The 65629-nt window shown below is 38.9% G+C and overlaps 2 protein-coding genes and 1 non-coding gene across 3 annotated transcripts; all 3 read right to left on the bottom strand.

The window, feature by feature from the left end:
• Window positions 1-33326: 33326 nt before the first annotated feature.
• On the bottom strand, window positions 33327-35460 carry LOC148548720 (uncharacterized). The gene is made up of 3 exons (XM_088495652.1): window positions 34487-35460; window positions 34076-34367; window positions 33327-33884 (listed from the first exon to the last, which is right to left on the bottom strand). The coding sequence occupies exons 1-3, from the start codon at window positions 35458-35460 to the stop codon at window positions 33327-33329; spliced, it is 1824 nt and encodes a 607-aa protein (XP_088351778.1).
• Window positions 35461-42090: 6630 nt separating this feature from the next.
• On the bottom strand, window positions 42091-42198 carry LOC148548719 (small nucleolar RNA R71). Its single transcript, XR_015897828.1, has one exon. It is a non-coding gene; the product is annotated as a small nucleolar RNA R71 (small nucleolar RNA).
• A 17155-nt stretch (window positions 42199-59353) lies between these two features.
• On the bottom strand, window positions 59354-60287 carry LOC107611856 (auxin-responsive protein SAUR71). Its single transcript, XM_016313744.3, has one exon. It carries the CDS (start codon window positions 60039-60041, stop codon window positions 59640-59642), a length of 402 nt encoding a protein of 133 aa, XP_016169230.1. The 5' UTR covers window positions 60042-60287; the 3' UTR covers window positions 59354-59639.
• Window positions 60288-65629: the final 5342 nt, after the last annotated feature.

Here is a 65629-nt window from a genome sequence, read left to right as displayed (position 1 = left end):
CCAGGGCTTTCCAGAAATATATAATAGTCCATACTTTGTTTCGGAAATGAAGGCCCAGAACTGGCATTCAACGCTAGTCACCAGCCCCAGTCTTGGCGTCCAGCGCCCAGAAGGGAGCAACTGGAGTTCAACGCCAAAAAGAGGGTCCCTAGCCAGCGTTCAATGCCCCTAAGGGACATTAGCACGTGGGTAACACTTAAGCTTAGCCTAAACACACACCAAGTGGGCCCCAAAAATGGATTTTCGCACTATAAACTTAGTTTATGTTATTTCTATAATTCTTAGTCATTAGATTAGTATATATAGGAGAAGATCACCCATGTTTAGGATCTTCTTCCTCCCCCATTCGAATGCTTTACTACTTTTGTACAGTATGAGTCACTAACCTCCTAGGTTAAGGTTAGGAGCTCTGCTAAGTTTTATGGATTAATAAAAGTATTACTGTTCTATTTCGATTCGTGTTTGATTCTCTCCTAAGATGTATCTTTGTTCTTCAACCTTATGAATGAGTTGAACCGTCACAAGTTATCTCTATTCTAAATGGGTTCAGTGAGCGTCTTTCATCGGATATTACTGAACCACTAGCTTGAGGATACGTCTCTTAGACGGCTAATCCACGACTTCGTTGGGGACTTCTCGAGACATCAGTTCAGCCGAGGTGTGGGGAGATTAGGGTATTTGTGGTAAAGGCTAGAACCAAGGCGCAACATTCTGTGATCCGGAAGATTCGACCTTGTTTATGGCGTTTTGAGTAGGATCACCAAGGGAATGAACTGCAGGAGCTTCACCCTCATTTAGATTGGATGCGCACTAAACCTGGTGTTCAGCCTAGAGGAAGATTGGTGGCCTCTCAACCGACGTTGATCACATACAGCCTGCTATAGAAGAAATCATTCACAGTTGGAGTACACAGTAAGAAAGAATTGATCCAGAAGAATAAAGCATCTCCGTGGCCTTAACCATCTTCTTATCATTAAATTCACAACCACTGAGTAACGTTATCTTTATTTTACTTTTATGCGCTTAAACAACTAAACAACTTTTCTATCCGCCTAACTAAGATTTACAAGATAACCAATGTTTGATCCAAGCCGACAATCCTCGTGGGATCGACCCTGATTCACCTCAGATATTACTTGGATGACCCAGTACACTTGTTAGTTTAGTTGTGCGAAGTTAAATTCCGTGCACCACCTGACCTCCTCGTGTGACATAATTTTTATTGTTATGTAAGCAATGGATTAGAGTAGTGGGCAGAAAAGAGCTGATTGAGCGAAGGAAAAAGGAAAAAAAGAGAAAGAGAAAAGAAAAAATAATTAAACCACACTAATCACTCAATGAGGCTAAGAATGAAACAAAGTTTCACCATTAGAATTTACAAGAAACTCTGGAAGAGTACAAAATTGTTGTATTATCACTTGGTTATTTAATAAAAAGAAAATATAAGAATTTAATTAGTTAACATAGTCAAATTTAAAGTTTAAAATTTAGAATTAAAAATTTATGATTTAAAATATAAAATTTAAAATAAATAAAATAATTTTTAAAAAATTAGTTGATATTGACAAAAAAAATTTGACTCCCCTAATATTATTCTTAATATAGTTCAAATATCACCTTAAGTATGTAAATAGTTGGCTTTAAGTGAATAATTTGCAGGGACGGAATTAATTAGTTACTTTATTCCACAGGATTTTTGATAAACCAAAAAAGTGTATATAATAAGAGGACATTTATGGTTTAAATATAAAAAATAATTTTTCTTTTTATACGTTAATGATATTAGATTTAGATTTATTACTTTGAGCATACTATACCACAAAGTAGTGGTTTAAAAGCAAATTCTTTTGATATCCTTGCTTTTTCCAATAAAATTTTAGTAAATAATATGTACTGTGTAATAAATTAATACCAAAATATATAGGTAAAATGTATATTGGAATTTGCTTATTATTATTGAAATAGTGATATCTGTTTTAGTCATTTTTAATTTGATAATATTAATTAAATATCAATACAAATATAACAGACAAACAATATATAAAAATATTAAATAATAATAGCATTTTTATTTTTATTTCTACTAGTAGTGAAAATGGCCCGGACCAAGTGGAATTTTATTTTTGATGAGTTTGGCCTATATTATAAATAGATGGTCCAAAATTAGACTTATTATCTTTTATAAGCTTTTTTAAGTTCAAGCCCAGTTTGTTTAAAGCTCAACAAGCCTACGAGCCTATTTGAAAAACCTATTTCGTGAATTATAACTCAAAACAATAAACTTAAAAAAATTTAAATTAATATTAAATACATTATAAAATTTATAATAAATAATTTATAAAGCATAATTCATTTATATATCAATCGTTAGTCACATATCATAACCATACTTACAATTCATAAACTTTTTCTTTAAACAAAAAAGTTATAATCTTAATTAATCTTGGCTATTGATTCTTTTTAAGTTTGTTTTGCGTTTAATATAAATGAATAATTAAAAGTCTAAACTAAAAATAATTTATTTTAACAAAAAAATATTTTGATAAGCAACCCAATGAGTTTTGTAGGCTTTTTTTAAAGCTTATGGTCTAACCTTTTTAACTAATAAGCTTTACAAACAATCCAAACTTTACTTATTTAATAAAATGAACCGAACTGAGTCAAAGCTAAAACGAACCATGCCACAAACTCCGTCGATAGCCCGACCTACTTTCACCCACCATATCTTCCAATCCATCAAATTAAAAATTAATTTGCGACTCTAGCGTTTGACCAAACAATACCATAGTTAGTCATTTAACTAAGATAAGTTAAAAGTTAGATTGTCATGCAATAACAAAGATAAATTATATTGTAATTGTTTCGAAGGTTACCTGAAACGGTAATTTAGGCCAGAACATGAGGCTCGGACTCCTATTGGGACAGCTTCTGACTTGTATTGGTGCCGAGGTGCCGACGTCCAAATTTCTCGTGAGGAAGTGGGGGTGGTACCTGTAAGAGACTTCGATACTTAAGTTAGCAAGGGCTTTAAGCAGATTTTTTAGTAGATTGGGACTTAAATATACCTGAGGAATGTCAATGTATTTATAGTAGAAAGATAACCACCTTTTCTTAGTAGTTCCACTTTTATTGGTAGATAGCCATTCCTTTTATCTTGGGAGTTTGTTGAGGTCTATCTTTTACGAGAGATAGAGATAGCAGGAGAGATTTGGGGAGGCAGTTACTTATTTAGATAAGTAGAACTGAACCTCCTTGTCACGTCCGACCTCTTAGGAGGTCAGGTGAGTGGAAGAGGCCACCTTTGAGGGGCCTTTATCCTTAATGGTCTGGGTTGCATTTGGAACAAGGTATGAACAATGGCCTACTTGAGTCTGAGCTTTCAGGAGGTCAGACCCAAGCATTTATAGCTCTAGTCTCCATTGTTGGGTATGCCACCTTCAAGAGGTCGGAGACTCGATACGTTTAAAAATTTTGAAACTTTGCCACTTTAATGACATGACAAACGTTATGCGGCAATTTTCTGGGGATCTGCGCGTGCCGTAGGGATGTCAATGGGGCGGGCGGGGGCGGAGGATGCCTCCCTGCTCCCCGTCCTCACCCCCAGAATTAATCCCCATTCCCGCCCCGATCCCCGTCATGGGGAGATAATTGTCCCCATCCCCGTTCTCCGCATTTTCCGTATTCTCCACGGGACCCCATTCCCCATCTTCTTATGTTTAACATTCATATGAAATTATAGTAAAAAATATCAAAAAAATAAAAAAATAAACTACAAAATACTATTACAAACACACAAACATATCTTATCCAGGATTATAAGTCTAGAAATACAACATAGCAAATTATAGTCCATAAAATAAAATCTTAAAATACAACTTCTATTCTAAAAAAAAACAAGAAATAAAATAAAGTCTTTAACATCAAATATTCTTTCATGGTTAGCATACAACTTCCAACAAACATCTCCATGTTCTCTGTTAAAATAACACAAACATAAATATGTTAACATACATCATAAACAAGAATTTTACACATTAAATAAAAATTTGACATAGTAAAAAATAATTACCTAAATTCCTAAATCCCCCATATCCATCAGATAGTCCCAAGGAATTGGAATTTTCGACCTTGATTTACCTATATTATATCAATCAACAAATTACGAGACTTAAATTTAACATGAGATTGAACTTTAATACCAGATAAAAATTTGAGTTATTAGTACTTTTACCTGAAGAGTGTATCCAATGCTGAGTGCAAATTAATGCCTCAACAAAGTAATGTAAATATAATAAACAATCATGACATTATTAATTCAAATATATAATAGATACTAAAAGCACAAATGAATTAGAATAATACCTCACAAGCCGACATTGCAAGTTCCAATCATCATCAATAAAGTGAGCTGTAATCGCCATATAGCCTTTGTTTTGACAATCAGCACTCCACATCTCAGTAGTTATGGCAATGCGGCTTGAATTTTTTCCCAACAATTTTAGAAGGTTTGCCTTTTCAGCTTCATACATCTTCTCAACATCACTTCTCAGTGTATTTCTTGTATAAAGTTTGAACAAAGGTTGAGTCTCAGCCATAAACTCATGAAAACCCTCTTGCTCAACAAATGACATAGGGTGTTCGTCCCTAATAACCCATTTTGTAAGTGCTTGTCGTGCTGCCTCTTGACTAAATGTGAAGTTTCCAACCAAAAGTGAATTCATTGGCCTTTCCGTTACTATCAAACCTGATGATTGCTGCACTATTTTTAATATTGATTGCTTTGGTCCCCTAACAGTGCGAATCGGGCAAATTCTAATGTGATCATGCAAGTGCTTTGTTCCTTGCTTCGTGTCACCTCCAATCATTCTTTCGCAATATTTACATATTTCCTTTCACTTTCCATCTATTTGCTCCCTCCTAAAATATTTCCAAGCCTAATAGTTAATCCTTTTTTGTTAGGACTGTTTTGCATGCTTTGGCTAACTTCTTATCCTCCCTCTTGTGTTTCTTCTTGTCCTTCCTCTTGTGTTCCTTGAACATGTGCTTCAATTACTTGACCCTCATCATCTTGAGTTGGTTCTGTCTCATTATTATTTTTAATGGGAGTCGAGCTAAAACTATCCATCCTATACAGTAAGATTTAATACAAAAACACTAAATTAAAATTCAATATATAAACAATAAATCAGAGAATCAACTCTGAACAAGCAAATTGAACCCAACAACTCAGAATCATAGAATCAGAGTTATTAACAAATTGAATCACAAAATCAACTCAAAACAAGCCAAAATAAATTAAATCCAGCAGCTCAGAATCAACTCAAAATTATTAATAAATTAAATTACAAAATCAACTCAAAACAAGCAAAAATAAATTAACAAAATCAATACATGCAGAAATAAATTAACAAAATCAGTACAAGCAAAAATAAATTAACAAAATCAGTACAAGAAGAAATAAATTAACAAAATCAGTACAAGAAAAAATAAATTAACAAAATCAGTACAAGCAAACTCAAATTAACAAGATCAGAAAACAAACCTAGAAATCAGTATTATTAACAAAATTTTAAACCAAGCAAAATAAGTACAGAAAACCAGCTATCGACTCAGAATCACAGAGAATCATAGAATCAGAGAATTTGAACAAAGCAAAACAAGCAAATTTGAACCCAACAACTCAGAACCACATAATCAGAGTTTTCAACTCAATTTGAATCACAGAATCAACTCAAAACAAGCAAAATAAGTACATGCAAAAAACCAAAAATTAACAAAACTCTAAACAAATCCAGCAACTCAGAATCACAAAATTATAATTGACGAAATCAAACTATAACTATTTCATAATTATAAACCCTATATGTCTAATTGCTTCAGATACATAAAAGGAGAGAAAGTCAAGTTGATGGGAAGGAGGAAGAGGACTAGAAGAGGGGCAAGCGGTGGCTTTTGCAGCGTCAGCAGCGACGCTCTCCAGTAGACGACGAGCAACGACGATTTGGTGGAGCAGTGGGATACGACGTGGCGAGCAGCAAAGAGATGGAAGCAAACACACAAACGCAGGAGTGGAGAGGGGAAGGACGCTGTGCCTTAAGAGAGAGAACGACGCAGTGAACAAAGTGGAGACTGGAGAGAGTTGGGGATGTGGGAGAGAACGGTGTATGGTAGTGTGGAAGTTTTGCAGTTTGAACAAAGTGGAGACAGGAGAGAGTTGGGGATGGGAATAGAGAGTAGACAGCACAGCAAGCAACAAAGTGAGAAGGGAAGACACTGAATAATAGGGTTAGGATTTTTAATGGGTGAAATTACTAAAAAACCCTCTATGTTAGAAATAAAGTAAGGGTATTTAAGTAAGTTAAAAACTTTGGGAAATTATCGGGGATGGGGCAGAGATCCCCGTTTGGGTCCCCGCCTTGTCTCGGGGGAATTTTGCTCCCCATCCTCATCCCCACAGGAAAAATTCCTCATCATCGGGGCCCCATTCGAGGCGGTCCTTGCAGGGATCCCCGCCTCCTGGGGATTTTTGACATCACTAGTGCATGGCTTTAAAGAGCGGTGCAAAATATCTTTTTTGCCCTTTGTTTCTTATAAAAGCTTCATCCCTTCCCTTTTTTTTTCTTTTTTGTTTTTGAAAATGCTCAGTTTGCTCCGTTTCCTTCATAAAAAACCCTTTTACTTTTCTTCTTTTGTTCTTGTTTTATACTATGTAATAGGTCAAGATTTCTTCATCTTGGACCTTTTAAAAGATCTTGTTTTGCTTTTTTGAAGAGGAACATTTGTGTTTCTTGCTGTTTAACATGCCCCTTTTATTTCGGTATTTCATCAAGGTTGGTGCGTTTGCCCATTTTCTTTCTGTTTCAATTGCTCTGGGTACTTGATGAGAGGACATGAGTTACTCAGATATGGTGTACTGCTATGGTTTAGAAGAGATTAACTTGATGAGAGGACATGAGTTAGTCACTTACGGCTTCCAATGAATGAATCATTCATTATTGAAGTGGACAGTAAGAAAAGTTAATCCGGAAAGAGATAGCATCTCTGAAGCCTTACCTGAATCCTTATCACTATTTTCACATCAATCTGGTATTTCGTTTCTTTTACTATTTCGTTTATGCTTTCAAACAAATAACCATCTTTTCTAATCGCCTGACTAAGATTTACAAGATAGCCATTGCTTGCTCAATCCGACAATCTCCGTGGGATTCGACCCTCACTCACCGAGGTATTACTTGGACGACCCGGTGAACTTGCCGGTTCAGTTGTGCGGAGTTCAATTTCGCGCACCAATCATTTGAAATGTTGTTGGTGACGGGATTTTGCACTTCATTTAGTATTGTCGCTTCTTGTTTGTTCTTGAAAACTTGTTAAAAATTGTTTGCTATTTGGGATTTGTTGCTTATGAACTTTGATATGGTTGTATTTTTCTCAAATGGTGTCGCTTTTGATTGGTCAGAAGCGACGCTTTTCTGTGTTCGGAATTTAATAATGATTTGCTGTGTTTATGAGATTTTATGAGAATTGTAGTTAATTATTAGTGTCTTTAACGACGACCCGACTTCTTGTGATTATTGTCCGACTTTTCGACTTGTTGTGATGATTTTTCTTTGTGTGTTGCGTTTGTAGGTATCACTTTTATGTCTCGCTCTGTAGTTCACAACATGTCGACCAAAGTTCCCTCTCAGTTAACCTCGGTAGATATTTCTGTTCTTACTCATGTCCCTATTCTTGATAGAGAGTATGCCAAAACCTTCCGTAGGCACCGTAGGTTGTGTGAAAACTGGAAAGATGAGTGGAACTATGAGATAGTGGTAACTGATCATGAGGAGAGAGTATGTTTTCCCCTATTGGATAGATCGAAACGCCCTTTCTTTTACGCCTAAGATTGCTTTTTCACTAAGATAGACATTAGGCTTACTTTTTCTGACTTTGAAATTAATGTCCTCTGGACTTGCAACGTTGCTCCTACCCAACTACACCCTAACTCATGGAATTTTTTGAAAATATACTAGCTCTTTTGTTGGGAACTGGATGTCCGACCTTCCCTGAAAGTGTTCTTCTATCACTTTGTGCTGACCAAACCTTTTAGTTCTTCTAAAAAATTAGCTTGGGTTTCTTTTCGAGCTTTCCAGGGGAGGAAAGTTTCTCTATTTTTGACGAGTCCTTTCATGATTTTAAAAATTATTGCTATTGAGGATGCCCGACCTTTCTTCCTTGACGAGAACATGAACCCTGTTTTCTTCTCTTATCTCCGTTCCTTTTCTTCTCTTTTCTTTTCTTCTCTCCTTTTTCTCCTTCAACCACCATCCACCATCATCTCCTTTAATTATCTAGCCAGTTAGTTAATTAGTTTAATTTTCTATTTTCATGGATTAGGTTGTTAGTATAGGTTAGATTAGGTGAAGAGTGTTGGATTATTAATCTGATTAGCTATTTTTTGCTGCTGAATTATTCATTGTTCGATTGTGATTGCGGTTATAATTTGTTGCTTGGTATTGAATTCTTCATGCTTAATTTTGTGCATACCAAGTACTTATGACATTGCCTTCAAGAATATTTTTGGATTTCTAAATTGCATGTTGTAGCTAGCCACCACGTAATTTGAATTCATTATCTATTATATGGCAATTGTGTATAATCGATGCATTTTTTGTAAGGTGATGCTTGTTTATGATTTATTTTTATTTACGTCACCTAGTTTATGCATTGAGATTGTGAAATTGTGAAATTAAATCGTAAGCTAACCTAGTGACATCTTTTTGAGCTTTTTAAACTTTGTGGACCATGCTTGCTATGTGATTGATCTCAACTTATATCTCTCTTTTACTAAGTTGCACAGCACCCATGTTCTCTCACTTTATATCAATCAGGTGATGAAACAAACTTCAAGGTGTGTCATTGATTGATGTGCAAGTTCTATTTTTTATTTGGTTCATTGAATTCTCTTGCACATCAACTAATGTCCATTCATTATCCATTTTATAATTGCTTGATTATTGCTTGAATGCTTTTATGCTTCTTTATTACTTGTTTGTTTATCTTAACCTGCAGGTTTCCTTTAAAGTATCTCAAGCACACTAGAATGAGGGAAGTGCATACTTCTTTTGTGTAATTGTGACATAACATTCAATGTTAGTGTGTGTATTCTAAACCGCACGCGAACATAGAATTCACACACTTTTTTTTATCCATGTCACACACTTATTAACTCACTTCATTTTAGTGATTCTTACCTCATTCCAACAATATATGCTTCCTTGCTTTTGCATTTACTCGTCTTACTGTCCTGTTTTCTATCTTTCAGGATGATCTACCATAAGCAGAAAGGAAAGCAGAAAAAGGAAAATGCAGCAGCCAGTTGATCCACCAGCTGAAGGTGGCAAACTTTTAAGTGTGGGGAGGTCATCTGACCGATCAGCCAATCATAGGTAAAAAAATGTTCAAATCCTAAATACTTTCACATTTCATTTTTTTTCTGTTATTACTATGTCTTTTAGAATTCTTAGTTGCATATTTCTTAGTTTATTGCATTTTCTTTCATATATACATATATATAATAAGCTTACTTGAAATAATGAAATTTTCCAAGAATATTCTTAATAGGGCATTGACCTTCCAATTGATTTAATGTAAAATATTTTTCATTGAAACATGCTTGAATTATATATTGTGGAACATAGTTTTTGAGCTGAGAACACACAACTTTATGAGTTTTGAGCCTAAATGTATGGTTACCTCATATAACCTCTATTTTCTTTCTCGTATGTTATTCTCTCTCTATGATTGCAATCTTTGATTTGTTTGATTCTTTATGTCGATTATTTGATGTATATATGCATTTATATGATTGAGACCTTCATTTCAATTAGCTTGCATACCCAAATGGCCTTACCCTTCTATCCACCTTTGTTAACCAATGTTGAGCGTATTTAATCCCTTTTGTTCTTAATTTTAGTACATCCTTTTTGTCAAAAATTTTGGGAATTGGGTACATACTTGATGAGCGGATATTTTATACGCTTTTTGGGGATAATTTCATATAGTTTAGAGTATGTTTTAGTTAGTTTTTAGTCTATTTCTAGTAGTTTTTAGGAAAAATTCATATTTCTGGACTTTACTATGAGTTGTGTGTTTTTCTGTAATTTCAGGTATTTTTCTGGCTGAAATTGAAGGAGCTGAGCAAAAATCTTATTCAGGCTGAAAAAGGACTGCTGATGCTGTTGGATTCTGACCTCCCTGCACTCAAAGTGGATTTTCTGGAGCTACAGAACTCGAAATGGCATGCTTCCAATTGCGTTGGAAAGTAGATATCTAGGGCTTTCCAGAAATATATAATAGTCCATACTTTGCACAAGGATAGACGACGTAAACTGGCGTTCAACGCCAGTTCTCTGCCCAATTCTGGCGTCCAGCGCCAGAAAAGGATCAAAAACTGGAGTTGAACGCCCAAACTGGCATAAAAACTGGCGTTCAACTCCACAAATGGCCTCTGTATGAAATCTCAGCCCCAGCACACACCAAGTGGGCCCCAGCACACCAAGTGGGCCCCAGAAGTGGATCTCTGCATCATCCATCATAGTCCACTCATATTTTGTAACCCTAGGCTACTAGTTTAGTATTTAAACAACTTTTAGAGACTTATTTTGTATCTCATGACATTTCAGATCTAAACTTTGTATTCTCTGACGGCATGAGTCTCTAAACCCCATTGTTGGGGGTGAGGAGCTCTGCTGTGTCTCAATGAATTAATGCAAGTATTTTTGTTTTCCATTCAAACACGCTTGTTCCTATCTAAGATGTTCATTCGCGCTTAATTGTGATGAAGGTGATGATCTGTGACATTTATCACCTTCCTCAAACCATGAACGTGTGCCTGACAACCACCTCCGTTCTATATCCGATTGAATGAGTATCTCTTAGATTCCTTAATCAGAATTTCCGTGGTATAAGCTAGAACTAATGGCGGCATTCATGAGAATCCGGAAAGTCTAAACCTTGTCTGTGGTATTCCGAGTAGGATTCAAGGATTGAATGACTGTGACGAGCTTCAAACTCCTGAAGGCTGGGCGTTAGTGACAGATGCAAAAGGATAGTAAATCCTATTCCAACCGGATCGAGAACCAACCGGTGATTAGCCGTGCTGTGACAGAGCGCGTGAGCGTAGTTTTCACTGGAAGGATGGAAGGTAGCCATTGACAACGGTGATCCACCAACACACAGCTTGCCATAGGAGGACGTGCGTGCGTGAATCAGAAGACAGAGGAAAGCAGAGATTCAGAAGACAAAGCATCTCCAAAACTCCAACATATTCTCCATTACTGCACAACAAGTAACTTTTAATTTATGCTCTACTGGTTATTCATAATTCAACTGATAAACATAATTGATTTCCTGACTAAGATTTACAAGATAACCATAGATTGCTTCAAACCAACAATCTCTGTGGGATTCGACCCTTACTCACGTAAGGTATTACTTGGACGACCCAGTGCACTTGCTGGTCAGTGGCACGAGTTGTGAAAAGTGTGATTCGTGATTTGTGCTACCAAGTTTTTGGCGCCGTTGCCGGGGATTGTTCGTGTTTGAACAACTGACGGATTATTTTGTTGCTTAGATTAGGAAAAATTTTCTCTTTTTTTTTTTTGGTTTAGAGTCTTTTATTATTTATCCCTTGTTAAAACACTTTAAATTTATAGCTCAGTTATTTAGAACGTGGTGTTTATGTTCATGATAATTGGCTATCATATTTTAAAAAAAAAAAAAAAAACCTTTTTCAAAAATAATCTCTCTTAAAAATTTTGGTTTTTGAAGGTCCCATAACTCATTTGGCTAGAACATTAATTTGATTGGGTTACAATCTTTTATACTCTTTCCAAAACATTCTTTTTCAAAAAAAACATTTTTTTCTATTAAATCTTGTGCCAAACTTTAAGTTTGGTATTTTCTTGTTGATTTCCCTTTGATTTTCGAAAATTTTGTTTGGTTTTCAAAAAAATTTTAAGTTTGGTGTTCTTCCTTCATGTTCTTGTGTTCTTGTGAGTCTTCAAAGTGTTCTTGAGTTTTCCTTATGTCTTGATCTTAAAATTTTTAAGTTTGGTGTTCCTTGGTGTTTTCCCTCCAAATTTTTCGAAAACAAGGAGCATTAGATCTAAAAATTTTAAATCTTGTACTATCTTATTGTTTTTTTCTCTCCTCACTAAATTCAAAAATATCTTTTCAAAATATCTTTTCTAACTTCCTATCTTTTCAAAATTTGTTTCAACTAACTAACCAACTTTTTGTTTGTTTCTTAACTTTTTCAAAACTACCTAACTAACTCTCTCTCTCTCAAATTTTCGAAAATATCTCCCCTCTTTTTCAAAAATTTCGTTTTTTTTAACTAATTATTTTTAAATTTTTTTTACGAAAAAAAAATTATTTTTCAAAATTCAAATTCTTTTTAGTTATTTTATTTTATTTAAGTATTTACTTCTTATAAAATAAAATAAATAAAAAGATAAATCAGTCCAAGTTATATCCATAGAAATCCATCATGGACATAAGTGGAAATGAACAGTCCAGGAGGACTCTGGGGTCATATTCTAACCCCTCTACTGCTTCATATGGGAGTAGCATATGCATACCCTCCATTGGAGTTAGTAGCTTTGAGTTGAATCCTCAGCTCATTATCATGGTGCAGCAAAGTTGCCAGTATTCCGGTCTTCCACAGGAAGAACCTACAGAGTTTCTGGCACAATTTTTACAAATTGCTGACACAGTACATGATAAGAAAATAGATCAGGATGTCTACAGACTATTACTGTTTCCATTTGCTGTAAAAGATCAAGCTAAAAGGTGGTTAAATAATAACCAACCTAAGGCCAGCATAAGAACATGGAAACAGCTGACAGAAAAATTCCTGAATCAATATTTCCCTCCAAAAAGGATGACACAGCTAAGGCTGGACATCCAAGGCTTTAAACAAGGAGATAATGAATCTCTTTATGATGCCTGGGAGAGATACAGAGAGATGCTACAAAAATGCCCCTCTGAAATGTTTTCAGAGTGGGTTCAGTTAGACATCTTCTACTATGGGCTTGCAGAAGGAGCTCAGATGTCTTTAGATTACTCAGCTGGTGGATCTATCCATATGAGAAAGACAATTGAAGAAGCTCAAGAGCTCATTGATACAGTTGCCAGGAATCAGCATCTGTATCTAAGCAGCAACCCTTCCATGAATGAAGAGGTTAAAACAGTAACTGCTGAATTCAGTACTGTAAAACAAGCTGCTGAATTCAATCAGCAATTAGATTTTCTAACAAAGCAGCTAGCTGAATTCAAAGACAGGTTACAGGAGACAAGGATAGCTAATATGCATATGGAAGAACAGTTTAGGCAAACAAAGCAGCAGCTATCAAAGCAAATAGCAGAAGAATGCCAAGCAGTTCAATTAAGAAGTGGGAAAACATTAAATACCCCACCTCAAGGCATCAAAAATTCAAGAAATGAGCAACCCACCAAAGATTCCCCTGAGGACAATAAGAGCCCAGGGTAAAATAATTCTGGCACTAAAACGCCAGAAAATAGGTGGAAGGCTGGCGCTGAACGCCCAGACCATGCCCAAAACTGGCGTTCAGCGCCAGAAACAAGGCAGGATTGGCGTTCAACGCCAGAAATGGGCAAGAATCTGGCGTTGAACGCCCAACAGGGGCACATTTCTGGCGTTCAGGCGCCAGGAACAGACAGTGACTTGGCGTCTAACGTCACTCCAGCTTCTAACTCTGGTACGCAATTGCCAGTGAGGGATCAGACACACATAAGTGCTGATAACAACCCCTCTAAAAAGGCCTCTTTAACCACTAAGGTTGAGGAATATAAAGCCAAGATACCTTATCCTCAAAAACTCCGGAAAGAGGAGCAGGATAAGCAATTTGCTCGCTTTGCAGATTATCTAAGGACTCTTGAAATAAAGATTCCATTTGCAGAGGCACTTGAGCAAATACCTTCTTATGCCAAGTTCATGAAAGAGATCTTGAGTCATAAAAAGGAGTGGAGAGAAACAGAAAGAGTTCTCCTCACTGAAGAATGCAGTGCAGTCATTCTGAAAAGCTTTCCTGAAAAGCTTAAAGACCCTGGGAGTTTTCTGATACCATGCATATTAGAAGGTGATTGCACCAAGACGGCTTTATGCGATCTTGGGGCAAGCATCAACCTGATACCTGCATCCACTATCAGAAAGCTTGGCTTAACTGATGAAGTTAAACCAACCCGGATATGTCTCCAACTTGCTGATGGTTCCACTAAATACCCATCAGGCGTGATTGAGGACATGATTGTCAGAGTTGGGCCATTCGCCTTTCCCACTGACTTTGTTGTGCTGGAAATGGAGGAGCACAAGAGTGCTACTCTCATTCTAGGAAGACCCTTCCTAGCAACTGGACGATCCCTCATTGACGTCCAGCAGGGGGAAATAACCCTGAGAGTCAACGATGACGAGTTCAAGTTGAACGCTGTCAAAGCCATGCAGCATCCAGACACATCAACAGACTGCATGAAAGTTGACCTTATTGACTCTTTGGTAGAAGAGATCAACATGGCTGAGAGTCTCGAATCAGAGTTGGAAAACATCTTTAAAGATGTTCAGCCTGATTTGGAGGATTCAGGGGACATGAAAGAGCCTCTGAACTTTCTTCTGAAAGAGGAAAAACCTCCTAAACCAGAGCTCAAGCCACTGCCACCATCCTTGAAATATGCATTTCTAGGAGAAGGTGACACTTTTCCAGTGATCATAAGCTCTGCCTTAAATTCACAGGAAGAGGAAGCACTTATTCAAGTGCTAAGGACACACAAGACAGCTCTTGGGTGGTCCATAGGTGACCTTAAGGGCATAAGCCCAGCTAGATGCATGCACAAAATCCTATTGGAGGATAATGCCAAACCAGTGGTTCAACCACAGAGGCGGCTAAATCCAGCCATGAAGGAAGTGGTGCAGAAAGAGGTCACCAAATTACTAGAGGCTGGGATTATTTATCCCATTTCTGATAGCCCCTGGGTGAGCCCGGTTCAAGTCGTCCCAAAAAAGGGAGGCATGACAGTGATTCAGAATGAAAAAAATGAACTGGTTCCTACAAGAACAGTTACAGGGTGGCGCATGTGTATTGACTACAGAAGGCTCAATACAGCCACCAGAAAGGATCATTTTCCTTTACCATTCATAGACCAGATGCTAGAGAGACTAGCAGGTCATGATTATTACTGCTTTTTGGATGGCTACTCAGGCTATAACCAGATTGCAGTAGATCCCCAGGATCAAGAGAAAACAGCATTCACATGTCCATCCGGAGTGTTTGCTTATAGAAGGATGCCCTTTGGGCTATGCAATGCACCTGCAACCTTCCAGAGATGCATGCTCTCTATTTTCTCTGATATGGTGGAAAAATTTCTGGAAGTCTTCATGGATGACTTCTCAGTATATGGAGACTCATTCAGCTCCTGTCTTGATCACCTGAAACTTGTTCTGAAAAGATGCCAAGAAACCAACCTAGTTTTAAACTGGGAAAAGTGTCACTTCATGGTGACTGAAGGAATTGTTCTTGGGCATAAAATCTCAAACAAGGGAATAGAGGTAGATCAAGCAAAAATAGAGGTAATTGAAAAATTACCTCCACCTGCCAATGTTAAGGCAATCAGAAGCTTTCTGGGGCATGCAGGATTCTATAGGAGGTTTATAAAGGATTTTTCAAAAATCGCAAAACCTCTAAGCAATCTGCTAGCTGCTGACACGCCATTTGTGTTTGACACAGCATGCCTGCAGGCGTTTGAAACGCTGAAAGCTAAGCTGGTCACAGCACCAGTCATTTCTGCACCAGACTGGACATTGCCATTTGAGTTAATGTGTGATGCCAGTGATCATGCCATTGGTGCAGTACTGGGACAGAGGCATGACAAGCTTCTGCATGTCATTTATTATGCCAGTCGCGTTTTAAATGATGCCCAGAAGAATTACACAACCACAGAAAAGGAATTACTTGCAGTGGTTTACGCCATTGACAAGTTCAGATCCTACTTAGTAGGATCAAAGGTGATTGTGTACACTGACCATGCTGCTCTTAAGTATCTACTCACAAAGCAGGATTCAAAGCCCAGGCTCATCAGATGGGTATTGCTTCTGCAAGAGTTTGATATAGAAATAAGAGACAGAAAAGGGACAGAGAACCAAGTGGCTGATCATCTGTCCCGGATAGAGCCAGTGGAAGGGACGTCCCTCCCCTTCCTTGAGATCTCTGAGACGTTCCCTGATGAGCATCTATTTGCCATTCAGGAAGCACCATGGTTTGCCGATATTGCAAACTATAAAGCTGCAAGGTTCATACCCAAGGAGTACAATAGAATACAAAAAAAGAAACTAATTACTGATGCAAAGTACTACTTGTGGGATGAGCCCTATCTCTTTAAGAGATGTGCAGACGGAATTATCCGTAGGTGTGTCCCCAGAGAGGAAGCACAGAGAATCCTATGGCATTGCCATGGATCTCAATATGGAGGCCATTTCGGAGGTGAGCGAACAGCCACCAAGGTCCTCCAATGTGGCTTCTATTGGCCCACACTCTATAAAGATTCCCGAGAGTTTGTACGTAATTGTGACAGTTGCCAAAGAGCTGGTAATCTGCCTCATGGTTACGCCATGCCTCAACAAGGAATCTTGGAAATAGAGTTGTTTGATGTATGGGGAATTGACTTCATGGGACCTTTCCCACCATCATACTCAAACACTTATATTCTGGTGGCAGTTGACTATGTATCAAAATGGGTTGAGGCTATCGCCACACCCTCCAATGATACTAAAACAGTGCTGAAATTCCTCCAGAAACATATCTTTAGCAGGTTTGGTGTCCCTAGAGTGTTAATCAGCGATGGGGGCACTCACTTCTGCAATAAACAGCTTTACTCTGCCATGGTTCGGTATGGAATTCGCCACAAGGTGGCCACTCCTTATCATCCACAAACCAACGGGCAAGCTGAAGTCTCTAACAGAGAATTAAAGAGAATCCTGGAACGGACAGTAAATACCCGTAGAAAGGATTGGGCAAGGAGCTTGGATGATGCTCTGTGGGCTTACAGAACAGCATTCAAGACCCCTATAGGGACCTCTCCATATCAACTCGTGTATGGTAAGGCATGCCACTTGCCCGTGGAACTGGAACATAAGGCCTATTGGGCAACCAGATTCCTAAACTTAGATGCCAAATTAGCAGGAGAAAAACGATTGCTCCAGCTAAATGAGCTAGAGGAATTCAGATTCACAGCTTTCGAAAATGCCAAGCTTTATAAAGAAAAATCAAAAAAATGGCATGACAGAAAGCTGTCATCTAGAATCTTTGAACCAGGACAGAAGGTCCTGTTGTTTAACTCTAGACTCAGGCTATTCCCCGGGAAACTGAAATCCCGGTGGAGGGGACCATACGTGATTACAAGTGTGTCACCATATGGTTATGTGGAGCTTCAAGATATTGATTCTGATAAGAAGTTCCTTGTCAATGGACAGAGAATCAAGCATTATCTTGAAGGCAACACTGAGCAAGAATGCTTAAGGCTGAAGCTAGATTAAAAGCTCAGCAAGGTCCAGCTAAAGACAATAAAGAAGCGCTTGCTGGGAGGCAACCCAGCCATGGGGCAACAATCCTCCAAGCATTTTGCCCTATTTCTATCTTTATATTTTATATATAGTTCATTGACAACAAGGTAAATAATCATTTACAGAAGACCTCGGCACACAAAACAGAGTAAAAGAGCTCAATGGCAAGAAAACGCCAGTAAAGGGGCATTTTGGGCGTTCAGCGCCCAAAATGGGCATCCACTGGGCGCTGAACGCCAGTAATGGCAGCATTTGGGCGTTCAGCACCAGGAATGGCCACCCACTGGGCGTTGAACGCCAGTAATGGCAGCAACTGGGCGCTGAACGCCCAGGAGATCAGCATTTGGGCGCTGAACGCCCAAAACAGGCAGTGTTTGGGCGTTCAAACGCCAGGAGGACAGGGAGGAGCCATTTCCAGTGATTCCACACGAATTTCCAATTTAATTTTAAATTTGAATGCTTCAATGCATGATTTTTACATGAATATATCAAGAACCCTGATTTCTAAAATCCTTAATTTTAAAAAAAAAAAAATCCATTTTTCCAAAGTCAATCCAACTCTTTTCAAAATCTTTTCTGAAAAATCTATCTTTTTCAAAATCTATCTTTTTCACTCAAAAATCTTTTCAACTAATCCATATCTTTTTCAATATCTTTTTCATATTATCTTTTTCAAAATCCAGAATTATCTTTTTCAAAAACTATCCTATCTTTTCAAAATTAAACTATATCTTCTATCTTATCTTTTTCAACTCAATCTTTTTATCTTATCTCCTCCAATTTTTCGAAAATCCACCCCTCCCCCCCCTTTAAATTGGGTTCGGCCTCCCCCCTCCTTCATCAACAAGTGCTACTCAATCTCCTTCTATCCCTCTCCTTTCTTTTCTTTTGCTTGAGGACAAGCAAACCTCTAAGTTTGGTGTGTTTATCCGAGATCACTACCAAGATTATCACTACTAAGATTATGGCTCCCAAAGGTAAACAATACACTCCTAGAGACAAGAAAGAGAGCGTTCCAAAACCACTTTGGAATCAAGGGAAGTTCTTATCTAAAGAACATTCAGACCATTATCTTAAAGTAATGGGTCTGAGATCAGTGATCCCGGAAGTTAGATTCGATCTGAAAGAAGATGAATATCCGGAGATCCAGGAGCAAATTCGAATCAGGAACTGGGAAGTCCTAGCTAATCCTGAAACGAAAGTAGGAAGGAACATGGTCCAGGAGTTCTATGCTAATATGTGGCAGACTGACAAGCAAAGACTATCTGGAACAGCCTGCTACGAATTTCGAACCATGGTCAGGGGAAAGATTGTTCATACCACCCCTGACAAGATCAGAGAGATACTAAAGCTACCTCAGCTAAAGGATGATCCAGACTCCTTCAACAGGAGGATGATGAGAGCAGACATTGGCCTGAATAAAATTGGGGAGGACATCTGTATTCCTGGAGCCAGGTGGACCACCAACACAAAGGGCGTCCCAAATCAACTCAAGAGGGAGGATCTCAAACCAGCTGCCAGAGGATGGCTGGACTTCATTGGGCGTTCTCTATTGCCCACCAGCAACCGTTCTGAAGTCACAGTTAAAAGAGCAGTAATGATTCATTGCATCATGATGGGAAAGGAAGTGGAGGTTCATCAGCTGATTTCAACAGAGCTCTATAAGATTGCTAACAAAAATTCAAGAGAGGCCAGGTTGGCTTATCCAAGCGTGATTTCTCTGCTCTGCAAGGACGCTGGAGTCAAGATGGGAATAACTGAATATATCCTAATTGAAAGGCCAATCACCAAAGCATCAATGGAGAGACAACAAGCACAGGAGGATCCTATAAAGAAAAGAGCACAGGAATTCCTTCCAGAGATTCCTCAAGCAGAATATTGGGAACATCTTGAGACGTCTGTCACCAAGATACAGGAAGCTATGGAGCAAATAATAAAACAACAGAAGGAACACAGTCAAATGCTAACCCATATGCTTAAAGAACAAGAGGAGCAGGGACGTGACTTAAGGAAACTGAAGCGCCAAAAATCTTCTGTGATACCAAGCCTCCCAAGGATCAGAGGAACCCCCATACCCCCAGATAAAGGTTGTTAATTTCCAATTTCTGCCTTAACTCTGTGACAGTGTCCTTATAAAAAGTTTACCTTAGACGTCATATAGTAGTAATTAGTATCTATTTTGATTTTATCTCCAATTAAGCTATAGTTTATTTTTCTCATCATCAGCAAACATGAATAAAATAGTAGATCTTTTGAATAAGAAGCAATAAAATTTCGAGTTTAAATAAAATAAATTCTAATTGGTTAAATGTGGTGGCAATGCTTTCTATCTTCTGAATGAATGCTTGAACAGTGCATATGTCTTTTGAATTTGTTGTTTAAGACTGTTAAATATGTTGGCTCTTGAAAGAATGATGAACATGAGACATGTTATTGATGATCTGAAAAATCATAAAAATGATTCTTGAAGCAAGAAAAAGCAGCAAAGAACAAAGCTTGCAAAAAAAAAAAAAAAAAAAAAGAAGAGAAGAGAAAAAAAAAAGAGAGAAAAAGCAAGCAGAAAAAGCCAATAACCCTTAAAACCAAAAGGCAAGGGCAATTAAAAGGGATCCCAAGGCGTTGAGCATCAGTGGATAGGAGGGCCTAAAGGAATAAAATCCTGGTCTAAGCGGCTAAACCAAGCTGTCCCTAACCATGTGCTTGTGGCGTGAAGGTGTCAAGTGAAAACTTGAGACTGAGCGGTTAAAGTCAAGGTCCAAGCGAAAAAAAAAAAGAGTGTGCTTAAGAACTCTGGACACCTCTAATTGGGGACTTTAGCAAAGCTGAGTCACAATCTGAAAAGGTTCACCCAGTTATGTGTCTGTGGCATTTATGTATCCGGTGGTAATACTGGAAAACAAAGTGCTTAGGGCCACGGCCAAGACTCATAAAGAAGCTGTGTTCAAGAATCATCACACTGAACTAAGAGAATCAATAACACTATCTGAATTCTGAATTCCTATAGATGCCAATCACTCTGAGCTTCAATGGATAAAGTGAGATGCCAAAACTGTTCAGAAGCAAAAAGCTACTAGTCCCGCTCATCTATTTAGAATCTGAGCTTCATTTAAAAACTCCGAGATATTATTGCTTCTCAACCTATTAGTCTTCTATTTTATTTGTCTAGTTGCTTGAGGACAAGCAACAGTTTAAGTTTGGTGTTGTGATGAGCGGATATTTTATACGCTTTTTGGGGATAATTTCATATAGTTTAGAGTATGTTTTAGTTAGTTTTTAGTCTATTTCTAGTAGTTTTTAGGAAAAATTCATATTTCTGGACTTTACTATGAGTTGTGTGTTTTTCTGTAATTTCAGGTATTTTTCTGGCTGAAATTGAAGGAGCTGAGCAAAAATCTGATTCAGGCTGAAAAAGGACTGCTGATGCTGTTGGATTCTGACCTCCCTGCACTCAAAGTGAATTTTCTGGAGCTACAGAACTCGAAATGGCATGCTTCCAATTGCGTTGAAAAGTAGATATCCAGGGCTTTCCAGCAATATATAATAGTCCATACTTTGCACAAGGATAGACGACGTAAACTGGCGTTCAACGCCAGTTCTCTGCCCAATTCTGGCGTCCAGCGCCAGAAAAGGATCAAAAACTGGAGTTGAACGCCCAAACTGGCATAAAAACTAACGTTCAACTCCACAAATGGCCTCTGCACGAAATCTCAGCCCCAGCACACACCAAGTGGGCCCCAGCACACCAAGTGGGCCCCAGAAGTGGATCTCTGCATCATCCATCATAGTCCACTCATATTTTGTAACCCTAGGCTACTAGTTTAGTATTTAAACAACTTTTAGAGACTTATTTTGTATCTCATGACATTTCAGATCTAAACTTTGTATTCTCTGACGGCATGAGTCTCTAAACCCCATTGTTGGGGGTGAGGAGCTCAGCTGTGTCTCAATGAATTAATGCAAGTATTTTTGTTTTCCATTCAAACACGCTTGTTCCTATCTAAGATGTTCATTCGCGCTTAATTGTGATGAAGGTGATGATCTATGACATTTATCACCTTCCTCAAACCATGAACGTGTGCCTGACAACCACCTCCGTTCTATATCCGATTGAATGAGTATCTCTTAGATTCCTTAATCAGAATTTCCGTGGTATAAGCTAGAACTAATGGCGGCATTCATGAGAATCCGGAAAGTCTAAACCTTGTCTGTGGTATTCCGAGTAGGATTCAAGGATTGAATGACTGTGACGAGCTTCAAACTCCTGAAGGCTGGGCGTTAGTGACAGATGCAAAAGGATAGTAAATCCTATTCCAACCGGATCGAGAACCAACCGGTGATTAGCCGTGCTGTGACAGAGCGCGTGAGCGTAGTTTTCACTGGAAGGATGGAAGGTAGCCATTGACAACGGTGATCCACCAACACACAGCTTGCCATAGGAGGACGTGCGTGCGTGAATCAGAAGACAGAGGAAAGCAGAGATTCAGAAGACAAAGCATCTCCAAAACTCCAACATATTCTCCATTACTGCACAACAAGTAACTTTTAATTTATGCTCTACTGGTTATTCATAATTCAACTGATAAACATAATTGATTTCCTGACTAAGATTTACAAGATAACCATAGATTGCTTCAAACCAACAATCTCTGTGGGATTCGACCCTTACTCACGTAAGGTATTACTTGGACGACCCAGTGCACTTGCTGGTCAGTGGCACGAGTTGTGAAAAGTGTGATTCGTGATTTGTGCTACCAATACTCATGCCTTAAATGTTTAAACCATATGCATTGATACTCTTGTATATATTTTATTTTGAAAAAAAAAGGAAAAGAAAAAAAGAGAAAAAAAGAAAGCAACAAAAAGGGGACAAATGTTAACCCCAAAGAAGAGTAATAAGAATAATGCATATGTGATATGAATTGAAAAGAATGCATGAGTGTGTAAAAAAGTGAAGAATGGGTAGTTAGGTTTGCATTTGAATTGTATAGGTTGTTATATATGTTAGGTGAGAGTTTAAGTTAATCAAAGATTCAAATTTCAAGCTCACTTGACCATATGCATCCTTACATTTACCCTATCCCCATTTCAACCTTGAAAAAGTCCTTATGATACTAGTATGCATGCATTGAATAATTGTTGATTATTAGATGAAAAATAAATCTTGGAAAACAATATTAGAAGAGAATTGAGTGAATCAACCCTAAACACTTGAGCGATTAGAGCGTATACACATCCAGTGATGGGTTCAATTGCTCAATTCTATGTTTCTACCGGTTATCATTTCTTATCTTGCAAGTTGTAAATTCTTTTCAAAAACTCTAATCAATTGTTGGATTTGACTTGGTTGTGATTGCTTTGGCCCTTGTATTTATATATGTATTCTTGGAAATTAATTTATTTTGACCAAGTAATTACATATAGATAGTTAGATAATATTAGGTAGAGTAGTTGCACCAATTTAGATAGATGCATATAGATAGTTTACTTACATTTAATAAATGTTGATATCCCTTTCTTGTCTTTCTTGAGTTTAGCATGAGGACATGCTATTGTTTAAGTGTGAGGAGGTTGATAAACCACAATTTATGGTTTATCTTGTATTGAATTTAGTGGATATTATCAACATTTTCTACATTTATTCAATGAAATAGCATAGTCTTGTGAATTCTTCCTAATTTGTGCTTAAGAATAAAAACATGCTTTTTAGGCCCTTAATTTGCCAAATTTAATTTACTTTAATGCCATTTGATGCCTTGATATATTTGTTGAGTGATTTCAGGCTTAGAAGGCAAAGATTGGATTGAAGAAGTGAAGAAAAAGCATGAAAATAGGAGAATTCATGAAGAAATGAGGATTTGGAGTAATTCATGGTCATGCGTACGCATGCCTTGCACGTATAGCATACCTTGGGATTTCGTGATGTTGCACGTATGCATGACATGCGGCAGGTGATTCACTTAAAGAAAATGTGGCTGGCGATTTCTAGACCTCTTCAAGTCCAAATTCAATTCATTTCTGAAGTATTTAAGGCCAAATTCAAGAAGGAACAAGGGGGGAGCAATTAGGTTTAGTTTAGAAACATGTTTTAGGTTTTTTTTAGATAGAGAAGCTCTCTCTTCTCTCTAGAATTAGGGTAGATTTAGCTTAAATTTCTCTTAGATTTAGTTTTTGATCTTGTTTTGATTTAGTTTTCCTTATAATTCCTTGTTATTACATCTTTGTTCTCTTAGTTTTACTTGTTATTTCCTTTATTTTGTTGCTTTTGATCTTATGAACTCTTATTGATTTTGATTTTTATTTAATGCAATTTTATGTTTTTATGTCCTCTTATGTTTGTCTTGGTGTTTGCTATTGTTATCTTGCATTTGATAGTCTTAGATTTTATTAATTCACACAATTTACCATGCTTTTATCTTATACCTTTCAAGTGTTTGTGAAAATGTTTCTCTTAGTTTTAGGATAGATTTTCATATTCTTGGCTTGGATTTGAGCAATGAAGGTGACCGTGATGTCAATAATGTCTGAATTGAGTGACAATTAGGAGATTTACCAATTGTAAACAAGGTAATAATTTAAGTAAACAAGATATATATATATATATATATATATATATATATATATAAGTGTGAAATACCAAAAAGAGGACTAGTCACAGTTTGCGGAGTTTAAGCCAGCTAGTCAAACTGAATATAACAAAGTTCTGAAGTTTAACATAGCTTATACAACTTATCTCTCAAATCAAGCCTCTAAGGCCATAAAGTCTAAAATAAAAAGGTGAGAGAAAGTACTATAACAAAATAATAAAAAATATCATAATATGGTATGAGAACCGGAAGTTCTCAGTATGGTAACAGTGTCCGATATATAAGATGTATGGTTCTGAGACGCCAAAGAGAATCCTAAAACTTCACACCGATACAGATATTCAAGCTTAGAATAAATAAATAACTTAAAACCATAAACAGGATATTCTATCTTAAGGGATTTCTAACTAACATAGCACTGCTGTCCCACAGCCTTCGCTAGCCTAACCTCCATGCGATCCCATCACCACCGCCTACCGAGCCTCCTGAATCCCAGAAGAAAACACAAGTAATGCATACAAGTAAAGCACAAGCAAAGTACATGTACAGCAAATAGAACAATTAGCAAGTAAACATGTGATTCATTTAGGCATAACAGAAATTAAGCAAAGTACACAACCAGGTAGAAGATGCATATGATGAATGCCTTTTCTATTGGCTCATGATATTACTTGTCGGTCCATAAATGCCAACCCGACACATCCTCCCAGATGTAGCCTTCCTGCCATGCCCAGATATATAGGCTCTACACACTCATGCAGCAGAAAAATCTGCCACGCCAGAATATAGGCTCCGCATGCTCATGCAACAGGAAGTCTACTACGCCAGAGATATAGGCTCTGCACACTCATGCAGCAAGGAAGGAAACAATAACAACTGCCTCATCATAAATCATTCCAAAGATATGGTGTTGGGCATACTCATTCAGCAGAAAGACTCCCACGTTAGAGATATAGGCTCCGCACATTTATGTAGCAAAAAGACTACCACGCCGGAGATATAGTCTCCGCACACTCCCATATAATCCAATAATTTTATCATTCCTTTCTAAGTTTTCAAATCATCATAACCATCACCGATTTCCAACTTTTCAAACTCATCATAAGCACCCCCATTTCTCAAAAATCTCTTCAACCTTATACTTCACAACTCAGCCTTCACACATTCAAGCTAGGATTTACACGGACCTTCCAAAAACCTATGTCACCGGCTCTAAACTCATAACTAAAAATTCCATTGTTATCCCTTTATTGTTTTCTCCCTTGATTCAAGACCCTAAACTGGTAAAAAGGTTTTAAACAAGTATTATAGAAGTTTGCAAGCTTGCCAAGAAGGTAAGAAAGTTAAAACAAGGTTTTCATTGAAAAATAGGGCAGTGTGCGTACACATAGGGTTTTGTGCACGCACGCCCATAATAGTTTTCCCAGCTTGTGCATACGCATGATGTTGTGTGAACGTACAACTTGCAAATTTCACAGAGTGTGTGTATGCACCAGAGTGTGCGAATGCTCTCAACAGTAGGCATATTCCTATGTGCGTGCACACCAGTGTGTGCGTACGCACGTTTTCTAAAACTCACAGGATGTGCGTACGCACAAGTCAAAACATAGCCACTATTAAGAGCACGCACACAACAGTGTGCGTGTGCACACAAACCAAAAATCACAAATTCTGCAACTCACAGAAATCAAATTTTTGTCACCAACTTCCAACGATCATATTTTTTTCTACAAAATTCCAATTTTCACGAAATCTATACCGTTTCAAAGCTCTTTGAATTATCTTTAATTTGATACAAAATTTAATAAATTTCAAAAACTATAGCTCAAGATATGATCCACCAAAGTTGGCCTAAAACCCACTTTTACCAAAAACCTTAAAAACTCAATTTCACCAAAACTCTCAATTCAAAACCAAACTACTCACAACCCAACTACTACCAAAACAACACAAAATTTTATACCATTTATTTCTCAAACTCAACCATTGATAACATCCCAATTACACTATTCCACACCATTGAAATCATTATTCATCAACATCTAAATTCAACCTAAATCACATCAAAGTTCCTAAATCCCATCCTCAAACAACTATACAACATCCAAACCTTAATATCCCAATTTATCAAATCGTTCAACAATTATTAATCCAAGCATCAATTCATCATCATCAAAATTCCTAATCCACGTCATTTATCAACAATATCAACACCCCTCATTAACAACAATAATTCTCAACAATCATCATCAACCACAATAATCAATAACAACCAACAATTAACATCAATTCAATCATATCCTAAGGTCTACTAGCCTAAGTTTCCAGAAATATTACATATTACATAAAAGAAACCGAAACTATACCTTGTCTGATTCCCACGTAACTCAAACTCCAAACTCCAAAACCATCAAGCTCACTCCAACAAACACCAAACATCAATCTAACATCATATAACATACCAACATCAAACCGAGGGTTCACAAAAATAACTAAACATAAGGGTTTAGTGAAAACTTACCTTACCAACCGAGATTAGGGGTAAAACCCAATAATATTCCAATGCTAGATCACCCATAAACAAACAAAAACACAAAGAAACTCAAAAATCCAAAGCCATTTTTGAATTTTTGGCTAGGGCAGAAAAATGGAGCTAGACAAAGAGTTTCTTACCAACAAAACTTAGTTAGAAATGACGGGCTCGGCAAGAGCGACGCGTGACCACAAACAGCTCGTCAATTGGAGCTCCAGATCAAAAGTTATAGAGCTTTGAAGGAGGAGGTGAATAGTGAAACCCTCTTCTCCTCTCTTCCGCTTACCAGTGCCCCTTTCTCTTGGTTGGGGTGAAAATGAGCTGAAATGCTCATTTAATGATCATATATATGTTGGGTCTGGTTTGGACCCGGTCCAATTCGTTAGCATTTTTAGTCCGTTTAACCCACTTTGGGCCAAAACCTTTAGAATTAGTACCTGGTTTTACATTCTAGATTATTTTTGTCATTTCAAAACAATAAATTAAATTTTAAAAATCTTATTTTTCTTAAAACACGGTACCGGACAGACTAGAGCCAGTACTTCCGGCTTAAGCACCGGTACACATTTTTACAAAAAATCTTTCGCAAAAGATACATCTTCCAACTCAGAAAAATTCATTGAATTCAAATTTCACTTTTTTAGTTTCAAAATATAATTTCTATATTTTTGAATCTATTTCGAGCTGTTAAAATTATTATTTTATTAAAGCGGTTTTATGTGAAAACTCCGGTTCTTACAATCTTCTCGGGCATTCGATTCCCGAGTTATATGTCGAACATCCCTTTCTGAGAACAATGATTGTTGTTCTTGTGCTTCTTTTAGATACATTTTCATATTGGGATCTTTGGCTTGATAAGTGCCATTAACTTGTGAAGTAACCACTTGGGAGTCGCTAAATACCATCAATATTTTTGCCCCCACTTCTTTAGCCAGTTTCAAGCCAGCAAGCAAGGCCTCATATTTCGCTTGGCTATTAGAAGCAGGAAACTTGAACTTTATGAAGAGCTCTATTCGAGTTCCTTGCTCATTTTCCAAGATGACACCTACTCCATTGTCGGCTTTATTGGATGATCCATCTACATACAGGCCCAAGTTGTAGGGATTCCCTGACTTTCAATGTATTCAGCTACGAAGTCGGTGAGATATTGTGACTTGAGTTGTCCGAGCTTCATATTTCAAATCGAACTCAGACAGTTCCACAGCCCATTGTAGCATCCTTCCTGCTAGGTTCATTTTTTGTAGAATATGTTTCATGGGTTGATTAGTTCAGACCTCTATGGTGTGAGTCTGGGAGTAGGGTCAGAGCCTTCAGAATGTGAGGATAAAAGCATATAAAAACTTTCCTATCTTATGATAGTTTAACTCTTCTCCTTGTATGGCTTTGCCAAAAAAGTATATTGATTGCTGCTCGTTCTCATCTTCTCAGATCTGGGCAGAAACTATAGATTGGCTCGCCACTTCTAAGTAAAGGGCGAGCTCTTCTCTCGCAATAGGTTAGGTGAGTACCGGGGATTGGCCCAGAAATACTTGAAAATCTTGAAAGGCTTGTTCGCATTTCTGGGTCCATTCAAATTGACTCCCTTTTTTTAGTATTAAGTATAATGGTAAGGACTTTATCACTAACACTGCTAAGAACCTGGATAGTGCTGCCAACCTTCCATTTAGTTGTTAGACTTCTTTAAGACAAGTCGGGCTCTTCATCTCCAGTATGGTCGTGCACTTGTCCGAGTTGGTCTCTATGCCTCTTTGAGTGAGCATGAAGCCTAAGAACTTCTTGGCTTCTACTACGGAGGTGCATTTTGAGGGGTTTAGTCTCATTTCATGCTTACTTATTGTGAAAAATACCTCGGAGAGGTCATACAAGAGGGCTAAGTCGTCTTTAGTTTTAACGAGCATGTTGTGCACATATACTTCCATGATCTTTCCTAAGTGGGGTGGGTGGGGGGAAACACTTTGTTCATCACTCGCTGGTATGTGGCTCCGGCATTTTTAACCCAAAAAGCATTACTATATAACAGTAGTTAGCCTTAGGAGTAATGAAAAAGGTATTTTCTTGGTCTAGCTTATATATCGGAATTTTATTGTATCCAGAGTATGCGTCCATGAAGGACAAGTACTGATAACCTGAGGCTGCGTGCATAGATGCTCAGGAGGGGTATGGATCTTTAGGACAAGCCTTGATGAGGTCGGTATAGTCGACACACATCCTCCACTTTCCATTCTGTTTCTTTACCAGAACCATGTTAACCAGCCATAATGGATATTTTACCTCTCTTATGAATCCAGCTTCCAACAATGCTTGCATCTGTTTTTCCACAACCTGTGGCCTTTCGGGCCCGAGTTTCCAACATTTTTTCTGAATAGGTCTCGAACTCGAGTAAACGGCGAGCTTATGAGATATCAAGTCGGGATCTATACCAGGCATGTCAGAGACTTTCCAAGCAAAGAGGTCGGAGTTTCCTCGTAGGAGTGCAATGAGTTGTGCTTTCAGTCATTCTTCCAGGTTAGCCCCTATATTCGTTGTCTTTTCAGGATGATCTCTAATTTGCACTTCTTCCATCTTTTCTCTAGGTTGGGGGCATAGTTCTTCCCGAGTTCCAAAGCCACCAAGCTCGATAGTGTTGACTTCTTTTCCTCCTGGGATGCCTTTTAGATTAAGACTTTCATTGTAACATTTTCATTCTAGCTTTTGATTTCCTGTTACGGTGGTGATTCCTTCTGCAATAGAAAACTTCATGCACAAGTGAAGTGTAGAGACAACTGTTGCTAGTCGGTTTAAAGTGGTCCGACCTATTAGGACATTGTATGCCGATGTGATGTCAACCACAATATAGTCAATGCTTAACGTCCTTGACTTTGTACCCTTTCCAAAGGTGGTGTACAGGGAGATAAATCCAAGAGGTTATCGGCGTATCCCCCAGCTCAAAGAGGTTGTCGGGGTACGCCTTTAAATCCTTTTCTTCTAATCTGAGCTTGTCAAAGGCAGGTTTAAACAATATGCCCGCCGAACTCCCTTGATCTACCAGAGTTCTATGGAGATTTTCATTGGCAAAAATTATTATTATTACCATTAGGTCGTCATAGCCAGGTGTTATTCCTTGAGCATCTTCTGTGGTGAACAAGATGGTTGGTAAGAAGTTCTGTTATTTATTCATCTCTTTTTCTTTTTCTTTGATCATCTGACCTTTCAGCCAAGTAACTTTCTAGTTGACCTTCACTGGCCAAATTTTTAATGACGTTCTTTAAATCAAAGAAATTATTAGTAGAATGTCCGTAAAGCTTGTGGTACTCACAGTATTCTGTTCGGCTTTTTTCCTTTTTGTGTTTAATTAGATGAAGAAGTGGAAGCTTCTCAATGTGGCATATCTCCCTGTAGACGTCTACAAGAGAGACTCGAAGTGAGGTGTAATTACGATACCTTCAAGGTTTTTCGGAGTTTTACTCTTCTTTTTTCTTAGCTTCTTTCTCCTTTTCCTGAGGTGGGTAGGGTAGGCAGGGCCTCGCGAGAGGCTCTCTAAGTCGGAAATTTTTTTCCATGTTGATGTACTTCTCTGTCCGCTCTTGTACTTTGTACAAGAAGATCGGGTTTCGCTTGGATATGGATTGAGAGAACGACCCTTCTTTAAAGCTATTAACTAATCCCATTATTACTGCTTCAATAGACAAGTTTTCTGTTTCCAAGTAAGCTTTGTTGAACCTCTCCATGTAGTCTCGGAGGGTCTCTCCGACTTCCTGTTTAACCCCTAGCAAACTTGGAGCGTCCTTCACTTAATCTTTCTGAATTGAAAATCTAGTAAGGAACTTCCTAGCTAGGTCATCAAAGCAAGTTACCGACCTGGGAGGTAAGTTATCAAATCACTTCATCGTGGCATTGGTCAAAGTTGTCGGAAAGAATTTGCAACGACTCGTATCAGAGACATCAATTAGGTACATCCGACTCTTGAAATTACTGAGGTGGTGCTTGGGTCGGTCATTCCATCGTAGAGATCCAAGTCGGGAGTTTTAACATTTCTAGGAACCCTAGTTCGCATGATCTCTTCAACGAATAGATCTTCTTCTCCCAGAAGAATTTTATCCCGATTTGCCCGATTGCTCCGTCTTCGGAGGTTGGCCTCCAACCTTAAGAGCTTTTCCTCCAGCTCTTTTCGTCGTGGTACTTCCCTTCGCAATTTCCGTTTAGCTTCTCGTTATCTTTCAGCTTCCAATTCAAATTGTTCTAGTTGCCCACAGTGGCCATGAACAAACCCTAGTATTTCTGTTGGATGGGGTAGTTCTTCGTCCTCGGGTGGGTGAACCTCTGAATGGATTCATTGTGGTTGAGGGTTTTCCGACATTCCTTCCCCGTAGGGGGCATTCGTTCTTTCTCGAGGTGGAGGTAATGCCAGCGTCAGGTCATCATGGTGGTGCTTTGGTTCCGACTCTGACGCCGTGTGACCATCTTCGTATTGATTGTCCACCATTTATCAAGGGTTGAGCTCCAAGTCCCCGACAATAACGCCAACGTTCTGGGAGTTATCTGAAACGGTGATTTGGACTTGAACGTGAGGTTCAGACTCCTACTGGGGCGGCGTCTGACTTGTATTGGTGCCGAGGTGCCGCCGTTGGAGTTTCTTGTGAGGACGTGGGGGTGGTAGCTGCAAGAGACTCTAATACTTAAGTTAGCAAGGGCTTTAAGCAGGTTTTTAGTAGATTGGGACTCTTTTTTTTGTGACTGAGAAAGAAAACCCCAAGAGCAATTAAGTTGGAGAGGACATCTCCTTCCTAATTATCTCTTGAACAACAAGACTAGGAACAATATATTCTATATAAGGGAGACTATGCCGTGCCGCTGTCCTAGTTAAAAGATCAGCAGCTGTATTCGCTGTTCTCTGGATCAAGTGCACATGAACTACCCAATTCCGTTGCATCATCTCAGCAATCTCCAGAAGAAGATCATTATAATCCCTTCGCACCCCCCGCAAATCCTTTGGTGATTAAAAGATAAGCCTCTAAGCAATCTGTTTCACAAATAATCTCATTATTTCCACAATCCCAGGCCAAACACAGACCCCTCCAAATGGCATAAAGCTCACACCAAGTGATTGAACCTGTTGGAATGCTTGCCGAGCAGCCTGACAGCCACTTACTAGAATCATTCCTAAGGACGCACCCAAAACCAGCAAGATGCTGTTGCTCAAAGAGGCTTGCGTCACAATTAAGTTTCGCAACATGTAAGGGAGGGGGACACCAGGAATCAATCAAGGAAGGAAGGGAGGAAACCTGATTAGTACACTTAACAATACCATAATCATTATAGAGGACCTTCTCCATGCTCCAACTATCATTTGGATTGAAAATATCATTATTTCTATCTCTCCAGATCCACCAGAGTCCTACTGCAAAGATAGCTTCCGTTGCTCTAAGATTACCCCGAAGCTAGGCTCGGAACTCCAAAAAGGCATCCCTTATACTCATTCCCACCTCTAGACGTTTCTAAATAGGCTAAACATTAATACAAAATCTGAGGCAATGTTCTACAGTTTCTGGCGCTTCATTGCATCTGGGACATATATCTGTGATAGTCAAGGTTCTGCTGCTACGAAAGCTGGCAGTGGGAATAGCATTATGTAAACAAAGCCAAATTAGTCCCTTAACCTTCTCTGGGATATTTAGCCGCCATAGCCATAACCAGGACTCATTCGCATCCCACTGAACTTTCTGCTCCAGCAGCCACTCATAGCCACTCCGAGTGGTGTAAACCATAGTGTCATTCGATCCCCAATACCAGTTTGGATTAGTCGCTTCCAGCAGAGATGGCTGGTGAGAAGTAATATCTAGTTTCAAAGACTCTGATAGAACCGTATAAAGCCCCTCCAAGTGTCAGCCACCCTCAAACCATACATCTCCAAGAGAGAGAAGTGTATCCAAGATATGCACAAAGGGAACTTCCTGAGCAAGAGCTCCTGAAGGCCTCCAGGGATGATACCAAAAGGATTGAGTTAGAGGGCCTGTACACCATACAAAATCCTCTTTTAATCTCCTAGCAACTTTTGTGATGGTGCGCCAGATTTCCAAAGCATGCATAGGGAAAACTAGCTCCAAATACTTATTTCCTCGCATATATTTCGCAAGCATAATGCGCACCCAAAGCTTGTTTCTTTCATGAAAGATCTGCCAAACCAATTTACCCAGAAGAGCCATATTAATACTGTGAGTATCCCGAATACCTAGACCCCCATATCTTTTGGGAGTTACCATTGTACTCCACTTCACTAAATTCAAGACCCGCTCATCCATTTTACCTTTCCATAAGAAATTACGTAGGATAGAGTCAATCTTGGAACTAACCTTATTGGGAAAGAGCTCAACTTGCATCTGGTAGATAGGGAGGGAAGATGCCACGGACTTTATAAGACAAAATCTGCCAACCCTATTCAGGAGACGTCCTTTCAGTTAGACAATCTACTTCTAATTTTCTCCACCGACTCTAAGCAAGTTGTTCTAGAGGCTCGCGAGTGATTGAGATTAACCCCCAAATACCTACCCAAGTCATGAGCAAAACGAATTGAGGACACACCAGCCAGCACCTCCCTTCATCTATTAGTCACATTTTTTTAGCAAATAGCTTTCGACTTATCTAAGTTCACTTTCAGGCCAGAGGCCTTGCAGAACAAGTTCAAAGAGTGCATGACTTGTTGAACCTGGGTTTTACTAGCTTTACAGAACAGGAGGAGATCATCAGCAAATATTAGATGTGAAATTCTCAGCCCTCTCCGCGAGACAGCAATCGGGTCCCATACCCCTAACTGAACTTGGTGTGAAATAAAGCAAGCTAGCATCTCCATACAAAGGACGAAAAGGTATGGCGACATGGGATCCCCCTGCCGAAGCCCTCTTCTAGGTTGGAAACCTTCTAACCTGTTCTCATTCCACAGAATCGAAAGAGAGGATGCTTGAATACACCTCATAATGAGATTTATAATAGAGCTAGGAAAGCCGAAGTTTTCCAAAGTATATTCTAAGAACTTCCAGTCGACCCTGTCATAAGCCTTCTCTAAATCTATCTTGAAAGCCATAGCACCCTTCTTTGACTTAGTTTTCTTCAAGAAATGAAGTACTTCTTTTGCCACAATAATATTATCAGGAGTTCCTCTTCCAGGAATAAACCCTCCCTGGTTCGGACTGATAAAGTCTGCTTAGTAAGGTCTAACGCAGCTTACTAGTACCTTAGTTACAATCTTGTATAGGACGTTGCAAAGACTGATCGGTCGAAAATCCTTCATTTGCTTGGAATGTCAACCTTTGAGATAAGCACAAGAAGCGTTTCCAACATAGCTGGATTGATCGCCTCCCCCTGAAAAACCTTTCGAGCTAAATCCCACACATCCTGCCCAACCACATCCCAAAATTCTTTGAAGAAGTACGCTTGAAACCCATCTGGTCCCGGGGCTTTGAAAGGACTCATACTATCCACTGCTGCTTTAACTTCCAACAACATGACTGGCTTTAAGAGATTCTCACAAGCCTCACGGCTAAGAGAGGGCTTTAGGAAATCTCCCAGACAGTCCACCTCCACTGGTTCAGTGGAACAAAAGAGAGTTATATAATATGCTAACGCCTCCTTCTGGAAAAGTTCTGAATCACAGGACCAGGACCTATCACTCACAAGAGCCCATGAATTTTGTTTGCTTTTCGTCTAATAATGGCCTGCATATGAAAAAACTTCGTATTTCTGTCACCAAATCTTACCCATTGCTCCCGGGACTTTTCAAACCAGAGCATTGCCTCTTGGGCTAGGACCAAGTTATATTCCTCCCTATACCTACATTCCTCCTCTTTAAGAGCACCCTCGTCACTAGTTTCCAATCTTCTTTGCAAATCATCGAGCTTGCTTTCAATATTTCTTTTCTTGACAAAAATGTTTCCAAAAACACGAGAATTGAACTCTTGTGAAGCCTGTTGGACTCTCCGAAGCTTGCCGTGAAGGTGGGTGCAAGTACCATTGCAAACTTGGTGAATAACACCTTTATAGGAAGGGTGAGTGGCCCATGCAGCCTGGAATCTGAACGGCCTTCCATTGTTTTTGGATGGAGCTCCCAAGCATCGAATAAGCAAAGGGCAATGATCCGAATGCAATCGACTCAGCACCTTTGTGAAAGCTTCGGGAAACATGAACCGCCAGCTACTGTTACTACACGCTCTGTCCAATTTCTTAGCCACTTCCCTGTTACCCTGGACCCTCCTGAACCATGTAAACTTTTTGCCCACTGTTGCCAGATCAAACAAATTACAAGCATCCAGCACATTAGAAAAGTAATTGCTACGATTAGCATTGTAGAGGCCCCCTTTCACCTCTTGAGAACTCAAAATTTCATTAAAATCTCCAGTGACAAGCCAAGGAACCTGAACAGAAGCTCCAAGAGCTAAGAGATGATTCCACAGCTCCCCTCGGGTCGCAAGCTGAGGACTACCGTAAACAGCACTACAAACCCAACTCCTACCTCCGCTGGCAATTTCTATAGTAAGACATTGTTCTATGGTAGCAATCACTTTATATTTAGCTTTAACATCAAATGACAAAAACCATATACCCCCTTTATGCCCACTAGCTTCCACTATTCCAATCGGAAGAAAACCCAAGCTTTCCCAAAAAAATTTCATAGAACTAAACGCAACATGTGTCTCTACAAGAATAATATAGGCAGGATTAAATCTTCTTACCAATTCTTTGTAGTGAACTCGAGCCATATTGTTTGATGCTCCTCTCACGTTCCAACTGATCAAGTTCATAAAATCACTAACCATAAAAACCCAGCTTGATGATGGAACGGCGACTCCCACCTCTCACATCGAGGGTCCTCTGTCTCCCACCTTGGCAGTTCCCTCCAGAACAGCACGTCCTTCCTGGTTGGTCTCATCTTGCTTGTCTTCCCCGACATGCTCGGTTGGTGAACTTTGCAGAGAGGGAGGTCTCCTTCTCTTGTGGTTCGAGTTAATGCTCGGTGTCGAGAAAACAGGTGCTGCACTCCCTTTGCTCACTCTCAAAGAGCTCTCGAGAAAGGAAGGTTTCTCTGTGCGTGTTGTCATGTCTGTTGGAGCAGGATTTTTGACCTCTCTCTTAACTAATAATGGTCCCTTACCCACCCGTGTTGGTTTCATATCAACATTGGGCCTTCTTAGAATAAGGCCATTTTTTGAACCTATCTTAGCTTTCCCTTTTTTAGTAACCGTAGTCCATTCCTCATCAATAGGTGTATTAATATCTTCCGAAATCTCATGCAACGTTCCCTGCACAAGATCTGCTTGTTCCACATTCAACGCAGCCTTGACTTCTGCATTTTCAAATTCAAATTTCTGGTGCACCATTTTCTCCGCCGGATTAACCGTGGTGGTTACTGATGGCTTGCCTTCTTTCCTATCCGGTTCCTTCCGTGCCGGTGCGGCGGTCTTTTCCACCGGTAGAGTCTCTTCCTCCCCCTTTGTCTTCTCACAATCCCGGGTCACATGCCCAAAGCAATTGCATTTTTCGCAAATGAGATGCAGGTTCTCATATTCTATGGCGTATTCAAAGCCATCAACCAGAATCTTGCGTATCACAGGTTGGCCGAGATAGATTTGGATGCACGCTCTTGCATATTTTCCACGCTCAGCTAACTTGGTTGTAAATCAACCTTAATCGGCTTTCCCACCGCTCTCGCTATGTTTAAGATAGCCTTCTCACTATAATAACATATGCTTAGTCCGGTGATTCTTATCCAAACTAAAGTGGATTTGATAAACCACTATTTTATGGTTTATCTTGTGCTCAATTGAGTGCTTTTTATCTACTCTTTACCCATTTATTCATACTATTTGCATGGTTTTACATTTGCCTTCCTAATTTTGTGCTCTGATTGAAAACATGCTTCTTTGATCTTATATTTGCTTATTATTAATCCTCTCTTATCACCATTAGATGTCTTGATATGTGTGTTAAGTGTTTTCAGATATTATAGGGCAGGAATGACTTGGAGGATGGAAAGGAAGCATGCAAAAGTGGAAGGAATACAAGAAGATGAAGAAGTTGCTAAGTTGTCCAGCCTGACCTCTTTGCACTCAAACGACTATAACTTTAGCTACAGAGGTCCAAACGACGCGGTTTCAGTTGCGTTGGAAAGCTAACGTCCGGGGCTTCGATTTGATATATAATATGCTATAGTTCCCCTGAATTAGACGACGCGACCGCGTAATTCATGCGGCCGCGTCGCAATGACGAAAAACCAGCGTGGCAAAATTCGAAACCAGCGAATTCTGGACTGTTTTTGACCCAGTTTGCGGCCCAGAAAACACATATTAGAGGTTATAAAGTAGGGAAATACATCCATTTATGAGAAGGCTCTCACATTTATAATTTTAAGATTTAGATGTAGTTTTTAGAGAGAGAGGTTCTCTCCTCTCTCTTAGGATTAGGATTTAGGATTTCTCTTAGTTTTAGGAGTGACTCTCAATCCCAGGTTCTTTATTTTTATTTATTTTCTCAATTTAATTTATAAACATCTATGCCAGATTTAATTTCTTTTGTTAATGCAATTCGAGGTATTTTCAGATTTAAGATTGCTTTGCTTATATTGATGCTTTTAATTTAATTTAGATATTTTTCTCCCTTTTGGCTTTGGTCAAGTGATTGGTAGTACTTGAGTTATCAAAATCAGCAAGTGATTGAAATTGGTAGATTTTGCTTTAGCTAGGATTGCTCTAACACTAGTCTCTCTACAGGAGTTGACTAGGACTTGAGAATCAAGCTAATCAGTCCACTTAACATTCCTTTGTTTAATAAAGGCTGACCAAGTGGGATTAAAACCCAATTCTCTTCACACTTGATAAAGGATAACTAGGATAGGAATTCCAGTTCTCATACCTTGCCAAGAGTTTATTTTACAGTTATTTATTTATTTTTATTGCTTGAAAATATACCTGTGCGCATTGCCCAAACTCCAGAACCCCAATTTACAAACTCATAACCAATAATAAGAACATACCTCCCTGCAATTCCTTGAGAAGACGACCCAAGGTTTAAATACTCGGTTATTGATGAGCGGATAATTTATACGCTTTTTGGCATTGTTTTCAGTATGTTTTTAGTAGGATCTAGTTACTTTTAGGGATGTTTTCATTAGTTTTTATGTTAAATTCACATTTCTGGACTTTACTATGAGTTTGTGTGTTTTTCTGTGATTTCAGGTATTTTCTGGCTGAAATTGAGGGACTTGAGTAGAAATCAGATTCAGAGGTTGAAAAAGGACTGCTGATGCTGTTGGATTCTGACCTCCCTGCACTCAAAGTGGATTTTCTGGAGCTACAGAACTCGAAATGGCGCGCTTCTAATTGCGTTGGAAAGTAGACATCTAGGGCTTTCCAGCAATATATAAGAGTCCATACTTTGGCCAAGAATTGATGACGTAAACTGGCGTTCAACGCCAGCCTTCTGCCCAAATCTGGCGTCCAGCGCCAGAAAAGGATCCAAAACCAGAGTTGAACGCCCAAACTGGCACAGAAACTGGCGTTCAACTCCACAAATGGCCTCTGCATGTGCAACATTCAGGCTCAGCCCAAACACACACCAAGTGGGCCCAGAAAGTGGATTTATGCATCAATTACTTACTCATGTAAACCCTAGTAGCTAGTTTATTATAAATAGGACCTCTTACTATTGTATTAGGAATCTTTGGTCTCAGTTTTAATCCATTGTTCATCTTAGGAGACTATTGATCACGCTTTAGGGGGCTGGCCATCTCGGCCATGCCTGGACCTTCACTTATGTATTTTCATACGGTAGAGTTTCTACACTCCATAGATTAAGGTGTGGAGCTCTGCTGTTCCTCAAAGATTAATGCAAAGTACTACTGTTTTCTATTCAATTCTTCTTATTTCGCTTCTAAGATATCCATTCGCACCCAAGAACGTGATGAAGGTGATGATTATGTGTGACGCTCATCATCCTTCTCCCTTATGAACGCGTGCCTGACAAACACTTCCGTTCTACATGAAGTAAGCTAGAATGAATATCTCTTAGATCTCCTAACCAGAATCTTCGTGGCGTAAGCTAGAATGATAGCGGCATTCAAGAGAATCCGGAAAGTCTAAACCTTGTCTGTGGTATTCCGAGTAGGATTCAATGATTGAATGACTGTGACGAGCTCTGAACTCGCGATTGCAGGGCGTTAGTGACAGACGCAAAAGGATAGTAAATCCTATTCCAGCATGATCGAGAACCGACAGATGAATAGCCGTGCCGTGACAGGGTGCGTGAGCATATTATTCACTGAGAGGATAAGATGAAGCCATTGACAAAGGTGATGCCTCCAGACGATTAGCCGTGCCGTGACAGGGCATTGGATCATTTTCCCGAGAGATGACCGAAAGTAGCCGTTGACAATGGTGATGTATCACATAAAGCCAGCTATGGAAAGGAGTAAGACTGATTGGATGAAGATAGCAGGAAAGCAGAGGTTCAGAGGAACGAAAAGCATCTCCATTCGCTTATCTGAAATTCCTACCAATGATTTACATAAGTATCTCTATCCCTATTTTATTATATAATATTCGAAAACAACATTATCACTTTATATCTGCCTGACTGAGATTTACAAGGTGACCATAGCTTGCTTCATACCAACAATCTCCGTGGGATTCGACCCTTACTCACGTAAGGTATTACTTGGACGACCCAGTGCACTTGCTGGTTAGTTGTATCGAAGTTGTGACAATTATGAATTAAGATCAAAGCACCAAGCTTTGGAGCCATTACCAGGGATTGTTCGAGCCTGGACATCACAATTTCGTGCACCAAGTTTTTGGCGCCGTTGCCAGGGATTGTTTGAGTTTTCGGCAAGCTTTTGGTCCGGTAACATCAGTGCCAGATTCCCTTTTGATCCGGCAACTGCACCAAGTTTTTGGCGCCGTTGCCGGGGATTGTTTGAGTTTGGACAACTGACGGTTCATCTTGTTGCTCAGATTGGGTAACTTTCTTTTCGTTCTCTTTTCAAAAATCTTTCAAAAATATTTTCAAAAATTTCTCTTGTTTTCGAAAAAAATAAAAATGTTTTCAAAAATTTATTCAAAATTTTTAAGAATGAATTCTAGTGTTTCATGAAGCATGTGAAGCCTGGCTGGCTGTAAAGCCATGTCTAAATTCATTTGGACTGAGGCTTGCAATTTGTTATCAAGAGCAAATTAGTTGTTGCTCATCCACCTGCTGCTGATCCATGATCACCTGCTGAAGCTTGGCTGGCCATTGGCCATGTCTAGTGTTTTGGACTGGAGCTTTCTTTGAAAGCTTGGCTGGCTAGTGAGCCATGTCTAATTCCTGGACTGAAGCTTTAGACTAACATGGCAAGATTCCTGGAATTCATATTAAAAATTTTTGGAATCCTTATTTTTCCTTTTAATATGCGAAAAATATAAAATAAAAATCCAAAAAATTAGAAAATCATAAAAATCAAAAATATTTTCTGTTTCTTGTTTGAGTCTTGAGTCATATCATAAGTTTGGTGTCACTTGCATATGCATCTTGCATTTTTCGAAAACTTCATGCATTCATAGTGTTCTTCATGATCTTCAAGTTGTTCTTGGTAAGTCTTCTTGTTTGATCTTGATGATTTTTTGTTTTGTGTCTTTTCATGTTTATCATATGCATTCTTGAATTCTTAGTGCATAAGCATTAAAGAATTCTAAGTTTGGTGTCTTACATGTTTTCTTTGCATTAAAGATTTTTCAAAATTATGTTCTTGATATTCATCATGACATTCAAAGTGTTCTTGGTGTTCATCTTGACATTCATAGCATTCTTGCATGCATTCATTGTTTTGATCTAAAAATTTCATGCATTGCATATTTTTCATGTTTTTCATAAAAATTTCAAAAATCAAAAAAAAAAATCTTTCCCTTTTTCTCTCATCAAATTCGAAAATTTGGATTGACTTTTTCAAAAGTTTTTAAAATCAAGTTGTTTCTTATGAGTCAAATCAAATTTTCAATTTGAAAATCTTATCTTTTTCAAAATCTTTTTCGAAAATCAAATCTTTTTCAAAATTTTTAGTTATTTTCGAAAATTAAAAAAATCTTTTTCAAAAATATTTTTCTTATTTTTATACCAAATTTTCGAAAATAACATAATCAATTAATGTTTTGATTCAAAAATTTGAAGTTTGTTACTTGCTTGTTAAGAAAGATTCAAACTTTAAGTTCTAGAATCATATCTTGTGATTTCTTATGAATCAAGTCATTAATTGAGATTTTAAAAATCAAATCTTTTTCAAAACTAATTTTAATCATATCTTTTCAAAAATATCTTCTTATCTTATCTTTTTCAAAAATATCTTTTCAAAATATCTTTTCTAACTTCATAACTTCTTATCTTTTCAAAATTTGTTTCAACTAACTAACTAACTTTTTGTTTGTTTCTTAACTTTTTCAAAACTACCTAACTAACTCTCTCTCTCTAATTTTCGAAAATATCTCCCCTCTTTTTCAAAAATTTCTTTTTTTATTAACTAATTATTTTTATTTTTAAATTTTAAAAATTTTTCGAAAATTTCTAACATTTTCAAAAACCATTTTTCAAAAATCACTAACTCTTTTTCAAAATAATTTTCGAAAATTATCCCTCCCCCATCCTATTCTATTTATTCATTCATATCCTAACATCTCATCTCACCTCTCTTCCATCCTCATAGTTGTGTTTCTTCCATTATATTACATTCTTTGTCTCCCCCTCTTTTCTTCCACTCACAAAGGGATCCCTATACTGTGGTATAAAGGATCTCTATTATTATTATTATTTTTCTGTGCCTTCTTCTTTGTCATATGAGCAGGAGCAAGGATAAGAACATTCTTGTGGAAGCAGATCCAGAACCTGAAAGGACTCTGAAGAGAAAATTAAGAGAAGCTAAAATACAACAATCCAGACATAACCTTTCAGAAATTTTCGAACAGGAAAAGGAGATGGCAGCCGAAAATAATAATAATGTAAGGAAGATGCTTGGTGACTTTACTGCACCTAATTCCAATTTACATGGAAGAAGCATCTCCATTCCTGCCATTGGAGCAAACAACTTTGAGCTGAAACCTCAATTAGTTTCTCTGATGCAGCAGAACTGCAAGTTTCATGGACTTCCATCTGAAGATCCTTTTCAGTTCTTAACTGAATTCTTGCAGATATGTGATACTGTTAAGACAAATGGAGTAGATCCTGAAGTCCACAGGCTCATGCTTTTCCCTTTTGCTGTAAGAGACAGAGCTAGATTATGGTTGGATTTTCAACCCAAAGACAGCCTGAACTCTTGGGATAAGCTGGTCACGGCTTTCTTAGCCAAGTACTTTCCTCCTCAAAAGCTGAGCAAGCTTAGAGCTGATGTTCAAACCTTCAGACAGAAAGAAGGTGAATCCCTCTATGAAGCTTGGGAAAGATACAAACTGTTGACCAAAAAGTGTCCTTCTGACATGCTTTCAGAATGGACCATCCTGGATATATTCTATGATGGTCTGTCTGAGTTATCTAAGATGTCATTGGATACTTCTGCAGGTGGATCCATTCACCTAAAGAAAGCGCCTGCAGAAGCTCAAGAACTCATTGACATGGTTGCTAATAACCAGTTCATGTACACTTCTGAAAGGAATCCTGTGAGTAATGGAACGCCTATGAAGAAGGGAGTTCTTGAAGTTGATACTCTGAATGCCATATTGGCTCAGAACAAAATATTGACTCAGCAAGTCAATATGATCTCTCAGAGTCTGCATGGAATGCAAGCTGCATCCAACAGTACTCAAGAGGCATCTTCTGAAGAAGAAGCCTATGATCCTGAGAACCCTGCAATAGCAGAGGTAAATTACTTAGGTGAACCTTATGGAAACACCTATAACTCAACATGGAGAAATCATCCAAATTTCTCATGGAAGGATCAAAAGCCCCAACAAGGCTTTAATAATGGTGGAAGAAACAGGTTTAGCAACAGCAAACCTTTTCCATCATCAACTCAGCAACAGACAGAGAACTCTGAACAAAATGCTTCTAATTTAGCAAATCTAGTCTCTGATCTATCTAAGGCCACTGTAAGTTTCATGAATGAAACAAGGTCTTCCATTAGAAATCTGGAAGCACAAGTGGGCCAGCTGAGTAAAAGGATCACTGAAATCCCTCCTAGTACTCTCCCAAGCAATACAGAAGAGAACCCAAAAGGAGAGTGCAAGGCCATTGACATAAGCGCCATGGCCGAACCTGTGAGGAGAGGAGAGGACGTAAATCCCAAGGAGGAAGACCTCCAGGGACGTCCAGTGATCAATAAGGAGCTTCCCTCTAGGGAATCAAAGGAATCTGAGACTCATCTAGAGACCATAGAGATTCCATTGAACCTCCTTATGCCCTTCATGAGCTCTGATAAGTATTCCTCTTCTGAAGAGAATGAGGATGTTACTGAAGAGCAAACTGCCAAGTTTCTTGGTGCAATCATGAAGCTGAATGCCAAATTGTTTGGCATTGATACTTGGGAAGTTGAACCTCCCTTGTTCATCAATGAACTAAGTGATCTGGATCAACTGACATTGCCTCAGAAGAGACAGGATCCTGGAAAGTTCATAATCCCTTGTACCATAGGCACCATGATCTTTAAGGCTCTGTGTGACCTTGGTTCAGGGATAAACCTCATGCCCCTCTCTGTAATAGAGAAACGGGGAATCTATGGGGTGCAAGCTGCTAAAATCTCACTAGAGATGGCAGACAGCTCAAGAAAACAGGCTTATGGACAAGTAGAAGATGTATTAGTAAAGGTTGAGGGCCTTTACATACCTACTGATTTCATAGTCCTGGATACTGGAAAGGAAGAGGATGAATCCATCATCCTAGGAAGACCTTTCCTGGCCACAGCAAGAGCTGTGATTGATGTTGACAGAGGTGAAATAGTCCTTCAATGGAATGAGAACTCCCTTGTATTCAAAACTCAAGGATCTCCCTCTGCAACCATGGAGAGGAAGCAGAAAAAGCTTCTCTCAAAGCAGAGTCAACCAGAGCCCCCACAGTCAAACTCTAAGTTTGGTGTTGGGAGGCCACAACCAAACTCTAAGTTTGGTGTTGAACTCCCATATCCAAACTCTAAGTTTGGTGTTGGAAAGTCTCAACAAAGCTCTGCACATCTGTGAGGCTCCATGAGAGCCCACTGTCAAGCTATTGACAGTAAAGAAGCGCTTGTTGGGAGGCAACCCAATGTTTATTTATCTAACTCTATTATTATTGTTTTTCATATTTTCTTAGGTTTATGATCATGTGGAGTCACAAAATAAATATAAAAATTGAAAACGGAATCAAAAACAGCAGAAGAAAAATCACACCCTGGAGGAGCATCTGTCTGGCGTTCAGTGCCAGAACAAAGCATGGTTCTGGCGCTGAACGCCCAAAATGGGCATCTTCTGGGCGCTGAACGCCAGAACAGGCATGGTTCTGGCGTTCAACGCCAGAAATGGCACACAAATGGGCGTTGAACGCCCAAAATGGCCACCAACCTGGCGCTGAACGCCCAGAGTTGGGTACAAAGGCATTTTTACATGCCTAATGGGTGCAGGGATGTAAATCCTTGAACACCTCAGGATCTGTGGACCCCACAGGATCCACTCAAGATCTGTGGACCCCACAGGATCCCCACCTACCTCCACTCACTTCTTCTCACCACTCTCTTTCACACAACCCCACAAACACTCTTCCCTAAAAACCCCTCACCAATCACCTCAATCTCTCTTCCCCACTAAACCTTCACCACTCACATCCACCCACTCTTCCCCATAAACCTACCTCATAAACTCCACCTACCATCAAAAATTCAAAACCAATTTCCCACCCAAACCCACCCATATGGCCGAACCTTTACCCCCCCTCCCTTCCCTATATAAAGACCTCCATTCTTCATCAAATTCACACAACACACCCATCTACACTCCTCTTGGCCGAAACCTCATCTCCCTCTCCCTCTCCATATTTTTTCTTCTTCTTCTTCTATTTCTTTTGTTTATTGCTCGAGGGCGAGCAATATTCTAAGTTTGGTGTGGTAAAAGCATAGCTTTTTTGTTTTTCCATTACCATTGATGGCATCTAAGACCGGAGAATCCTCTAGAAGAGGGAAAGGGAAGACAAAAGCTTCCACATCCGAGTCATGGGAGATGGAAAGGTTCATCTCCAAAGCCCATCAAGACCACTTCTATGATGTTGTGGCCAAGAAGAAGGGGATCCCTGAGGTCCCTTTTAAACTCAAAAGAAATGAGTATCCGGAGATCCGACATGAAATTCAAAGAAGAGGTTGGGAAGTTCTAACAAATCCCATCCAACAAGTCGGCATCCTAATGGTTCAAGAGTCCTATGCCAATGCATGGATCACCAAGAACCATGATCAAAGTAAGAACCCGGATCCAAAGAACTATGTTACAATGGTTCGGGGGAAATACTTAGATTTTAGTCCGGAAAATGTGAGGTTGGCGTTCAACTTGCCATACATGGAAGAGAACGCACGCCCCTACACAAGGAGAGTCAACTTTGATCAAAGGTTGGACCAAGTCCTTATGGACATATGTGTAGAAGGAGCTCAATGGAAGGTTGACTCCAAAGGCAAGCCGGTTCAACTACGAAGATTGGACCTCAAGCCTGTAGCTAGAGGATGGTTGGAGTTTATTCAATGCTCAATCATTCCCACTAGCAACCGGTCTGAAGTTACTATAGACCGGGCCATCATGATCCATAGCATCATGATTGGAGAAGAGGTGGAAGTTCATGAGATTATACCTCAAGAACTCTACAAGGTGGCTGACAAGTCCTCCACCATGGCAAGGTTAGCCTTTCCTCACCTCATTTTCCACCTGTGCAATTCGGCTGGGATTGACATAGAGGGAGATATCCTCATCAAAGAGGACAAGCCCATCACTAGGAAAAAGATGGAGCAAGCAAGAGAGCCCAGTCATGGAGCTCAAGAGGCGCAAGAAGCTCATTTTCATGAGATCCCGGAGATGCCTCAAATGCACTTTCCTCCACAAAACTATTGGGAGCAAATCAACACCTCCCTAGGAGAATTGAGTTCCAATATGGGACAACTAAGGGTGGAACATCAAGAGCACTCTATCATGCTTCATGAAATAAGAGAAGATCAAAAAGCAATGAGGGAGGAGCAACAAAGACAAGGAAGAGACATAGAAGAGCTCAAGGACATTATTGGTTCCTCAAGAAGGAAACGCCACCATCACTAAGGTGGATTCATTCCTTGTTCTTCTTTCTTCTGTTTTTCGTTTTCTATGTTATGTGCTTATCTGTGTTTGTGTCTTCATTACATGATCATTAGTAGTTAGTAACTTTGTCTTAAAGTTATGAATGTCCTATGAATCCATCACCTCTCTTAAATGAAAAATGTTTTAATTCAAAAGAACAAGAAGTACATGAGTTTCGAATTTATCCTTGAACTTAGCTTAATTATATTGATGTGGTGACAATGCTTCTTGTTTTCTGAATGTATGCTTGAACAGTGCATATGTCTTTTGAAGTTGTTGTTTAAGAATGTTAAATATGTTGGCTCTTGAAAGAATGATGACTAGGAGACATGTTATTTGATAATCTGAAAAATCATAAAAATGATTCTTGAAGCAAGAAAAAGCAGCAAAGAACAAAGCTTGCAGAAAAAAAAAAAAGCAAAAAAATATGCGAAAAAAAATATAGAAAAAAAAAAAGAAAAAGCAAGCAGAAAAAGCCAATAACCCTTAAAACCAAAAGGCAAGGGCAAATAAAAAGGATCCCAAGGCTTTGAGCATCAGTGGATAGGAGGGCCTAAAGGAATAAAATCCTGGTCTAAGCGGCTGAACCAAGCTGTCCCTAACCATGTGCTTGTGGCGTGTAGGTGTCAAGTGAAAACTTGAGACTGAGCGGTTAAAGTCAAGGTCCAAAGCAAAAGAAGAGTGTGCTTAAGAACCCTGGACACCTCTAATTGGGGACTTTAGCAAAGCTGAGTCACAATCTGAAAAGGTTCACCCAATTATGTGTCTGTGGCATTTATGTATCCGGTGGTAATACTGGAAAACAAAGTGCTTAGGGCCACGGCCAAGACTCATAAAGAAGCTGTGTTCAAGAATCATCATACTGAACTAGGAGAGTCAATAACACTATTCGAAATCTGAAGTTCCTATAGATGCCAATCATTCTGAATCTCAATGGATAGAGTGAGATGCCAAAACTATTCAAGAGGCAAAAAGCTATAAGTCCCGCTCATTTGATTGAAGCTATGTTTCATTGATAGTTTGGAATTTATAGTATATTCTCTTCTTTTTATCCTATTTGATTTTCAGTTGCTTGGGGACAAGCAACAATTTAAGTTTGGTGTTGTGATGAGCGGATAATTTATACGCTTTTTGGCATTGTTTTTAGTATGTTTTTAGTAGGATCTAGTTACTTTTAGGGATGTTTTCATTAGTTTTTATGTTAAATTCACATTTCTGGACTTTACTATGAGTTTGTGTGTTTTTCTGTGATTTCAGGTATTTTCTGGCTGAAATTGAGGGACTTGAGCAGAAATCAGATTCAGAGGTTGAAAAAGGACTGCTGATGCTGTTGGATTCTGACCTCCCTGCACTCAAAGTGAATTTTCTGGAGCTACAGAACTCGAAATGGCGCGCTTCCAATTGCGTTGGAAAGTAGACATCCAGGGCTTTCCAGCAATATATAATAGTCCATACTTTGGCCAAGAATTGACGACGTAAACTGGCGTTCAACGCCAGCCTTCTGCCCAAATCTGGCGTCCAGCGCCAGAAAAGGATCCAAAACCAGAGTTGAACGCCCAAACTGGCACAGAAACTGGCGTTCAACTCCACAAATGGCCTCTGCACGTGCAACATTCAGGCTCAGCCCAAACACACACCAAGTGGGCCCAGGAAGTGGATTTATGCATCAATTACTTACTCATGTAAACCCTAGTAGCTAGTTTATTATAAATAGGACCTCTTACTATTGTATTAGGAATCTTTGGTCTCAGTTTTAATCCATTGTTCATCTTAGGAGACTATTGATCACGCTTTAGGGGGCTGGCCATCTCGGCCATGCCTGGACCTTCACTTATGTATTTTCATACGGTAGAGTTTCTACACTCCATAGATTAAAGTGTGGAGCTCTGCTGTTCCTCAAAGATTAATGCAAAGTACTACTGTTTTCTATTCAATTCTTCTTATTTCGCTTCTAAGATATCCATTCGCACCAAAGAACGTGATGAAGGTGATGATTATGTGTGACGCTCATCATCCTTCTCCCTTATGAACGCGTGCCTGACAAACACTTCCGTTCTACATGAAGTAAGCTAGAATGAATATCTCTTAGATCTCCTAACCAGAATCTTCGTGGCGTAAGCTAGAATGATGGTGGCATTCAAGAGAATCCGGAAAGTCTAAACCTTTTCTGTGGTATTCCGAGTAGGATTCAATGATTGAATGACTGTGACGAGCTCCGAACTCGCGATTGCAGGGCGTTAGTGACAGACGCAAAAGGATAGTAAATCCTATTCCAGCATGATCGAGAACCGACAGATGAATAGCCGTGCCGTGACAGGGTGCGTGAGCATATTATTCACTGAGAGGATAAGATGAAGCCATTGACAAAGGTGATGCCTCCAGACGATTAGCCGTGCCGTGACAGGGCATTGGATCATTTTCCCGAGAGATGACCGAAAGTAGCCGTTGACAATGGTGATGTATCACATAAAGCCAGCCATGGAAAGGAGTAAGACTGATTGGATGAAGATAGCAGGAAAGCAGAGGTTCAGAGGAACGAAAAGCATCTCCATTCGCTTATCTGAAATTCCTACCAATGATTTACATAAGTATCTCTATCCCTATTTTATTATATAATATTCGAAAACAACATTATCACTTTATATCCGCCTGACTGAGATTTACAAGGTGACCATAGCTTGCTTCATACCAACAATCTCCGTGGGATTCGACCCTTACTCACGTAAGGTATTACTTGGACGACTCAGTGCACTTGCTGGTTAGTTGTATCGAAGTTGTGACAATTATGAATTAAGATCAAAGCACCAAGCTTTGGAGCCATTACCAGGGATTGTTCGAGCCTAGACATCACAATTTCGTGCACCAGTTACCAATTTTAAAAGGGGTTTGTTACTTGTGACAACCAAAAACTTTTGTAAGAAAGGTTGATTGCTTGGTTTAGTAACTATACTTACAACGAGAGTTTCTATAACCTCTAAACCATCAATCTCCAGTTCTTCAAAATGGCGCCGTTGCCGGGGAATTGCAAACGTGTGCCTTATTATTGGTTATTGTAAATATTTTATTTTTGCTTGTTTATTTGTTTTTTTTTTTTTTTTTTGCTTTTCCATAAATTAAGAGGTTATTTGTTTTTATTTAGTTATTAAAAAAAAATTTTCAAAAATTTGTTCTTAGTGTTCATCTTGATTTTCAAGTTGTTCTTCACGTTCATCTTGACCTTCAAGCTGTTCTTAGTTGTTTTCTTCGTTTTGATCTAAAAATTTGAAATTTGGTGTCATTTTATTGTTTTTCTCTTTCCTCATTAAATTCAAAAATATTTTTAATTAATTTTTTTCGAAAAAAAATTTCAGATTTTTATTTTTAAAATTTTTATCTTATCTTATCTTATTTCAAATTTCAAATTTCAAATTTCAAAAATTCAAATTTCAAAAATTTAAAATTCAAATTTCAAAATTTCAAATTTCAAAATTTCAAAATTTAATTTTCAAATTCAAATTTTAAATAACCTTTTAATTTAAATTTATTTTTATTTTTATTTTTAATTTTTATTTGCTACTATGAACTCTCACCCCTTTGGCTATGAGTCTAGTTACAATGATGTTGCAGGAAGAAGAAATTACAATGAGAACAGGCATCAAGGTTAGAACAATCAAAGATGGGAGGAGCCACAAGGATTTGATCAACCCTCATGGCAACAACCACCTCCAATGGACTATCAACAACCGTCACTATATGCCTATAAACCATTTCCTCAACATGACTTTGGACCACCATACTCACAAGCCCCTTTCCACCATTCTCCTCCATATGACCCTAACCCACATCCACCATACCAACCACCTTATGAACCAAATGAACCATACATAGATCCACCCCAAACCTCCATGGAGAAAGCACTTGCCAATCTAAACTCTACTATACAAGCTCTCGTCGCCCAAATCAGACCACCAAATACCTTCAACAATCAACCCTCAAGCTCTAGTGCACTTCCTTGTCAACCACAGAATGATCTCTCCATCCCATCACCACCATCCATGGAAGAGTACCCACATCCATCAATCCAAGAGCAACATGATCCCAATGATGCTATTGACATGGAACAAGAGAGAAGGGATCATCTTCGCGAATCCATACTTCATAAGGAGCTAGAGGAGGCCCTACGGGTAAGGGTAGGAGAGACCCTTGAAGATGAAAGAATAGTTGAAAGGAGTTGTCATAGAAAGAAAAACATCGAGGATGAGTACGATTTTATACTTAAACAATTGGACAAAGCAGCAATTATTAAAAAGGAAGAAGTGGTTGTGGACTTAAGAGATGATGTACCTCCATTGGAAAGTCCAGTCACAGAGCCTCCTTCCACGGTGTTTGATGTTGATGTTGAGAAGAGCGTACAACCTCCAAGGCAGATCATGGTTGAAGATTTTGTAGAGGTTGATCAAGAGGTAGAAGATGTCAAAGAAGAGCACAAGGGAGTGGAGCTTGAAATTACCTTGCCAAAGTTGTTGGAAACCCCTCCCCCAAAGTTGCCATCATCCTTCACAACATTCAAGTGGGTAAAATTCATATCCCTTAGCTTTCTAATCCCACTTGAATATGGGCTACTGGAGACGGATGGTCAACTTAGAGCTCTTTGTGGCATTAAGAGTAAGAGGAAAATGGTCAGTGGTAAGAATTGTCCTGCAAGGTTCATTATGGTTGAAAGCTTAAAGTTTAAATGTAAAGGTTGGTGTAAAGCTCCACTGAATGGGTCTAGGAAGTTGTTTGGCCGCTTTAGTGAGAATTCAGATTGCCTACCACCCGGATGGAATCATGATGATCAACAAGAAGACGGGTGCAAAAGCAAGATTTGGGACCCCGGAATCCAATCTGGAAATCAGCACTCTTGGGGCCTTGTCACATGCTTTAACTTACTTGAAAGCTTTCTGCGCCTAGTTTGGGATCCCGGAGGACATTGGAATCATAAACATTGGTGGAGATTCCTGGATGAGTTCAAGCACAAGCCACCATAACAAAGGATTCCCCAAATGTCCAACTTAAGGACAATAACTAAAAGTACTAGGTGGGAGACAACCCACCGTGGTATGATCGTTCCTTTTTCATTTTTATTTAGTTTTATTTGTTTTTGAGTTTATTTTATTTTATTGAACCTGGAGTTTTGCATCACATTCATATTAACACTGCATTCTGCATTTTCTTTTCAGAAAAAAAAAAAGCGAGCACGCGACGCGACCGCATCAGCGACGCGTCCGTGTCGCAAGGAGATGGGAGACAATATTAATATGAACAGAGAGTTACGCAGGAGCAGCGCTGGAGGCGTGCCAATGGCACAAATCACCCCATGCGACCGCGTCGCTAACGCGACCGCGTCATATGGGAATAATGGCCTCCCACGCGACCGCGTCACCCACGCGGCCGCGTGACCTGAAATCGGCGTAAAAAAGGGTGTATGGCAGAAAGTTGAGCTGGAGTTGGGCTGGACTCGTGCTGGAAGCCCAAGCCCTCCCACGCGAACGCGTGCCCCACGCGTCCACATCATATTGGAAATAAGGCCACTCACGCGATCGCATGCTCCACGCAGTCGCGTCACCCAATATTTGGCAACTAATGATTTTGAACAGAGAGTTGTGCGAGTGCGAGGCTGCCCTCGTGCCAGTAGCATAAAAAGGGTCACGCGACCGCGTGACCGACGCGACCGCGTGACCGACGCGACCGCGTCATTCAGTTTAAGCACAAGTCACGCGACCGCGTGCCTCACGAGACCGCGTCGCTTGCGCCACACAGCTTATCTAAATTAGCCAAAAATATCTTATCTTTTCTTCCCCAAATCCTAATTTCTTTCTTCTTCTCTCTTCTTTCTTCTTTCTTTCTCTCCTTCTTCCCCTCTACTCTTCTATCCCTTTAATTTAATGCATTTATTTGTTCTTTCCTTTTTTTTTCAATTCTTTTTCATGCATTTTTATGTTGGTGTTGGAGTTTTATTTGGATAAGTGCCTTAATTTATTTGAGCAGGTGGCTATTCTGAGGAGAGATTTGACAATTGACATTTATTCATGGCTCTCTTATACATTTGGATTACATTATTTTCATCCCTATTTTAACTTGCACACCCAGTGTTTGTGAAAAAAGCTTTTATGGCATTTTAAATCTTATTTTATTTTACTCTTTCACTTGCATGCCTCTTTTTCACAACACTTGTGCTCCACATGTATTTGGGATTATCATTCACAATTGTCATCATTACACATGCTCTTTAATTTAGCACATTTATTACTTGATGCTTGAGCTATGCTTCTCATGCCTATTATTTGCATGTTTTTATCCTCTTGCATCTTATTATTTTGAATTGCCCCTTTTTGATCTTTATTGTTGTCTTTCCTACATGTTGTAGCTACAATGTAGTTGGGCTATCATCTTTTCTTTGGCATTCCTTATCACTTGGAATTTCCTCCCTTCCAGTCTTAGTTTTCTATATTTTACACTCTTCCTTTTTTTCTTCTTCCTTAGGCATGGGTACCAAGAAAGAAAAAGAGAAGGCCACTGACAAGACACCAGCAAGAAAAGGAACCAAGAGATCTCCAACTAAGGCACCTCCATCTACAAGCGTCAGTTGGAGCAACCCGTCCACCTGCACATCTCAGCATGCACCGAAGACGGTGTAATATTTAAGTGTGGGGAGGTCGATACCGATCTCCATGGGTTAGTTACTCCTCTATCTCAACACCAATAATTTATTTTCCTTATTCATTGTTGCATTTGCATGTTTGATTGCATATTTGTTTAATTTTTTGCATATTTTACCACTTGGTTAAAGTAATATTTTCTTTTTCAAGAAACTTTTTATAACATTTCACTAATTTGAATAAAATTTTTTGTTACACTTGAAATATTATAATGGAACATGGTTTAGAGCTCGAACACACAAAACCAGTGAGATTTTTGAGCCTATTTAATTGGTTTCATTTTATCAACCAATATTTTATTTTTGGTGTGTGTTTTTCTCTCTAAAATTGTGATCTTTGTCTTGCTTAATTCTATATTTCCATGGTTTGATGTATGCATGCACTTATATGATTGAGGCCTTTGTTTCACTGAGCTTACATACCCATATGGCCTTTACCCTTCATTATCCCTTGCAAACCAATTTGAGCCTATTATACCCCTTTGTTCTTTACTTTAGCACATCATTAACTCTATGCAGAAAATAATAATGTCCTTAATTTGAATCCTTGGTTAGCTTAGACTAGTGAGAGTGCTCATGAATTAAGTGTGGGGAAAAGTGGGTTTGGAAACAATTGGTTTAAGAATTGGGTATTATATATCTTTTGGAAACAAAGGTTTAGAACATGATTCATGCATTCAATAAATTAATCATATGCATTGAGAAAAAAAAAATATATATATATATATAAAGAGAGAAAAAGAAAAGAAAAAGAGCAAATAAGTAAAAGGGGACAAAAAATGCCCCAAAATATGTGGTGAAAGCAATGCATATGAGTTGTACTTGAAATTAGAATGCATGAATATGTGAAAAACATGGTTGATGGATAGTTGGATGTTGTATTATGATTACATGGATTGTTTAAGTTAGGTGGAAAGTTTAAGTTAATTAAGGATTCAGATTTTAGTCCACTTGGCCAAATACAATCCTACCTTGATCCTAACCCCATTACAACCCTTAAAAGACCTCTTGATATGTGTATCTGTACATTAAATTTGTGTTGATTGTTAGATGAAGAGCAAGCCTTAGAAAGCAAGGATAGTAGAGAATTGAGAGAATCGAACCTTAAACACTTGAGTGATTAGAGTGTATACACTACCAGTGAGGGTTCGATGCTCAATTCCTTGTTCCCGGCTTTCATGAGCTATTTTCTTCTACAAATCTATTTGTACTTCATTTTCATGATTTGAATTAGTGAAATCCAATTCATATTTATTCTTAAAAGATTTGTTTACTTTTAACCAAGTAGGTAAAAGCATTTAGCATGTAGTTGCATTCATAGGTTGCATTTCATACCATTCCTCTTCATCTTTATAACTTCTCTTGAGTTTAGCATGAGGACATGCTAGTGTTTAAGTGTGGGGAGGTTGATAAACCACTATTTTATGGTTTATCTTGTGCTCAATTGAGTGGTTTTTATCTACTCTTAACCCACTTATTCATACTATTTGCATGGTTTTACATTTGCCTTCCTAATTATGTGCTTTGATTGAAAACATGCTTCTTTGATCTTATATTTGCTTATTATTAATCCTCTCTTATCACCATTAGATGCCTTGATATGTGTGTTAAGTATTTTCAGATATTATAGGACAGGAATGACTTGGAGGATGGAAAGGAAGCATGCAAAAGTGGAAGGAATACAAGAAGATGAAGAAGTTGCTAAGCTGTCCAGCCTGACCTCTTCGCACTCAAACGGCTATAACTTTAGCTACAGAGGTCCAAACGACGCGGTTTCAGTTGCGTTGGAAAGCTAACGTCCGGGGCTTCGATTTGATATATAATATGCTATAGTTCCCCTGATTCTAGGCAACGCGACCGCGTGATCCATACGGCCGCGTCGCAATGATGAAAAACCAGCGTGGCGAAATTCGAAACCAGCGAATTCTGGACTATTTTTGACCTAGTTTGTGGCCCAGAAAACACAGATTAGAGGCTATAAAGTAGGGGAATGCATCCATTTATGAGAAGGCTCTCATATTTACAATTTTAAGATTTAGATGTAGTTTTTAGAGAGAGAGGTTCTCTCCTCTCTCTTACGATTAGGATTTAGGATTTCTCTTAGTTTTAGGAGTGACTCTCAATCCCAGGTTCTTTATTTTTATTTATTTTCTCAATTTAATTTATAAACATCTATGCCAGATTTAATTTCTTTTGTTAATGCAATTCGAGGTATTTTCAGATTTAAGATTGCTTTGCTTATATTGATGCTTTTAATTTAATTTAGATATTTTTCTCCCTTTTGGCTTTGGTCAAGTGATTGATAGTACTTGAGTAATCAAACTCAGCAAGTGATTGAAATTGGCAGATTTTGCTTTAGCTAGGATTGCTCTAACACTAGTCTCTCCACAGGAGTTGACTAGGACTTGAGAATCAAGCTAATCAGTCCACTTAACATTCCTTTGTTTAATAAAGGCTGACCAAGTGGATTAAAACCCAATTCTCTTCACACTTGATAAGGATAACTAGGATAGGAATTTCAGTTCTCATACCTTGCCAAGAGTTTATTTTACAGTTATTTATTTATTTTTATTGCTTGAAAATATACCTGTGCGCATTGCCCAAACTCCAGAACCCCAATTTACAAACTCATAACCAATAATAAGAACATACATCCCTGCAATTCCTTGAGAAGATGAACCGAGGTTTAAATACTCGGTTATCAATTTTAAAAGGGGTTTGTTACTTGTGACAACCAAAAACTTTTGTAAGAAAGGTTGATTGCTTGGTTTAGTAACTATACTTACAACGAGAGTTTCTATAACCTCTAAACCATCAATCTCCAGTTCTTCAGGATCCAAAGGAATCCTCACACGGACGGAAAGAAGGGCACCACGGCTTTACCGCCACATAGTTTCCCGCTATCATCCAAAGGCCGCCCAGAAGAACTCTCTCTCTATCCTCCCATAAGTCAAACTTGATGAGGAAATAACCAAAACCAACGTCCAAAACCTCATAGCCACCTTTGGTTCTCCAGACTCCTCTCAACTTGTGTGTGATAGAAGTATAGCTAAAAGATTTGCCAAGAACTTTGATGATGATGGCATCCCTATAGGGGGCAGAGAGAATCTCCCTAGCTTCCTGTGTGAATTCCACACTAGGGATCTCCCCGTCTTTGATCGTTGCCATCCTATCCGCATCTAGAGCATCCGCCACATGAGAAACTCTAACTGATGTTTCTCCCACAGCCTTGTCTCTAAAGGACACCTTAAGAGGTTCCTTGCCCTTTGCTCTCTTCTCTATATCTCCCATACCTTGTGGTGTAGCTTGCCCAATATCTCCCGCAGAAGCCTTATCATGAGACCTGCCAGACCCTTCCCCGGCCTCCATGACGTTCTTCCCTTTTCAAGACTCATCCGCCAACCTCGAGACATGAATCTCCACCCTCTCTCTGATACGTTCTTGGTTGCCACCCCCTTCGCCATCCGCTATCCTTGTGCCTCCGAAAATCCTACCCTCGTCTGCTCCCTCTCCCTCTCTCCCGCTCTCTCCACTCATTTTGCGACTATAGTAGATTGGGACTTGAATATACCTGAGGAGTGTCAATGTATTTATAGTAGAAAGATAATCACCTTTTTTTAGTAGTTCCACTTTTATTGGTGGATAGCCATTTCCTTTATCTTGAAAGTTTGTTGGGGTCTATCTTTTAGGAGAGATAAAGATAGTAGGAGAGATTTGAAAAGACATTTATTTATTTAGATAAGTGGAACTGAATCTCCTTGTTGCATCCGACCTCTTTGAATGAAAAAAGCCACCTTTAAGAAACTTTTATTCTTAATGGATCTGAATTGTATTTATGCCAGAATATGACCAGTAATATATATATAAATAAAAGAACAGATAAATCAAACCTTTTCTTAATGTTTGTTTATGTAATAATGCAAACGTAAATAGATAATTTTGTATATCTCTATCTATCTATCTATCTATCTATCTATATTAACTACGCATGCAAATTAAATTTAAAATACGAATAATGCGTTGAAGTAAAATATAAATAAAAATTCAAGCAATATAAATTATTTACATTTAGTCATTATTTTGAAAAAAAAAAAGGCATTATCACAATTTAATGCATGGAAATAATAAAATTTGTCCGACTAACATACAATCAACCTGTATTTGTATATAATTTTATATTTTTTAAACAAAATAATCAATACTATGATCAAATATTTTATAATAAAATAACTAATTTTTTATAATCAAATAATCTAACATTTTTATAAATATCAAATATATATTTGTACACAATGAGTATTTTTTGTGTTAATATAACATAATTAACCATGTTAGATGTATGTATATCAAAATTAGACATTAAGATATAATACATAATGAAATACAAAATACACAATAAAAAAGAGTTAAACTAACTATATTTATTTATATATAAATATATTATAGTTGATTTTGATGACTAATTTTAGTGTACAAATAGTGTTTAATATAATTGATGAATAATCATTAAAATTTTAAGTATGATTCATTTTTAAAGACTAAAGAGTAAGGAACTTTGTATTTTTTATTAATTAAATAAATCTTAATTTTTTTTCAATTATATTTTATATCAATAATTCAAATTTAAAAGTTAAGATATTTTATTTTTCGAGTTTAATTTTGATATATATATATAGAGAGAGAGAGAGGTGCGATCTATGGTAACCATGGTTGTTTGGTGGCTACAATGGCTAATTCCCTTGAACCAATCTGTAACTGACATGTGGACAATGGAATTCTGTTGACTTTTGTTTTGAGGTTCTTAATAGCGGTAAATTAGTTAAAACAAGATAAATGTAGCTTTATCTTATTGATAGAATCCAACTCAACCTGTTGGCCCGACCCAAAACAATATATCCAACCCCATATGCCGACCCGGTTCTTCTTCTTCTTCTTTGGAATGATTCCTCTTCTTCTTGGGAATGATTCCTATGCACTGCTTCATGGTTGGTGAAATTTCCTAAGGTTGTGACCGGAGCTCCGTCACATTCTGGTTCCATAACCTCCGCTATACCTTTCGAAGGGTGCCACTACTGCGACAGAAATTTTCTAACCACCTCCGCGGTGATCGCCTTTGCACCTCTTCGTCGATTCCATCCGCCGCTGCTTGGAGCATGATCCCTGGGTTCCCCGTCTAGCTTCCATCTCCTCTAACCGCCATGTTTTTTTGCTGTCATAGATTCCAAGTCTCTGTTCCTTGCTTGGTGTGGCCTGGATGAGGTTATTTGTTGAACTTCGCCACCATCTCCTGCTATTACCCCTTCACTCTGGTTGAACGTCATCATTGCTGCCCCATGGATCTACTTTCTCCGTAATACCCTCCTCGGCTCCTCACCACTCCGATCCGTCGATTCTTTTTCCTCGCTCTTTGAAGGCCGTTCTTCAACCCCCGATTCCAAAGACATTTTTACCCCCTCATACATCATCCATTTCTAATGTCATCCATGAAATAATTAAAATTGAGTTTATCGTACTTAATCTCTAAATTCAATTTAGTGCTCCATACAAAAACATTCCATTTGTCAACATATCATTGGCCAGTTAATTCATAGCCACATGTAGTCACCAAAAATACAGCTATCAGAAATACCACCATATATATATATTATGATGATTTACACAATCAATATAAAAAATAATTATTTTGATCTGTGCATATAAAATTATTTTATATTAATAATATAATGTATCAAATTAAATTATTATTTTTTATTTGATTTTATTCTGTTAATTTTCAAAATCCGTTACAATCCTTCAGAGCATTGACATGATCTTTTAAATATTAATAAGAATTTAATTTTAATACACGAATTATAAAATCACATACATTTAATTATAAATTAACATGTCAGCAAAAATAATTATAAAATGTTTTTCGCAGTCTATTAGTAAAGTTAGCACTGAAATTACAGCCAAAATATGGAATTCCAACCACACCATACAATCTTCATTGATGAGATCAGCAACACGAAGTTACCTTTATGAAACTATAAATACAAGGTGGATCTCTCTTCAGTGGTTAGAGTATAACTGATTTTACATTTACAACATGGATAAAGAGCAAGATCCTTTTTACGTCTTAAAAATTTTCTACAAGTAACAATGTGATATTTCAACAAGATAATTGATCCACATTGCAACAGCTGATTATTTGAGAAGATTAAGAAAAACATTATTATTATGTATAATTTTTATTTTTTGAATTTATTAAAACATCGTATATACAGTAGATCAAGATTCAAGATCCAAAAGTCGGCCGAGGAACCTTTTTCGCTAATTTCGCGCTGCCGTGACAGTACCTCGCTAAAACTAAATCTAATAAAAAATAGCAAAATATTTAACAACGAAAAGAAAATTAAAAAGATAAAAACGCTTGGAATTACTGTAAATAATATAATTTTAATAGGCAATACTATCAGCTTCTTAAACGGCAAAATGAAGTATAATCCAAAAAAACTCGAAACGGCGTGCAGTTTAAGCTTGCTTTTCAGATCACTACTAAGCTTTATCGTTTTTCAATCACACACTACTTTTTTCCTCTTTTTCCTTTCTTCCGTTTGTTTCGCTCAAAAAAAAAAACGCACGGGGGATTCCAGGGGAGAGAAAGAGAATAAAGAAAAAGAAAAGAAATCGAAAGAAAGACAGACATAGGAAAAAAGATTCGATTCTCGTTTTCCTCGGTCGCGAAACAAGAACGGAGTAATAATTTTCCTCTACAGCTTTTTACATCGTGAATCAAAACCAAACAACCGAAAAAAGGAGGTAAGCGAGAGAACCAAAACCTAAAAAAAACATGAAAGAGAAGAGAAAAGAAGAACCCTAACATTTGTGTACTTTTTTTTTACCTCAAAGATCCTGCTTTTGTATATTTACAACAAAAATCCAAAAAAGGAGGGAAAAAAAAGGAAGAAGAAGATCTGGCTAAAATTCATTATTAGTGTGTCAACTCTTCAGGGGAGTAGTTGAGGAGGTCGAGGAGGTGGCGCGTGTCACGTCCCCGCGTGAGTGCTTCAAGCACGCGCTCAAAGACTATGACGTGGCACGGAAGCCGGATAACACCTTGCTGGTCGTAACCGTACTCCTGAGCCGACTCGTTCAGGAGCTTCACGAAGATTGGATGGTTCAGAAGCTCCGCACTCACCGCAAACCGCTCCATCTCGTCGCCGACGTAAACAGGAACGTGTCCCTCCGGCACCGGAGAGCGCCGCATCTTGTGGCGGAAGGAGTCGCCGCAGCGGCGCCGGTGTCGCCTTGCCGCCGCAACGGAGTCGGAGCGGAGGAGCGTGTACTGAGACGAGTCGGCGACGCGTGAGAGTCTTCGGATCAACTGCTTCATGGTAAAAAAGAAATTAAAACGGCTTTTAGTGAGAGAAAGTGAGGATGTGGTTTTTAGACAGAGAGAGAGTGTGAAGGTTTGGAAGGGGTGGGGATGGGGAGAGAGAGTGTTAGAGTGGTTGGTATTTATATAGAGGGGGAGCAGGAAGAGGGGGGATAGGTGTTGTGTGTGTTTGGTATTGGGAGAGTGTACGCAAAGGGGCGCAATGGAAAGGTGATGATGCGGGAAGTTTGGGAGGTACAGGTAAACGTACTTGGCAGGTACAATTCAGTGAGAGATAAGGAGATAAGAGAAAGAAAATTAATTTAATTGGGAAAAAATTTATTATTATTATAAATAATAAATACTGTGTCTTGTTTAATGAATGGGAGGTGCGGTTGTTAAAAGAGTAAATAACAGCCACTATGGACTGTGGTGAGGTTGGGTTGTTTGTTTATTTATTTACCTGAGATACCGGATATGTGAATACACAAATTTTAAAATTGTATAAAATATATATATATAAAATATAAAATATTTTTAAATAAATTATAATAATATTTTAATATTTTATTAATATTAAAATATAAATTTTTTTAATTATTTTAAATTTATTTTAAAATTATATATTATTAATAAAGTTGGATATGCTGATATATAATAGTATTTAGGTGTGTCCAAACGTATTTGGAGAATAATTTTTATTTTTTATTAGGACATGGTTAAACATAACAAATAACAAATATGCGTGTCGGATAAATATTAATGAATGTCGTGTTTAAAATGTGTCTGACACATGGATACGATAGACACAACAATTTAGTGAAGTGTCTATAATTCATAGTTTATGTTAAATGTTAGGATACATCAAAATTTATTATGTTTGGCATCATTTAATCATTAACTTAATTTCTTTGGTGTAGTCTCTTTGATCTAATAATCCAACAATATACTTTATCTTATAATTTTTAAACATTAATAATTAAATAATAGTCAAAAATAATAAATTTTAATAATTTATAATTTATACGATTAAGATATTATCCTTGTTTTTCTTTTTTTTTTTTGGTGATTCTTGAATTTAACTTTTAGATGTAGTATTGTAAACAGGATTTTTTATTTAAATAAATATTTTAATTATTGAAATAAATAATTATAAAAATTATTATCGAAATTTATCCCCTAATTTGTAAACGAAATAAGTTTGTACGTATCAGCCATGTGCGCGTGACACGTATATATCTCGTTTATGGTGTAAACGAGATACTTGCAAGCTTATCTCGTTTACACTGTAAATTAGATACGTGTTAAATTAATGTGTTTGCAGTGTAAACGAGATACAGTAAGACAAATTTTTAACTGCTATAAAAAAATGTGCAACCCTTGGCATTCTCTACATAAATTTCATATCTTCTTCTCCCCCGTTTTTCTTACAAAGAGTCCCCAAAAATGTCCAATAATAGTAGATATGTGGTTGTTTGTGTGTACCCCAATTGTCGTATGAGAAACAGCGATAATGGGGTGATATTTGAGTGTGAGAATCTGTTACTATTGCGCACTCGACATGTAAGTTTGTTGTCCGAGTTGATGAGTTTGATATTGAGCAACGTTGGTGACACAGGGAGAAGAGAGATCGGAAGGGTGGGATAGGTTGCTAGAAGTGTTGGGTAATGGAGTTTTCCGGTTTCGACTATTTCGGCTCCAGGGCGACGAGCATGTGTGTGACTCATGTTTGACATCCATGGGTGAATCATGCCAGAGCATGTGATGGAGCCTTCCGCCGAGGTTGGTGATGTTGGTGGTGGTGGTTCTGTACAGTCGACATTTGTGCAGGATGACCCACCTCTCGCACCATCACCGATTCATGTTGCCAATCTAGTGGAAGACATAGAGATGGGTGAGGAAGACTCCGACGAAGAGTACGTTGCGGATAGCGACGATATTGATTCTTCTAAAGATGATGAGGAGGAGGAGTTTGTACCGGAGATGCCGACCGAGACAGCAGTGCGCTCTCCCCCCTCCCGCCTGATTCCGGCGTTATCAGATGTACCAAGTCACTATCATACATTGTATTTGGACGCCATGCATGAGAAATTTCTATTTTCCAACACTGGGGAAGAGGATTATAACCTAGACGGTGGGGTAGAGTTTCGGATCGGCCACTGATTCAAATGCCGAGATGCAGTAATGCAGGGTGTGAAGAACTACAGTATTCACAGAAGTGCTGAGTATTGAGTGGTCAAATTGGACCGATTAAAGTACCATGTGCATTGCCGTCAAGCTGCAAATGGATGTCCATGGAGTCTCTGTGATGCCCTCCAACAGAATCTCACATACTCGTGAGTTCAAGTTTAATTAAGGCGTACTTACTCATTTATGATTGCTATATATTGAGTAGTTTCCAATCATGGATGTTTTATTTCGTTAGGGAGGTTCGAAGAGTTGGTGGAGCGCATACTTGTTTAGCACCCACCATGTCCCAAGAACATCGACAGTTGGACAGCAACCTCATCTATAAGGTCATCCTACCAATGATATAGTCCAACCCATCCATCAACATTCCTGTCCTGCAAGGTACAGTCCCGTAGAGCTATCCCTTCAAACCCTCCAACAAAAAGTTCTGGATGGTGAAGCAAAAGGCAATTGCACAGATATATAGGAACTGGGAGGAGTCATACAATAAGGTGCCGAAGCTGCTGTAGGCACTGCAGAGTTGTTGTCTCGAAACTATTTGTGAGCTAAGGGTCGTACCTTACTATGATGGCCACTTTCTAGTCCGCGACTATAGCATGTTCAACAAAGTATTTTGGGCTTTCCTATCCTATGTTGAGGCTTTTAAGCATTGTAAGTCGTTTGTTTTCGTCGATGGCACACATTTGTATGGCAGATACGGTGAAGTGTTGCTTATTGCAGTGGCACAAGACAGCAACAACAATATCCTTCCTATTGCTTTTGCAATTGTGGAGTCCGAGAGTACATAGTCATGGTTGTTCCTCCTGACTAATCTGAGACGACATGTCACCCCACAAGAAGGCATGTTGAATATTTCAGATAGATCACAGGCGATCAAGGCTGCACTGAGGGCCGATGATAGTGGTTGGCAACCTCCTAGGGCATTCCACGCTTATTGTATTAGACATATGGCCGCAAACTTCATGTCTCGTTTCAAGTCGACCGGGGCCAAGCGATACCTTATAAATGCTGCTTATAGTCTAAGCAAGGCTGGGAACGAGTGGTACATGGAAACCTTGAAAGGATTGTCGCGAGAGATGGCAGACTGGGCTGGTCATTTCAACAAAGAGATATGGCTGCAACACTGTGACAGCGGTCGTTGGTTTGGGTATATGACAATAAATCTGTCGGAGTGTATTAATGCATTTCTCAAGGGTACACGGTACTTGCCGATTTCTGCCATCGTGCACATCATGTACGAAAGGTTGCAAAAGTTATTCGTGACGAAGGGTAGGGAGGCACAATCACAACTGGCTACTAGGAATCGCTTCTCCTAGAGGCTGATGGCAGCCATTGAGAAGAAGAGAGAAGGCATTCTGAAGATGCGTGTTACTCATTGTGATCGACTAGCTTCCGTATTTGTTGTGGATGAGTTAGAGCCGTTTGAGGGTTGGTAGCAAGGTTCCTTCCGAGTTTGGCTAGCAGTGGGTACGTGTGACTGTGGGTTCTTTTAGTCTCTCCATTATCCATGCCGACATGTGCTTGATGGGTCTGCCACTGCAAGCATTGAGTGGGCTCCATACGTTTATCCGGTTTACAAACAGGAGTCTATGTTTAAGGTGTACGAGATGGAGTTTCCACCGATGCCTGACGAATTCCTATGGCCGGAGTGGTATGAGACTCTGCTTCGTTCTAATCCACTCATGCGCAAGAAGGCTACTGGGAGACCTATCTCTACCAGGTTCAAGAATGACATGGATGAGGTCGAGCAACGGAAGAAGAAGTGTGGCCCATGCAGGCAAGTCGGTCATACTAGGAGGGGTTGTCCCAACCAACCCACGGACGAAGCTTAGGGGTGATGGTCGTTTACTAGGATCGATGTTACCTAATTGTTTTGAGTTATTCTAGTTGTATTATACACTTATAAGTGTGATAGCAGTTTATGTAATATATGTAATCATTAATGTGTTACTCATTATGAGCATGTTCGTACGAATGAATTATACATCTTTAGTATCACATTGTTAAAAGTTCTAACAGATTTTTTTGTAATACCAAATGCCAAAAAAAAAGTCACATAAACGGATTATACATTAAATAGTCATCACGCATCACTTATATAATACATCATTCATAGTCTAGTACATAAAGTTAATAATAACATACTCTACATAATAAAGAACGGGGGGCATACTGGTGCACATGAGGGTGAGGTTGAGGCAGCGGAGCTGAAGGAGGCGTCAACTGAGGATGGGATGAGGTCAGCAATAGACCATAATCCACTAACACAGGCATCGTATACTGGGAACCCAGTCTCACCCCTGCCTCGTATGACGAGCCTGCACCCGGAGATATCTATGGCATCCAAGCTAAAGTCTATGCAGGAGCGGATGGGTGATGAAACTGTCTGATACTCTGCTCCCTGCCAATTCAGAACTGGTCTGCAAGGCGTTGCATCGACGCATGGTCAGCGGTATGAAGCTAGAATGCATCCTCGAAGAATATCTCCTCAACCATCTACTCCTCCTGATAGCTACTGGATGGCCTGACATCATGCCATCTGGGTGGTGAGGTGTCCTAGACGGCTCAATGCTGCTAAACTCCTGAACCAGATGGATCATACGGTGCTGGAGGTGGAGGAGGTGGCGGTGGGGGTAAATCATCGCCGCCTGCTGGGATGTCTCATGATCCTCATGTCGGTCAAACTCTACCTCCTCATCCGACTCTACATCCAATTGCTCCTAGCGAGGCCTAACCCTATCGTCTCTAACCCCTGCACCTGGTCTGCGCTCTCTAGCACCCCTCTCCTTCCTAGCAGGCCGCCAGGTGTCCTCGCTGACCTCCCTCGCACGCCTACACAGATCAGGGACGTCCTGGGGAAGGTGGCAAACGTCCCTCGGCTGGATGGCAGTAAGCTAGACATCAGCTGGTAAATCGGCTAGCCTTGGATCATCGAGTACGTCTTGGCCTGATAGGTACCTAACTCGGCAAGCGTCCCGACACCAATACCAATACTCCCGGGTCGGCCTGTAGTCAAAGCATGGTTGAATGAAGATCATGTGGCCCTCTTCAAAATGGACCGTCCAGCCGGCGTACCACTTATCTAGTCTATCAGGCCACCACACATCCTCGCCCCGCCTTGTGGATGTTAGGAACCTGTCGACGTTGATCGGGGTGCCAGGTACCAACTGCTCTCCATTGAACTGGCGCTGCACTCGGTCAACCTGGTGAAACTCGACTATATTAAAGTAGACGAGGGGGACGACTGATATCCATGTCCTCCACTCTGCCTCCTCGAAAAACCACGGTGGGGACAAAGCCTGCAGAGCAGGGTCATCGTACTACGTCCGGACAAGCTGAAACAACATTTATTGAATAAATAAATATTTGATATCCCAAAAAGTAAATAATGTTTCAAACCACAAAATTCAGTAACT

This window comes from Arachis ipaensis, chromosome B8, assembly GCF_059453495.1.
Source record: "Arachis ipaensis isolate K30076 ecotype BB chromosome B8, ASM5945349v1, whole genome shotgun sequence".
Taxonomy (NCBI): Eukaryota; Viridiplantae; Streptophyta; class Magnoliopsida; order Fabales; family Fabaceae; genus Arachis; species Arachis ipaensis.
The sequence above is the reverse complement of the archived record's forward strand: the minus strand, read 5'-3'. Positions and strand labels throughout refer to the sequence as shown.

Bases quoted from the DNA above. Each gene is read 5' to 3' on its own strand.
- LOC107611856 (XM_016313744.3), bottom strand. From the start codon at position 60,041: ATGAAGCAGTTGATCCGAAGACTCTCACGCGTCGCCGACTCGTCTCAG.
- LOC148548720 (XM_088495652.1), bottom strand. From the start codon at position 35,460: ATGGCTCGAGTTCACTACAAAGAATTGGTAAGAAGATTTAATCCTGCC. The intron at 34,368-34,486 runs GTTTGAAAAGTC...TGTGAGTGATAG, and splicing joins GCCCAAGAGGCAATGCTCTG to GTCCTGGTCCTGTGATTCAG. The intron at 33,885-34,075 runs GTTTTTCAGGGG...AGTCCGAACCAG, and splicing joins TGTGGGATTTAGCTCGAAAG to GGAGGGTTTATTCCTGGAAG.